This window comes from Triticum urartu, chromosome 7A (genome assembly GCF_056163025.1).
Source record: "Triticum urartu cultivar PI428250 chromosome 7A, HENAU_Tu73, whole genome shotgun sequence".
In the NCBI taxonomy this organism is placed as follows: domain Eukaryota; kingdom Viridiplantae; phylum Streptophyta; class Magnoliopsida; order Poales; family Poaceae; genus Triticum; species Triticum urartu.
Window position 1 is genome coordinate 678,930,182 of NC_141879.1, and position 72,089 is coordinate 679,002,270.

Below are 72,089 nucleotides of genomic sequence, written 5' to 3' on the forward strand. Positions count from 1 at the left end.
GACACACTCTCCCCTCTCGCTACTATGCATCTCCTAGATAGATATTGCCTGATCATAGGATAATTTTTTGAAATACTGCATTCCCCAACAGTGGTATCAGAGCCAGGTCTATGCGTAGATATTATATGCACGAGTAGGACACAAAGAGTTATGGGCGATAATAGTCATACTGCCTACCAGCAATGTCTTACTTTGATTCGGCATTATTGTTGAATGAAGCGGCTCGGACCGACATTACATGACCGCGTTCATGAGACTGGTTCTACTGACGTGCTTTGCACACAGGTGGCTGGCGGGTGTCTGTTTCTCCAACTTTAGTTGAATTGAGTTTGACTACGCCCGGTCCTTGTTGAAGGTTAAAATAGCACACTTGACGAAAAATCGTTATGGTTTTGATGCATAGGTAAGAACGGTTCTTGCTAGAAGCCCGTAGCAGCCACGTAAAATATGCAACAACAAAGTAGAGGATGTCTAACTTGTTTTTGCAGGACATGCTGTGATGTGATATGGTCAAGACGTGATGAGATATAAATTGTTGTATGAGATGATCATGTTTTGTAATAGTTATCGGCAACTGGCAGGAGCCTTATGGTTGTCGCTTTATTGTATGAAATGCAATCGCCATGTAATTGCTTTACTTAATCACTAAGCGGTAGCGATAGTCGTAGAAGCAATAGTTGGCAAGACGACAACGATGCTACGATGGAGATCAAGGTGTCAAGCCGGTGAACATGGTGATCATGACGGTGCTTTGGAGATGGAGATCAAAAGGCACAAGATGATGATGGCCATATCATGTCACTTATTTTGATTGCATGTGATGTTTATCCTTTATGCATCTTATTTTGCTTAGTACGGCGGTAGCATTATAAGATGATCCCTCACTAAATTTCAAGGTATAAGTGTTCTGCCTGAGTATGCAATGTTGCTACAGTTCGTCGTGCCGAGACACCACGTGATGATCGGGTGTGATAAGCTCTATGTTCACATGAAACGGGTGCAAGCCAGTTTTGCACATGCAAAATACTCGGGTTAAACTTGACGAGCCTAGCATATGCTGATATGGCCTCGGAATACTGAGACCAAAAGGTTGAACGTGAATCATATAGTAGATATGATCAACATAGAGATGTTTGCTACCTGTTGAGCACTGTGTTGGTTTTCCCTTGAAGAGGAAAGGGTGATGCAGTAGAGCAGCGTAAGTATTTCCCTCAGTTTTTTAGAACCAAGTTATCAATCTAGTAGGAGGCCACACACGAGTCCCTCACACCTACACAAACAAATAAACTCCTCGCAACCAACGCGATAAAGGGGTTGTCAATTCCTTCACGGTCACCTACGAGAGTGAGATCTGATAGATGTGATAAGATAATATTTTTTGTGTTTTTATGATAAAGAGAAATAAAGATGCAAGTAAAATAAATGGCAAAGGAAATAACTAAGTATTGGAAGATTAATATGATGGAAAATAGACCCGGGGGCCATAGGTTTCACGAGTGGCTTCTCTCGAGAGCATAAGTATTACGGTGGGTGAACAAATTACTGTTGAGCAATTGACAGAATTGAGCATAGTTATGAGAATATCTAGGTATGATCATGTATACAGGCATCACGCCCGAGACAAGTAGACCGACTCCTGCCTGCATCTACTACTATTACTCCACACATCGACCGCTATCCAGTATGCATCTAGAGTATTAAGTTCAAGAGAATAGAGTAACGCTTTAAACAAGATGACATGATGTAGAGGGATAAACTCATGCAATATGATATAAACCCCATCTTCTTATCCTCGATGGAAACAATCCAATACGTGCCTTGCTGCCCCTACTGTCTGTGGGAAAGGACACCGTAAGATTGAACCCAAAGCTAAGCACTTCTCCCATTCCAAGAAAGATCAATCTACTAGGCCAAACCAAACTGATAATTCGAAGAGACTTGCAAAGATAACCAATCATACATAAAAGAATTCAGAGAAGACTCAAATATTGTTCATAGATAAACTTGATCATAAACCCACAATTCATCGATCTTAACAAACACACCGCAAAATAAGATTACATCGAATAGATCTCCGCAAGAGAGGGGAAGAACTTTGTATTGAGATCCAAAAAGAGAGAAGAAGCCATCTAGCTAATAACTATGGACCCGTAGGTCTGAAGTAAAATACTCACACTTCATCGGAGAGGCTATGGTGTCGATGTAGAAGCCCTCCGTGATCGATACCCCCTCCGGCGGAGCTCCGGAAAAGGCCCCAAGATGGGATCTCGTGGATACAGAAAGTTACTGCGGGGAATTAGGGTTTTGGCTCCGTATCTAGTAGTTTGGGGGTACATAGGTATATATAGGAGGAAGGAGTATGTCGGTGGAGCAACATGGGCCCCACGAGGGTGGAGGGCACGCCTGGGGGGTAGGCGCGCCCCCTACCTCGTGCCTTCCTCGTTGATTGCTTGACATAGGTTCCAACTCCTCTGGATCATGTTCGTTCTGAAAATCACGGTCCCGAAGGTTTCATTCCATTTGGACTCCGTTTGATATTCTTTTTCTGCGAAACCCTAAAATAGGCAAAAAAACAGCAATTCTGGGCTGGGCCTCCGGTTAATAGGTTAGTCCCAAAAATAATATAAAAGTGTATAATAAATCCCAATAATGTCCAAAACAGGATATAATATAGCTTGGAACAATCAAAAATTATAGATATGTTGGAGATGTATCAAGCATCCCCAAGCTTAATTCCTGCTCGTCCTCGAGTAGGTAAATGATAAAAACAGAATTTTTGATGTGGAATGCTACTTGGCATAATTTCTATGTAATTCTCTTAATTGTGGTATGAATATTCAGATCCGAAAGATTCAAGACAAAAGTTTAATATTGACATAGAAATAATAATACTTCAAGCATACTAACTAAGAAATTATGTCCCTTCAAAATAACATGGCCAAAGAAAGTTATACCTACAAAATCATATAGTCTGGCTATGCTCCATCTTCACCACACAAAGTATTCAAATAATGCACAACCCCGATGACAAGCCAAGCAATTGTTTCATACTTTTGGTGTTCTCAAACTTCTTCAATCTTCACGCAATACATGAGTGTGAGCCATGGACATAGCAGTATAGGTGGAATAGAATGGTGGTTGTGGAGAAGACAAAAAGGGAGAAGATAGTCTCACATCAACTAGGCGTATCAACAAGCTATGGAGATGCCCAACAATAGATATCAATGTTAGTGAGTAGGGATTGCCATGCAACGGATGCACTAGAGCTATAAGTATATGAAAGATCAACAAAAAGAAACTAAGTGGGTGTGCATCCAACTTGCTTGCTCACAAAGACCTAGGGCGTTTCGAGGAAGCCCATCATTGCAATATACAAGCCAAGTTCTATAATGAAAAATTCCCACTAGTATATGAAAGTGATAGCATAGGAGACTCTCTATCATGAAGATCATGGTGCTACTTTGAAGCACAAGTGTGGAAAAAAAAGATAGTAGTACTGCCCCTTCTTATTTATTCTTTTTTTGGGCATTCTTTTTTTTGGCCTTTTTGGTCAATACTCTATGAATGATGATCATCACACTTCTATTTGTTTACAACTCAATGATTACAACTTGATACTAGAACAAAGTAATGCCTCCGGCGGTGTACCGGGATAACAATGATGAATGAGTGACTTATATGACAGAATTATAAACGGTGGCTTTGCCACAACTAAAATGTCAACTACATGATCATGCGAAGCAATATGACAATGATGGAGCGTGTCATAGTAAACGGAACGGTGGAAAGTTGCATGGAAATATATCTCGGAATGGTTATGGAAATGCCATGATAGGTAGGTATGGTGGCTGTTTTGAGGAAGGTATATGGTGGGTTTATGATACCGGCGAAAGGTGCGCGGTATTAGAGAGGCTAGCAATGGTGGAAGGGTGAGAGTGCGTATAATCCATGGAATCAACATTAGTCATAAAGAACTCACATACTTATTGCAAAAATCTATTAGTTATCGAAGCAAAGTACTATGCGCATGCTCCTAGGGGATAGATTGGTAGGAAAAGACCATCGCTCGTCCCCGACCGCCACTCATAAGGAGGACAATCAATAAATACATCATGCTCGGACTTCTTAACATAACTGTTCACCATACATGCATGCTACGGGAATCACAAACTTCAACACAAGCATTTCTCAAATTCACAACTATCAACTAGCACGACTCTAATATCACCATCTCCATATCTCAAAACAGTTATCAAGTTTCAAACTTCTCATAGTATTCAACACACTCATAAGAAAATTTTATTATTAATCTTGAATGCCTAACATAATTAAAGCAAATTACCATGCTGTTTTGTAGGACTCTCAAAATAATCTAAGTGAAGCATGAGAGAACAATGGTTTATATAAAACAAATCTACCAACATGCTCTTAAAGATATAAGTGAAGCACTAGAGCAAAAACTATATAACTCAAAACATATAAGTGAAGCACATAGAGTATTCTAACAATTTCCGAATCATGAGTGTCTCTCTCAGAAAGGTGTGTGCAGAAATGATGATTGTGGAAAACTACCAAATAAAGACTCAAATAATACAAGACGCTCCAAGCAAAACACATATCATGCGGTAAATAAAAATATAGCTCCAAGTAAAGTTACCGATAGAAGTAGACAAAAGAGGGGATGCCTTCCGGGGCATCCCCAAGCTCTGGCTTTTAGGTGTCCTTAGATTATCTTGGGGGTGCCATGGGTATCCCCAAGCTTAGACTCTTGCCACTCCTTGTTCCATAATCCATCAAATCTTTACCCAAAACTTGAAAACTTCACAACACAAAACTTAAAGTAGAAAATCTCATGAGCTCCGTTAGCGAAAGAAAACAAAACACCACTTCAAGGTACTGTAATGGACTCATTCTTTATTTAGATTTGTGTTAAAACTACTGTATTCCAACTTCTATATGGTTTATAAACTATTTTACTAGCCATAGATTCATCAAAATAAGCAAACAACACACGAAAAACAGAATCTGTCAAAAACAGAACAGTCTGTAGTAATCTGTAGCTAACGCAAGATCTGGAACCCCAAAAATTCTACAATAAATTGATTGACGTGAGGAATTTATCTATTACTCATCTTCAAAAAGAATTAACTAAATAGAACTTTCCAAATAAAAATGGCAGCAGTTCTCGTGAGCGCTAAAGTTTCTGTTTTTTTACAGCAAGATTAAAAAGACTTTCCCCAAGTCTTCCCAACGGTTCTACTTGGCGCAAACACTAATTAAACACAAAAAACCCAACCAAAACAGAGGCTAAATAAATTATTTATTACTGAACATGAGCAAAAAGCAAGGAATAAAAATAAAATTGGGTTACCTCCCAACAAGCGCTATCATTTAACGCCCCTAGCTAGGCATAATAGCAAGGATAGATCTAGGTATCTTTAGTTGGTAATTCTTTAATGAGACATCTATCACCTTTAGGAGTTTCTTTCCTTTTATCAATAATCAAACTTCTAGGCACAAAATCGAAAAAATCATTAGTAGCAAATGGTTCCTTAATGATAGTAAAAAGATTAGGATGGATACTTATAGATTTGTGATCCGCAGTTTCTTTGCTAGAGGATTCACCTTTATTTTTAGGAACATACATAAGCTTGGCAATTTTAGTTGGAGGACTTGGGGTATTCTTTACATAAGAAAAAGCGGTTCCCAAGTTGGTAATGATACCCTCAAGTTTATCAATTCTAGTGGAATCATGATTTATTCTTTCATTAACTATGGGTTCCTTCTCCTTAATATTTTTCAAAGTGACTCCTACTTTAGATCCATATTGAGTAATTTGGTTGTGGATATTTTTATCGAAATTTTCAATTAAGTCTACGGTAGCAACTTTATTTTCAATAATTTCAAGTTTTTGCATTACATGCTCCAAAGTTAACATAGTTCCATTAGCCAAAAGAGGGGGTGAGCCAAACAAATCTAGCATAGCATTATAGGAATCAAAAGTGTGGCTACCCAAGAAGTTCCCTTCGGTAATGGTATCAAGGACATATCTGTGCCAAGGAATAGCACCTACATAAAAATTGCGAAGAAGAATAGAAGTAGGTTGCTTCCTGGTAGATCTATTTTGAGCATTGCAAATTCTATACCAAGTGTCTTTTATGTTTTCTCCTTCCCTTTGCTTAAAATTAAGAACTTCATTTTTGGGAGACAATGAAGAAGATAGGGGACTAGCCATAATGACAAGCAAGCAAACCAACACACAAACAAACAAGAAACGGGCAAAAAGAGGCGAATACAGAAAGAGAGGGAGGATGGAGAGAGAGAGGGAGAATAAAATGGAAGGGTGAAGTGGGGGAGAAGAAAATGAGAGGCAAATGGCAAATAATGTAATGCGGGAGATAAGGGTTTGTGATGGGTACTTGGTATGTTGACTTTTGCGTAGACTCCCTGGCAACGGCACCAGAAATGGCTCGTTGTCGGGAGTCCAAATCTTGACTTGACCTTGCATAAGCCTCCCCGGCAACGGCTCCAGAAATCCTTCTTGCTACCTCTTGAGCACTGCGTTGGTTTTCCCTTGAAGAGGAAAGGGTGATGTAGTAAAGCAGCGTAAGTATTTACCTCAGTTTTTGAGAACCAAGGTATCAATCCAGTAGGAGGCCACGCACGAGTCCCTCGCACCTACACAAACAAATAAACTCCTCGCAACCAACGTGATAAAGGGGTTGTCAATCCCTTCACGGTCACTTACGAGAGTGAGATCTAATAGATATGATAAGATAATAGTTTTGGTGTTTTTATGATAAGAGAAATAAAGATGCAAGTAAAATAAATGGCAAAGGAAATAACTAAGTATTGGAAGATTAATATGATGGAAAATAGACCCGGGGCCATAGGTTTCACTAGTGTCTTCTCTCGAGAGCATAAGTATTACGGTGGGTGAACAAATTACTGTTGAGCAATTGATAGATTGAGCATAGTTATGAGAATATCTAGGTATGATCATGTATATAGGCATCACGTCTGAGACAAGTAGACCGACTCCTGCCTGCATCTACTACTATTACTACACGCATTGACCACTATCCAGCATGCATCTAGAGTCTTAAGTTCAAGAGAACAGAGTAACGCTTTAAGCAAGATGACATGATGTAGAGGGATAAACTCATGCAATATGATATAAACCCCATCTTGTTATCCTTGATGGAAACAATACAATACGTGCCTTGCTGCCCCTACTGTCACCGGGAAAGGACACCGCAAGATTGAACCCAAAGCTAAGCACTTCTCCCATTGCAAGAAAGATCAATCTAGTAGACCAAACCAAACTGATAATTCGAAGAGACTTGCAAAGATAACCAATCACACATAAAAGAATTCGGAGAAGATTCAAATATTGTTCATAGATAAACTTGATCATAAACCCACAATTCATCGATCTCAACAAACACACCGTAAAAGAAGATTACATCGAATAGATCTCCACAAGAGAGGGGGAGAACTTTGTATTGAGATCCAAAAAGAGAGAAGAAGCCATCTAGCTAATAACTATGGACCCGTAGGTCTGAAGTAAACTACTCACACTTCACCGGAGAGGCTATGGTGTTAATGTAGAAGCCCTCTGTGATCGATACCCCCTCCGGCGGAGCTCCGGAAAAGGCCCCAAGATGGGATCTCGTGGATACAGAAAGTTACGGCGGTGGAATTAGGGTTTTGGCTCCGTATCTGGTAGTTTGGTCGTACGTAGGTATATATAGGAGGAAGGAGTACGTCGGTGGAGCAACGTGGGCCCCGCGAGGGTGGAGGGCGTGCCTGGGGGGGTAGGCGCGCCCCCCTACCTCGTGCCTTCCTCATTGATTGCTTGACATAGGTTCCAAGTCCTCCGGATCATGTTCGTTCCGAAAATCACATTCCCGAATGTTTCATTCCATTTGGACTCCGTTTGATATTCTTTTTCTGCGGAACCCTAAAATAGGCAAAAACAACAATTGTAGGCTGGGCCTCCGGTTAATAGGTTAGTCCCAAAAATAATATAAAAGTGTATAATAAAGCCCAATAAGGTCCAAAACAGGATATAATATAGCATGGAACAATAAAAATTATAGATACGTTGGAGACGTATCAATGTTCACCATTGAAAACTACCCCATCTCACGTGATGATCGGACATGGTTTAGTTGATATGGATCACGTGATCATTTAGATGACTAGAGGGATGTCTATCTAAGTGGGAGTTCGTAAGTAATATGACTAACTAAACTTTAATTTATCACGAACTTAGTCCTGATAGTATTTGCAAATTATGTTGTAGATAAATAGCTCACGTTATTGCTCCCCGTTTATTTTTTGATATGTTCCTTGAGAAAAACAGGTTGAAAGATGATAGTAGCAATGATGCAGACTAGATCTGTGATCTGAGGATTATCCTCATTGCTACACAGAAGAATTATGTCCTTCATGTACCGCTAGGTGGCGGACCTATTGCAGGAGCAGATGCAGATGTTATGAATGTTTGGCAAGCTTGGTATGATGACTACTTGATAGTTTAGTGCACCTTGCTTTATGGCTTAGAACCGGTACTTCAAAAATGTTTTGAATGCCAAGGAGCTTATAAGATGTTCCAAGTGCTGAAATTGGTATTTCAGACTCATGCCCGAGTCGAGAGGTATGAGACCTCTGACAAGTACTTTGCCTACAAGATGGAGGAGAATAGCTCAACCAGTGAGCATGTGCTCAGAATGTCTGAGTACTACAATCGCTTGAATCAAGTGGGAGTTAATCTTCCAGATAAGACAGTGATTGATAGAGTTCTCTAGTCACTATCACCAAGTTACTAGAACTTCGTGATGAACTATAATATACAAGGGATAACGAAAATGATTCCCGAGTTGCTCGCGATGCTAAAATCGGTGAAGGTAGAAATCAAGAAAGAGCATCAAGTTTTGATGGTTAACAAGACCACTAGTTTCAAAAAAAGGGGCGAACGAAAAAAAGGGAACTTCAAGAAAGAATGACAAGAAAGTTGCCACTCCCGTGAAGAAACCCAAAGCTAGACCTAAGCCTGAAACTGAGTGCTTCTACTACAAAGGGAATAGTCACTAGAAGCGGAACTACCCCAAATACTTGGCGGATAAGAAGGATGGCAAATTGAAAGGTATATTCGATATACATGTTATTGATGTGTACTTTACTAGTGTTCACGGTAACCCCCGGGTATTTTATTCCGGTTCAGTTGCTAAGATTAGTAACTCGAAACATGAGTTGCAAAATGAACAGAGACTAGTTAAGGGCGAGGTGACGATGTGTGTTGGAAGTGATTCCAAGGTTGATAAGATCAACCGTCGCACACTCCCTCTATCTTCGGGATTAGTGTTAGACCTAAATAAATGTTATTTGGTGTTTGCGTTGAGCATGAATATGATTGGATCATGTTTATTGCGATATGGTTGTCCATTTAAATCAGAGAATAATTGTTGTTCTATTTACATGAATAAAACCTTCTATGGTCATACACCCAATATAAATGGTTTATTGAATCTTGATCGTAGTGATACATATATTCATAATATTGATGCCAAAAGATGCAAAGTTGATAATGATAGTGCAACATATTTGTAGCACTTCCATTTTGATCATATTGGTGTAAAGCGCATGAAGAAACTCCATGCAGGTGGGCTTTTGGAATCACTTGATTATGAATCATTTGATACTTGTGAACCATGCCTCATGGGCAAGATGACTGAAACTCCATTCTTCGGAACAATGGAGCGAACCACTGACTTATTGGAAATAATACATACCGATGTATGTGGTCCAATGAGTGTTGAGGCTTGTGGCGGGTATCGTTATTTTCTGACCTTCACAGATGATTTGAGCAGATATGGGTATATCTCCTTAATGAAACACAAGTCTGAAACATATGAAAAGTTCAAGAATTTCAGAGTGAAGTGGAGAATCATCGTAACAAGAAAATAAAGTTTCTACGATCCAATCGCGGAGGCAAATATTTCATTTACGAGTTTGGCCTTCATTTAAAACAATGTGGAATAGTTTCACAACTCACGCCATTTGGAACACCATAGCATAATGGTGTGTCCGAACGTCTGAACCGTACTATATTGGATATGGTGTGATCTATGATGTCTCTTACAGATTTACCATTATCGTTTTGGGGTTATGCATTAGAGACAGCTGCATTCACGTTAAATAGGGCACCATCTAAATCCGTTGCGACGACACCATATGAACTGTGGTTTGGCAAGAAACCTAAGCTATCGTTTCTTAAAGTTCGGGGCTGCGATGCTTATGTGAAAAAGCTTCAACCTGATAAGCTCGAACCCAAATCGTAGAAATGTGTCTTCATAGGATACCCAAAGGAGACTGTTGGGTACACCTTCTATCACAGATCCAAAGGCAAGATATTCATTGCTAAGAATGGATCTTTTCTAGAGAAGGAGTTTCTCTTGAAAGAAGTGAGTGGGAGGAAATTATAACTTGATGAGGTAGTTGTACCTTCTCTCGAATTGGAAAATGGCTCATCAGAGAAATTAGTTCCAGTGATGCCTACACCAATTAGTGAGGAAGTTAATGATGATGATCATGAAACTTCAGATCAAGTTACTACCGAACCTCGTAGGTCAACCAGAGTATGATCCGCACCAGAGTGGTATGGTAATCCTATTCTGGAAGTCATGTTCCTAGACCATGATGAACCTACGAACTATGAGGAAGCGATGATGAGCCCAGATTCCGACAGATGGCTTGAGGCCATGAAATCTGAGATAAAATCAATGTATGAGAACAAAGTGTGGACTTTGGTGGACTTGCCTGATGATCGGCAAGTCATTGAAATGGATCTTCAAGAGGAAGACGGACGCTGATAGTAGTGTTACTATCTACAAAGCTCGACTTGTTGAAAAGGGTTTTTGACAAGTTTAAGGTGTTGACTACGATGAGATTTTCTCACTCGTATCGATGCTTAAAGTCTGTCCGAATCATGTTAGGAATTGCCACATTTTATGAAATCTGGCAAATGGATGTCAAAACTGCAATCCTTAATGGATTTATTAAAGAAGAGTTGTATATGATACAACCAGAAGGTTTTGTCAATCCTAAAGGTGCTAACAAAATGTGCAAGCTCCAGCGATCCATCTATGGACTAGTGCAAGCATCTCGGAGTTGAAATATACGCTTTGATGAGTTGATCAAAACATATAGTTTTATACAGACTTGCGGTGAAGCCTATATTTACAAGAAAGTGAGTGCGAGCACTACAGCCTTTCTGATAAGTATATGTGAATGACATATTGTTGATCGGAAATGATGTAGAATTTTCTGGAAAGCATAAAGGAGCGTTTGAAAGAAGTTTTTCAAAGACCTCGATGAAGCTGCTTACATATTGGGTATCAAGATCTATACAGATAGATCAAGACGCTTGATAAGATTTTTCAATGAGTACATACCTTAACAAGATTTTGAAGTAGTTCAAAATGGAACAGTCAAAGAAGGAGTTCTTGCCTGTATTGCAAGGTGTAAAGTTGAGTAAGACTCAAAACCCGACCACGGCAGAAAATAGAAAGAGAATGAAAGTCATTCCCTATGCCTCATCCATAGGTTCTATAAAGTATGCTAAGTTGTGTACCAGACCTATTGTGTACCTTGCCATGAGTTTGGCATAGGGTGTACAATATTGATCTAGGAGTGGATCACTGGACAGCGGTCAAAATTATCTTTAGAAGACTAAGGAGATATTTCTCGGTTATGGAGGTAATAAAGAGTTCGTCGTAAAGAGTTATGTCGATGCAAGCTTTTACACCGATCCGGATGACTCTGAGTCTCAATGTGGATACATATTGAAAGTGGGAGTAATTAGCTAGAGTAGCTCCATGCAGAGCTCTGAAAATTTGCAAAATACATACGACTCTGAATGTGACAGACCCATTGACTAAGCTTCTCTCACAAGCAAAACATGATCACTCTTTGGGTGTTAATCACATAGAGATGTGAACTAGATTATTTACTCTAGTAAAGCCTTTGAGTATTAGTCACATAGGGATGTGAAATAATCACATAAAGATATGAACTATTGGTGTTAAATCACATGACGATGTGAACTAAATTATTGACTCTAGTGCAAGTGGGAGACTGAAGGAAATATGCCTGAGAGGGAATAATAAAGTTGTTATTTATATTTCCTTATATCATGATAAATGTTTATTATTCATGCTAGGATTGTATTAACCGAAAACTTAGTACATGTGTGAATACATAGACAAATAGAGTGTCCCAAGTATGCCTCTACTTGACTAGCTCGTTAATCAAAGATGGTTAAGTTTCCTAGCCATGGACATGTGTTGTCATTTGATGAACGGGATCACATCATTAGAAAATGATGTGATGAACAAGACCCATCTGTTTGACGGAAATATGCCCTAGAGGCAATAATAAAGTTATTATTTATTTCCTTATATCATGATAAATGTTTATTATTCATGCTAGAATTGTATTAACCGGAAACATAATACATGTGTGAATACATAGACAAACAGAGTGTCACTAGTATGCCTCTACTTGACTAGCTCGTTAATCAAAGATGGTTATGTTTCCTAACCATGAACAAGGAGTTGTTATTTGATTAACGGGATCACATCATTAGGTGAATGATCTGATTGACATGACCCATTCCATTAGCTTAGCACCCGATCGTTTAGTATGTTGCTATTGCTTTCTTCATGACTTATACATGTTCCTATGACTATGAGATTATGCAACTCCCGTTTGCCAGAGGAACACTTTGTGTGCTACCAAACGTCACAACGTAAATGGGTGATTATAAAGGTGCTCTACAGGTGTCTCCAAAGGTACATGTTGGGTTGGCGTATTTCGAGATTAGGATTTGTCACTCCGATTGTCGGAGAGGTATCTCTGGGCCCTCTCGGTAATGCACATCACATAAGCCTTGCAAGCATTGCAACTAATGAGTTAGTTGCGATATGATGTATTACGGAACGAGTAAAGAGACTTGCCGGTAACGAGATTGAACTAGGTATTGAGATACCGACGATTGAATCTCGGGCAAGTAACATACCGATGACAAAGGGAACAACGTATGTTGTTATGCGGTCTGACCGATAAAGATCTTCGTAGAATATGTAGGAGCCAATATGAGCATCCAGGTTCCGCTATTGGTTATTGACCGGAGACGTGTCTCGGTCATGTCTACATTGTTCTTGAACCCGTAGGGTCCGCACGCTTAAGGTTTCGACGACAGTTATATTATGAGTTTATGAGTTTTGATGTACCGAAGTTAGTTCGGAGTCCCGGATGTGATCACGGACATGACGAGGAGTCTCGAAATGGTCGAGACATAAAGATTGATATATTGCACGGCTATATTCGGACACCGGAAGTGTTGCGGGTGATTTCGGAGAAAACCGGAGAGCCGGAGGGTTACCGGAACCCCCCCCCCCCGGGAGAAGTAATGGGCCATATGGGCCTTAGTGGAGAGAGAGAGGGGCAGCCAAAGGTGGGCCGCGCGCCTCCTCCCACCCTGGTCCAAATTGGACTAGGAGAGGGGGGCGGCGCCCCCCTTTCCCTCTCCCTCCCCACTTCTTTCCCCCTCCTATTAGGAGTCCTACTCCTACTAGGAGGAGGACTCCTCCTTGGCGCGCTATAGAGGGCCGGCCGGCCTCCTCCCCTTGATCCTTTATATACGGGGGCAGGGGGCACCCCTAGACACACAAGTTGATCCACGTGATCATATTCTTAGCCGTGTGCGGTGCCCCTTCAACCATAGTCCTCGATAATATTGTAGCGGTGCTTAGGCGAAGCCCTGCGACGGTAGTGCATCAAGATCGTCACCATGGCGTCGTGCTGACGGAACTCTTCCCCGACACTTTGCTGGATCGGAGTCCGGGGATCGTCATCAAGCTGAACATGTGCTAGAACTCGGAGGTGTCATAGTTTCGGTGCTTGATCGGTCGGGCCGTGGAGACGTACGACTACATCAACCAAACGCTTCCGTTGTCGATCTACAAGGGTACGTAGATCACACTCTCCCCTCTCGTTGCTATGCATCACCATGATCTTGCGTGTGCGTAGAAAATTTTTTGAAATTACTACGTTCCCCAACAGTGGCATTCGAGCCTAGTTTTTATATGTTGATGTTATTTGCACGAGTAGAACACAAGTGAGTTGTGGGCGATATAAGTCATACTGCTTACCAGCATGTCATACTTTGGTTCGGCGGTATTGTTGGACGAAGCGGCCCGGACCGACATTATGCGTACGCTTACGCGAGACCGGTTCTCCCGACGTGCTTTGCACATAGGTGGCTTGCGGGTGACAGTTTCTCCAACTTTAGTTGAACCGAGTGTGGCTACGCCCGGTCCTTGCGAAGGTTAAAACAGCACCATCTTGACAAACTATCGTTGTGGTTTTGATGCGTAGGTAAGATTGGTTCTTGCTTAAGCCCGTAGCAGCCACGTAAAACTTGCAACAACAAAGTAGAGGACGTCTAACTTGTTTTTGCAGGGCATGTTGTGATGTGATATGGTCAAGACATGATGCTAATTTTATTTTATGAGATGATCATGTTTTGTAACCGAGTTATCAGCAACTGGCAGGAGCCATATGGTTGTTGCTTTATTGTATGCAATGCAATCGCGTTGTAATGCTTTACTTTATCACTAAGCGGTAGCGATAGTCGTGGAAGCATAAGATTGGCGAGACGACAACGATGCTATGATGGAGATCAAGGTGTCGCGCCAGTGACGATGGTGATCACGATGGTGCTTCGAAGATGGAGATCACAAGCACAAGATGATGATGGCCATATCATATCACTTATATTGATTGCATGTGATGTTTATCTTTTATGCATCTTATCTTGCTTTGATTGACGGTAGCATTATCAGATGATATCTCACTAATTATCAAGAAGTGTTCTCCCTGAGTATGCACCGTTGCGAAAGTTCTTCGTTCTAAGACACCACGTGATGATCGGGTGTGATAGGCTCTACGTTCAAATACAACGGGTGCAAAACAGTTGCACACGCAGAATACTCAGGTTATACTTGACGAGCCAAGCATATATAGATATGGCCTCGGAACACGGAGACCGAAAGGTCGAGCGTGAATCATATGGTAGATATGATCAACATAGTGATGTTCACCAATGAAACTACTCCATCTCACGTGATGATCGGACATGGTTTAGTTGATTTGGATCACGTAATCACTTAGAGGATAAGAGGGATGTCTATCTAAGTGGGAGTTCTTTAAGTAAATTAATTGAACCTAAATTTATCATGAAACTTAGTACCTGGTAGTATCTTGCTTGTTTATGCTTGATTGTAGATAGATGGCTCGTGCTGTTGTTCCATTGAATTTTAATGCGTTCCTTGAGAAAGCAAAGTTGAAAGATGATGGTAGCAATTACACGGACTAGGTCCATAACTTGAGGATTATCCTCATTGCTGCACAGAAGAATTACGTCCTGGAAGCACCCCTGGGTGCCAGGCCTGCTGCTGGAGCAACACCAGATGTTATGAACGTCTGGCAGAGCAAAGCTGATGACTACTCGATAGTTCAGTGTGCCATGCTTTACGGCTTAGAATCGGGACTTCAACGACGTTTTGAACGTCATGGAGCATATGAGATGTTCCAGGAGTTGAAGTTAATATTTAAAGCAAATGCCCGGATTGAGAGATATGAAGTCTCCAATAAGTTCTATAGCTGCAAGATGGAGGAGAACAGTTCTGTCAGTGAGCATATACTCAAAATGTCTGGGTATAATAATCACTTGATTCAATTGGGAGTTAATCTTCCAGATGATTGCATCATTGACAGAATTCTCCAATCACTGCCACCAAGCTACAAGAGCTTCATGATGAACTATAATATGCAAGGGATGAATAAGACTATTCCCGAGCTCTTCGCAATGCTGAAAGCTGCGAAGGTAGAAATCAAAAAGGGGCATCAAGTGTTGATGGTCAACAAGACCACTAGTTTCAAGAAAAAGGGCAAAGGGAAGAAGAAGGGGAACTTCAAAAAGAACGGCAAGCAAGTTGCTACTCAGGAGAAGAAACCCAAACCTGGACCTAAGCCTGAAACTGAGTGCTTCTACTGCAAGCAGACTGGTCACTGGAAGCGGAACTGCCCCAAGTATTTGGCAGATAAGAAGGATGGCAAGGTGAACAAAGGTATATGTGATATGCATGTTATTGATGTGTACCTTACTAATGCTCGCAGTAGCACCTGGGTATTTGATACTGGTTCTGTTGCTAACATTTGCAACTCGAAACAGGGACTACGGATTAAGCGAAGATTGGCTAAGGACGAGGTGACGATGCGCGTGGGAAACGGTTCCAAAGTCGATGTGATCGCAGTCGGCACGCTACCTCTACATCTACCTTCGGGATTAATATTAGACCTAAATAATTGTTATTTGGTGCCAGCGTTAAGCATGAACATTATATCTGGATCTTGTTTGATGCGAGACGGTTATTCATTTAAATCTGAGAATAATGGTTGTTCTATTTATATGAGTAATATCTTTTATGGTCATGCACCCTTAAAGAGTGGTCTATTTTTATTGAATCTCGATAGTAGTGACACACATATTCATAGTGTCGAAGCCAAAAGATGCAGAGTTGATAATGATAGTGCAACTTATTTGTGGCACTGCCGTTTAGGTCATATCGGTGTAAAGCGCATGAAGAAACTCCATACTGATGGACTTTTGGAACCACTTGATTATGAATCACTTGGCACTTGCGAACCGTGCCCCATGGGCAAGATGACTAAAACACCATTCTCCGGTACTATGGAGAGAGCAACAGATTTGTTGGAAATCATACATACAGATGTATGTGGACCGATGAATATTGAGGCTCGTGGCGGATATTGTTATATTCTCACCTTCACAGATGACTTAAGCAGATATGGGTATATCTACTTAATGAAACATAAGTCTGAAACGTTTGAAAAGTTCAAAGAATTTCAGAGTGAAGTTGAAAATCATCGTAACAAGAAAATAAAGTTTCTACGATCTGATCGTGGAGGAGAATATTTGAGTTACGAGTTTGGTGTACATTTGAAACAATGCGGAATAGTTTCGCAACTCATGCCACCCGGAACACCACAGCGTAATGGTGTGTCCGAACGTCATAATCATACTTTACTAGATATGGTGCGATCTATGATGTCTCTTACTGATTTACCGCTATCGTTTTGGGGATACGCTCTAGAGACGGCCGCATTCACGTTAAATAGGGCACCATCAAAATCCGTTGAGACGACGCCTTATGAACTGTGGTTTGGCAAGAAACCAAAGTTGTCATTTCTGAAAGTTTGGGGCTGCGATGCTTATGTGAAAAAGCTTCAACCTGATAAGCTCGAACCCAAATCGGAGAAATGTGTCTTCATAGGATATCCAAAGGAAACTATTGGATACACCTTCTATCACAGATCCGAAGGCAAGACTTTTGTTGCTAAATTCGGAAACTTTCTGGAGAAGGAATTTCTCTCGAAAGAAGTGAGTGGGAGGAAATTAGAACTTGACGAGGTAATTGTACCTGCTCCCTTATTGGAAAGTAATGCATCACAAAAAAACTGTTTCAGTGACACCTACACTAGTTAGTGAGGAAGCTAATGATGATGATCATGAAACTTCAGAACAAGATACTACTGAACCTCGTAGATCAACCAGAGTGAGATCCGCGCCAGAGTGGTACGGTAATCCTGTTCTGGAAGTCATGCTACTAGATCATGATGAACCTACAAACTATGAAGAAGCGATGGTGAGCCCAGATTCCGCAAAATGGCTTGAAGCCATGAAATCTGAGATGGGATCCATGTATGAGAACAAAGTATGGACTTTGGTTGACTTGCCCGATGATCGGCAAGCAATTGAGAATAAATGGATCTTCAAGAAGAAGACTGACGCTGATGGTAATATTACTTTCTACAAAGCTCGACTTGTCGCAAAAGGTTTTCGGCAAGTTCAAGGGATTGACTACGATAAGACCTTCTCACCCGTAGCGATGCTTAAGTCTGTCCGAATCATGTTGGCAATTGCCGCATTTTATGATTATGAAATTTGGCAGATGGATGTCAAAAATGCATTCCTGAATGGATTTCTGGAAGAAGAGTTGTATATGATGCAACCAGAAGGTTTTGTCGATCCAAAGGGAGCTAACAAAGTGTGCAAGCTCCAGCGATCCATTTATGGACTGGTGCAAGCCTCTCGGAGTTGGAATAAACGCTTTGATAGTGTGATCAAAGCATTTGGTTTTATACAGACTTTTGGAGAAGCCTGTATTTACAAGAAAGTGAGTGGGAGCTCTGTAGCATTTCTGATATTATATGTGGATGACATATTACTAATTGGAAATGATATAGAATTTCTGGATAGCATAAAGGGATACTTGAATAAGAGTTTTTCAATGAAAGACCTCGGTGAAGCTGCTTACACATTAGGCATTAAGATCTATAGAGATAGATCAAGACGCTTAATTGGACTTTCACAGAGCACATACCTTGACAAAGTTTTGAAGAAGTTCAAAATGGATCAAGCAAAGAAAGGGTTCTTGCCTGTGTTACAAGGTGTGAAGTTGAGTAAGACTCAATGCCCGACCACTGCAGAAGATAGAGAAAAAATGAAAGATGTTCCCTATGCTTCAGCCATAGGCTCTATCATGTATGCAATGCTGTGTACCAGACCTGATGTGTGCCTTGCTATAAGTCTAGCAGGGAGGTACCAAAGTAATCCAGGAGTGGATCACTGGACAGCGGTCAAGAACATCCTGAAATACCTGAAAAGGACTAAGGATATGTTTCTCATATATGGAGGTGACAAAGAGCTCATCGTAAAAGGTTACGTTGATGCAAGCTTTGAGACTGATCCGGACGATTCTAAATCGCAAACCGGATACGTGTTTACATTAAACGGTGGAGCTGTCAGTTGGTGCAGTTCTAAACAAAGCGTTGTAGCGGGATCTACATGTGAAGCGGAGTACATAGCTGCTTCGGAAGCAACAAATGAAGGAGTCTGGATGAAGGAGTTCATATCCGATCTAGGTGTCATACCTAGTGCATCGGGTCCAATGAAAATCTTTTGTGACAATACTGGTGCAATTGCCTTGGCAAAGGAATCCAGATTTCACAAGAGAACCAAGCACATCAAGAGACGCTTCAATTCCATCCGGGATCTAGTCCAGGTGGGAGACATAGAGTTTTGCAAGGTACATACGGATCTGAATGTTGCAGACCCGTTGACTAAGCCTCTTCCATGAGCAAAACATGATCAGCACCAAGACTCCATGGGTGTTAGAATCATTACTATGTAATCTAGATTATTGACTCTAGTGCAAGTGGGAGACTGAAGGAAATATCCCTAGAGGCAATAATAAAGTTATTATTTATTTCCTTATATCATGATAAATGTTTATTATTCATGCTAGAATTGTATTAACCGGAAACATAATACATGTGTGAATACATAGACAAACAGAGTGTCACTAGTATGCCTCTACTTGACTAGCTCGTTAATCAAAGATGGTTATGTTTCCTCACCATGAACAAGGAGTTGTTATTTGATTAACAAGATCACATCATTAGGTGAATGATCTGATTGACATGACCCATTCCATTAGCTTAGCACCCGATCGTTTAGTATGTTGCTATTGCTTTCTTCATGACTTATACATGTTCCTATGACTATGAGATTATGCAACTCCCGTTTGCCGGAGGAACACTTTGTGTGCTACCAAACGTCACAACGTAAATGGGTGATTATAAAGGTGCTCTACAGGCGTCTCCAAAGGTACATGTTGGGTTGGCGTATTTCGAGATTAGGATTTGTCACTCCGATTGTCGGAGAGGTATCTCTGGGCCCTCTCGGTAATGCACATCACATAAGCCTTGCAAGCATTGCAACTAATGAGTTAGTTGCGAGATGATGTATTACGGAACGAGTAAAGAGATTTGCCGGTAACGAGATTGAACTAGGTATTGAGATACCGACGATCGAATCTCGGGCAAGTAACATACCGATGACAAAGGGAACAACGTATGTTGTTATGCGGTCTGACCGATAAAGATCTTCATAGAATATGTAGGAGCCAATATGAGCATCCAGGTTCCGCTATTGGTTATTGACCGGAGACGTGTCTCGGTCATGTCTACATTGTTCTCGAACCCGTAGGGTCCGCACGCTTAAGGTTTCGATGGCAGTTATATTATGAGTTTATGAGTTTTGATGTACCGAAGTTAGTTCGGAGTCCCGGATGTGATCACGGACATGATGAGGAGTCTCGAAATGGTCGAGACGTAAAGATTGATATATTGGACGGCTATATTCGGACACCGGAAGTGTTCTGGGTGATTTCGGAGAAAACCGGAGAGCCGGAGGGTTACCGGACCCCCCCCCCCGGGAGAAGTAATGGGCCATATGGGCCTTAGTGGAGAGAGAGAGGGGCAGCCAAAGGTGGGCCGCGCGCCTCCTCCCCCTGGTCCGAATTGGACTAGGAGAGGGGGGCGGCGCCCCCCTTTCCCTCTCCCTCCCCACTTCTTTCCCCCTCCTAGTAGGGGTCCTACTCCTACTAGGAGGAGGACTCCTCCTTGGCGCGCCATAGAGGGCCGGCCGGCCTCCTCCCCTTGATCCTTTATATACGGGGGCAGGGAGCACCCCTAGACACACAAGTTGATCCACGTGATCATATTCTTAGCCGTGTGCGGTGCCCCCTTCCACCATAGTCCTCGATAATATTGTAGCAGTGCTTAGGCGAAGCCCTGCGACGGTAGTGCATCAAGATCGTCACCACGCCGTCGTGCTGAAGGAACTCTTCCCCGACACTTTGCTGGATCGGAGTCCGGGGATCGTCATCATGCTGAACGTGTGCTAGAACTCGAAGGTGCCGTAGTTTCGGTGCTTGATCGGTCGGGCCGTGGAGACGTACGACTACATCAACCAAACGCTTCCGTTGTCGATCTACAAGGGTACGTAGATCACACTCTCCCCTCTCGTTGCTATGCATCACCATGATCTTGCGTGTGCATAGGAAATTTTTTGAAATTACTACGTTCCCCAACACTGTTAGCTTAGCATAATGATCTTTTAGTTTCTCTACTATTGCTTTCATCATGACTTATACATGTTCCTATGACTATGAGATTATGCAACTCCCGGATACCGGAGGACCACCTTGTGTGCTATCAAACGTCACAACGTAACTGGGTGACTATAAAGATGCTCTACAGGTGTCTCCAATGGTGTTTGTTGAGTTGGCATAGATCGAGATTAGGATTTGTCACTCCGTGTATTGCAGAGGTATCGCTGAGCACTCTTGGTAATGCACATCACTATGAGCCTTGCAAGCAATGTAACTAATGAGTTAGTTAGAGGATGATGCATTATGGAACGAGTAAAGAGACTTGACGGTAACGAGATTGAACTAGGTATGATGATACCGACGATCGAAACTCGGACAAGTAACATATCGATGACAAAGGGAACAACGTATGTTGTTATGCGGTTGACCGATAAAGATCTTCGTAGAATATGTAGGAACCAATATGAGCATCCAGGTTCCGCTATTGGTTATTGACCGGAGATGTGTCTCGGTCATGTCTACATAGTTCTCAAACCCGCAGGGTCCGCACGCTTAACGTTCGATGACGATTTGTATTATGAGTTATGTGATTTGATGACCGAAGTTTTCGGGCTCTCGGATGAGATCACGGACATGGCGAGGAGTCTCGAAATGGCCGAGACGTAAAGATCGATATATTGGAAGGTTATATTCAGACACCGGAATGGTTCTGAAGTGTTTCGGGTATTTTTCGGAGTACCGGGAAGTTACCGGAACCCCCGGGGAAGTAGTGGGCCTTAATGGGCTTTAGTGGAAAGGAGAGAAGGGCCTCAAGGGGTGGCCTCCCCCCCCCCCCCATGGCTGGTCCGAATTGGACTAGGAAGGGGGCGGAGCCCCCCTCTTTCCTTCTCCCCTCTTGCTCCTTCCCTCCTTCTCCTAGTTGGAATAGGAAATGTGGGGTCCTACATGGACCGAGAGTCCAAGTAGGACTCCCCCCTTTGGCGCCCCCTTGGGCCGGCCTCCTCTCCCCCTCTCCTTTATATACGTGGGAAGGGGGCACTCCAAAGGCACACCAAGTCTTCTCTTAGCCCTGTGCAGTGCCCCCCTCCATAGTTACACTCCTCGGTCATATCGTCGTAGTGCTTAGCCGAAGCCCTGCGCCGGTAACTTTATCATCACCGTCAACACGCCGTCGTGCTGACGGAACTCTCCCTCGTCCTCAACTGGATCAAGAGCTCGAGGGACGTCATCGTGTAGAACGTGTGCTGAACACGGAGGTGTCATACGTTCGGTGCTAGGATCAGTTGGATCGCAAAGACGTTCAACTACATCAACCACGTTACTAAACACTTTAACTTTCGGTCTACGAGGGTACGTGGACACACTCTCCCCTCTTGTTGCTACGCATCTCCTAGATAGATCTTGCGTGAACGTAGGATAATTTTTTGAAATATTGCGTTCCCCAACAGGGTCTTCCGAGTCCGTATCACCAACTTCAGCAACCAATTCTTTGTCTTTTTCGGACTGCATCCTCTTTAGAGCCCTAAACTGCGTGATCGTACGCTTAGCTGGGCCAAACTCCTCATTGCTATGGATGCAACAAGTCTTGTCCAGAATATCGTCGTAATGGCCTTTTTCCCGCGGAACCCATTCTTTTTTTTGTCCGGTGCCTTTTTCCCTTGGCCCACTGTTGCGATCGGCTTGCACCACTGACACCGTCCTCACCGTTCATCTGGCAACACTTGTTCTTGGCATTCTTCTAGTTCTGATCATTTTGCCCCTTCTGACCAGTCAGTTGTAGCCGCGGTTCTCCTTTTCGGATCTTGTTGTTCTCTTCACCATAGTACCGGGTGGTTACGCCCAGTAACAGGCGTATGGTGGTAATCTCTGTTCGGCCGAACTTGAGACGGAGGTGCACATAGCTCACACCCTGCTAGAAGGCAAGGATCACCTAGCCTTCAGTCACCCCCTCCACCAGGTTGCAGAGCGGGGCCCACCTTTGAATGTAATCTCAAGTGGACTCCTTGGGCTTTTGAATTCAGCGCATCAACTCTGCGTAACCTCCAAGCGTTTGCATGTGCCTTCGAAGTTCTTAAGAAAACATCCTCTATTTATTTGTATTAACCGTCGCAAACCTACTGATGCGGCAAAACTCGCGCCTGCTTTTAGCTACAACTATTAAGGATGGTGCTTCGGCACCGGGGCACTGCTTCGGGCCCAACTGTAAATGGGCAACCTAATGTTTGTTTGTGGAGGGTTGTTGGGCTCCTGCATGCAAGAGTGACATGCTAATGGTCTTTTCTGTTTCAGTATCGGTGCTAACAATACCATTTTACTTTTCCTTGTTCATTTTAGATATTTTATCTTATTATTGATTATCTTCTGCTTTTCTATTCTATTTTATTCTTAAGGACAATGTTAACTAATATTTTTTGACAAATATACACAAAATTGTCTTAAAAATAGCATGAAGTTTTTTTAAAAATTTCACAAGCACATTTTAAATTTCATGAGCATTATTTTTCAAATATGTGAACATTTTTTGTAAATATATAAATCCTTTTTTAATCATATAAACTTGAAAAATGTGAACCCTTTTTTACCATGAACTTTCATTAAAGGCATGCATACTTTTTATAATTTTAGAAACATTTTTCCAAAATTTGCAACCATATTCTAAAATATGTGAGCACTTAATAAAATATCATGCGCATATTTCAAAATGATTATTTTTTAAAATTATTCTAAAATATTCTAAAATAGCAGCACCGATGCATTGAGGCCCTAGCTTGCCAGGAGGGCCTGGCTTTGGCAGAAGACCTACAACTTAGTAGTGTGGATATTGCATCCGATAGCTCATTGGTAGTGCAAGATATCAACCAATGATCCCAAGGAGCCTATGGTGCAATTATCAAGGAGATCGTTAAACGTAAATCGTTGTTGCATAGTTGCTTTTTCATGCATGAACTTAGAAACTTTGATTTCAAGGCTTATAGCCTTGCGAAACACGTGGCAACTCTAGGTATAGGACGCAAAATCTGGCTTGGTCATCCTTATGACCATATTTCTGTACCTGTAAACATTCTTAAGCAATAAAGTTTCGTGTGATCGCCTCAAAAGAAAAAGCACCCACGCTGGTACACCGTGTGCTATTTGAGGCGTGGTAAATTGCCTATGTGTGTTTGGTGGACGTGTAAATTTCCCCTAAAGCACACGCCGTACATAACTAACACTCCATTTCCCTTGCGGATAAATCCCTTATCAAATACCAAGTCTCCGCAGTGTTACACGGGCTTATACATAGCCAGCGCGCGCACGGCGCACACGTTTTGGATACTAACGAACTGACTACACTCGCGCACTAACTAAACTGACATAATCATGCATGGATTGCAACCCACATGCATCGCCTAACAAATTGTCAGAAGATTCGTGAGGAGAGAACATAAGATATGGATCGACCCTAACAAAAAACATCTCTATCTCCTTATCCCAACGCATCATACTTCACCTGCATCCTATATATAAGTTGATCACAAACCACAAGTTCGTCCGTACCACCATTCACATCTGGCAAGCCCAAACTAGCTCCATTCCATGGCGCCACCCAAGTCCCAGCATCTCGCCTTGTTCCTCGCCGTTGTCCTGACCGCCGCTGCGCCGCAGCCCTGGGCGGCCGCCGTCCCTGCCAAGGCCCCTGCTCCATCTGCCAACAGTGATGCAGTAGCAAAACCATTGGCATGGTGCATGATTCCTTGCCTTCCGATCCTGCCACCCATATTGTGTGTACCACCGATATTCTGTCCCCCAACGCCTAGCGCTCCACCACCGCCATCCCCTTTCAAGCCGCACCCGAAGGAGTGCCTACCGTCACTGATGGGACTGATGCCATGTAAGGATTTCCTCACCAACAGCACCGCGCCCAAGCCTCCACGCCAAGGCAAGTGCTGTGACGGCGTCCGGTCACTCTTCCAAAACTTTCCCATCTGCCTTTGCCACGTGTTCAACGGCGGCGACCTTGACAAACTCATGTCGGCACCCATCGATGGAGGCCAACTCTTTGGTCTCTCGTCTGCCTGTAACACCAGTCCGAGTGACTTTGTACCCTGCTACGGTAAGATATTGCTCTTGTGTGGTACTATAAATTATTTTGTGTATTATTGTGCTCGTCTTTAATTATGAACCATGTGAATCTTTTTTGATGCATTGGAGAGCAGACGTGCCGCCGGTGAGGGCCGCCCCTACCCCTAAAGCTGCTCCATAATCGGCTCAATATCAGGTAACTGTTTGTTTCTGGATAAATTGAATCGTATTTTTTTTTGTGGGGGATAGATTCATTCTGGTTGCATGCATGAACTAGTTTACCTATTTCTGAATTATAATTTAATTTGTGTTTATCCGCGTTTTGCAGAGCCATCGTCATAGTATCATTACAGAGACAGGATGGAAGCTAAAGATGCCAACGCCTATATCTGTTAGTACGAGTTTTTAGTTCAATTAGGGAAGATATGTAGCTTCATTTGTGTCAATCTTAGAGTCGTCTTCAGAAAATTTGTTCGTTATGATCGTCAACTATATTTATATATGTGTGTTCTTTATGAATGTCCGTGGTATGCAATCATCCAACGAGCACCTAGTTATCGAATTGTTTAATTACTTGGACTGCTGTGCATGCTCTCCTGACTATCCAACGCTCCTAATTAATTTATCTAGCACTGATAGACTGCGAAAAGAAATATGATTGCCGCAAGTTGTACTCTACGATCGTTGCTTAATGCTGCAAAGTAAGCACACATCGTGTGCATCTCCAACTCATCTGCTATTTCTCTTAAGAAATGTCCAACTTAGAAGCGTTTTACTTTTTGAGAGAGAGGACCAAAAATGTGGTCAAGTCCTGCTATCTTGTGTCGTGCTCGTGCGTACCTCCCGGCCGGCCTGACGCGACCACGTACGAGCATGTGGTTTCGAGTGCTCCCGGAAAAGTGGGGCGAGGGCGAGGCCAACGGCGTGCGTCTCGCATCATCGCGCTCACCATGCCGCAGCCCAGCAACGGTTCGCGTGCATGCCGGTCTGCGTGCAAAAAACTGACTAAACGGGACTCGGACTAGAGAAACTAGCAAGACGCCCGTGCGTTGCTACGGGCTACAATGCATGCATATAAATGAATCAAACAAATGATAAGGTCAAAGCTGGATTTAGTATGTTAGGTGCACGTGCAATGCCATAAAACATCGCCCAAAGACCCTTGTCTTTGGAAGGTGTCCGTGCGCTGCCATAAAAAATCCAAGGGTCTTCAAGCTATTCTTTTTGGACGTCAACATAATTCATCTCCATCTCTCTCATACTCTGTGAAAACAAACATATATATAAAGACACCTTTTGTATTATTACAGGCCAAGAAAGATGATCCCTTCAGACTTCTCATGCCCTCTCAGTAAAACAAGTTAAAATGTCCCTTTATGGTCCATTTCACTTCATGATCAAGCACAAATGTGCACATCCTTAATGTTTTTCAACAGTGGAAGATTATTTTTCTTAAGTTTGACAACTTTGTTTAAATGATTATCATATCCTTTACAAGAACTGGAACCGGGAAATAAGAGGGTGGTTCCCCTTACCTCTCAGGCCTGTCAATAAAACAAAATCGACCAATTGTTCATGTGAATCTGCTTCTCGCCCCCGGTGCATCATCCTCGCCCTTCCAAAGCTTGTCATCAAATTCCGGCAATCATAAGTGACAACTGCCTCTAAAGTGCGATACTCCGACTGGTTCTTCACGCCTTGAATATTTTTCATTGAATCTCTCCATCGCATGGGAGTGGACGTCCAATTTTCTGCTAACTTCAGGCCCATCATTAATGCTTCAGCTTCCATCGGTGGAATGTCCAACCTTGACCGCTTGTACCTGCATGAATCAACGTGTTGCAACACCCGAGCTCCAGTGCTCTCTATATTTAAACATTTTGAAATTTGTGTTTTGAAGTTTCAAAAAAAATGTGAATTTTTTTCCAGGGATACATATACACATTCCAAATACCCGTGGCAGCTGTGGTAGTTATCTCGTTTTGTTTTTGGCTATAGAAAAAAACAAATTTCTAGTAGTATATAGGACAAAAGGGGAGTCATTCCTGTCAGAATTATATCTTTTTTATATCTAAATACAACGTATTTTTTTCAGGTTTTTACCGGGCCTTAAGAATGTGTGTATGTATTCACGTATTTGATTTAAGATTTTTCTAGCAACCTAAGTGTGTTTTAAAAAAATTTCAAATATCTAGAGCAGTGAAGCCCGGTAGTTGCAGGCACTTTTCGCAACGAAGCCCCCAAATGAGTCACGAAGAATAGCCCATAGGCCCCGTTGCCTCCATCAGTGTGAAACGAAGTATTCTTGTTGAGCTACACACTGCCGAACGTAGATAAAGTCCATTTATGAACTTGGCGTCGGTGCATGATCCTCCAGAGCAATGGAGTTTGCAACTACGTACCGTCCTCATGCTCATCGATGAGTGAGCAAGGGGATCATATTTTTTTCCTCATGAAAATATTTCAACACTCCCACCAGATAAACCAGAAGGAAACCGTTAGAAGATCCTTGTTGTTGATTAGATTCCTTGCTTTTAGCAGCTTCCTCGTGTCAATTATCAAGTCCACCCACACTTATCCAAAGTACCAATAGAAAAAAAATGCAATGATATTTTCTTTGTTGGAAATGGCTTGGGGTTAGTATATAACCATTTTTTAATAAATAAATATGGTAATTTGGATTATTTTTATTGAGATGAACAACTTCTGCTTTTCTTGATGCATGGCTAATTAGTCAGTGGTTTGTTACTTGAGATGATCAAGTGGATTATTAGTAGTTTCCAAACATATAAATGATGGCCATTATTACCACCTAGTCTGTAGCATAGCTTCGACCTAGATTTGGATATATCAGTATGTTTTATTTGGCCACAATTATGATTTGTAGATAGGCAACTGCATGATTCAAAGATCAAGCGATTGTCATTTTCAACAACATAAATGGGGGGGGGGGGGGGGGGGGGGGGGGGGGCGCACTAATATTCATGTCAAGAATATAACAATGGGAGGGGTGAAGCTGACTCTAGCAATAAGGCGATGAAGTCTACTTGAAACAAGAGTACATAGTTCTTTCCCACACTAATTGCCACAAAATTTCAGCATGTTGGCTCACCTGATTTATAAAGCATTTTCACACCTGACTCCTTGATCATGTCATTTATGAATAAAAAAATACATAAGTAACTCTCCGCTTCAGAATTGTACTTGGCAATTTGCCATTTTCTAAAATCATATGCTATTATGATGAACTACAAAAGGTGAAACAAATGTCTCCTTATTTTAAGAACCCTACACTTGATAAAGTATAGGAAATATCCAGATAATCATAAATTTAACTGAAGTTCAGGGATGCATAAGCAGCAGTAAGAATCAAGTGTGTTAACTTGAGGATCCCCATGTCTCTAAAGTAATAAATTTTAAGGAAGCGCCCTAGTGGGGAAAAAGATGATAGATCTTAAATGGCTGACAATTTAGTGGCATTATTCTTTGACAAACTCAAGGTAGTAGTACTATTTTTAGCAAGTTCATATGCAAAATCATTACAGTAGGTACCCTCGACATAGGTTGTAGGGAAAGTGCATATGTGAAATCATTACTGTACCTCCTTTTTTTGTTCATACTTCATATATGGCAATGTCCTTGCTGTTAGTTAACTATGCCTAAAGAAAAGTTCCTAAGATATGAATCAGATTACCTGAATTAGTAGCTGGAAGAACTCTGCCATGTACTATATACAGCCTAATGTACCAGGTTGACACCTAAGAAATGGATATTTAGTGTCCATATTTCCCTACCTACAGTATAAGATAATACTAAATCAAATCAAAGGTCCCCGTGCGTTGCAATGGGATGAAAAAAAATAGAAACATGGATCCTTTGCTAAAAGAGAACATTATGCTCTCATCTTCATACCTGCTACCATGCTTCGCTTTCCTCCGGTGCAGTCTCCCTCTTTTCTCTCAACATCGCATGCTTCGCAACGGAGAAACACCATATTCCGAGTGCCCTCGCCGTGCATCAATGACAGGTGCAATTTGGTTGAGCGAGGCAACTTTCTGCTCAATGACACGGGCTTTGGCGGACACCTTGAAGCGTTTCGCGCCTATGATTCCGCAGTTGTGAGCCTGGTGACGAGCTAGTCAGGAAGAGCCAAGCTCAGAATCATGAGCGCCTCCTCAACTATTAGAAAGCCTTCTCAGTTAAGTGCATAAAATGATATATAGAATGATAGAAGCGTCCATTACTAATAGACGTCAAGAGCATCAATTTCGCAAAGATGATACCCTCAAACTTTCGATAGATAAAAATCTGCAAATATTCCTTCAAGTCAAAGAAACTGTTATATTAAATTTTCTCATGGAGATCTCACCACATGTTCTTCCATACTTGCTTCGAAAAGGCGTTTAATATGTAATCTGCATTAGACTAAATAATTTTCTATGTTGAGCTTCCAAGTCATCTCCTAAATTTAAAGCCTAGACAATCTGTGAGATACTAAATGACTGAACTTCTTTGAACCTTGTACTCATACTACAGTAAAAAAAATTGCCCACATGATAAATTCTGACATTCGCTAGTGTGAAACGGAAAACAAAAGCTGCTGCTACATACCTTGACATACGGCAGCAACAACATCCAAACACAAACAGCGGGCACCTTCAGTGAGCAGAGCATGCAGCGTCTGGTCAGGGGAAGTGAAGAAACTTCACCATCATACAACGTTGTTGATGTACACGAACCAAGCCTCACAGGTTGTTTGCTCTAGGTCCATCTCTTTTGTAAATCTGAAATTGAGTGTAATTGTTGATCTTGGTCAATGAGAGGCAAGATCCATGGAGGGAGATTGGATATGTGGGTTAGAACTTGGTCTTGAACATGGTGTCGGGATGCTGTGGACGCAGTCATGGCGCAGCTGGTAGAAAGTCAATGAGGAATCATCCGCCGAGTCCTTGTCCTATAGACCAATGATTATTAGTAAAAAAAATATTTCAACAACTCATTTTCTAGTGTTAGATATATACCGCAGTAAGAAAAAATATGCATAGATGTGGAAGAATATCCAATCTAAAAACTTAGTTAATTTGTAAACTATTAGTTCTTACAACATGATGGGGTTGAAGTTCATGAAGTTGCTCGTCCTAAACGGCAAGCGGTATGGACAAGCGTGGATTTCTCGCCTAGGTTTCCTTTCCGAGCTCGGTGGCTGGAGGATCTCCATTAATCAATTGTCTCTAAGCGCAACCGGGTTCGCCTCCCGGTCACGGTCATATGAAGATCAAGATTGATCTCAAAACTCCTCAGGCATCACCATAAGTCGTAACAGAAAGAATGCCATCGTACTTGAGGGCGCTGGGTCCTCGGCGTCCTCGGTCTTCTCGGCCATGGGCGATGCCGACGGTGGGCTCCTTCCTGCCATAGCCCTCAGTGCGGCGGAAATAGGGTGATTGTGACAACATTTAATAGGTATTTAAAATAGAGAAGCATTTGAGAGTAGATAAAAAAAGTAACAATTGCTATGGTTAATTGATTGTTATACTGGTGATATATACCTGAAGTCCTGAACCAACCCATGATATTGGTTGATGTCAAAAAAAACATGATACGGTTAGTCTGCATCTTTGTTTCATTCCAAAAAGAAAGCTCAGATGCTTGTCTTTGTGACAACTTTGACATCTCCACAATGATGGATTTACCTTTTATGTGGCCAAAGCACTGTCAAAGTATGCATCATCTTATAATTGCACAAAAAGTATTTCGTATGTTAGAAGTTTGAATTAGGATTCAATCAAAGAACCTGGTAATAGCTGAACATAAATTAGGATAAAATTGCAATAACAATGGCCATCAATAGTTGCAACAGGAAGAAGAGGCAGATCGACAGCATGCAGGTTTACCAATAACAATGTTCACCAATAATTATTATCACCAACCATAGATGTTTTCTGTTTGTAATAGGAATGTTTAGGAAATTAGAAGCACAAACTCACCTTCTAACGCACATGAACACACCTGCACATATGGTGCTTCCTTCTGGCCATTTTTTGGGTGGCTTGCTCTCATCCTCGAGGTACCAAGAATACGCACGGACCTTTTTAAATTCAGTTGCGCTCTTCATGAACTCTAGATCCCGATTTTGTCCAAAAGTGGATACGGGTGTAAAGGTAGTACCTGGGGTTGGGGCAACATCAAATTCCTCCTCTGTCGTCTTCCCTAAACTCCTTTCTCTTGGCAAAATTTGGACTGTAGCACTGCTTTCAATTGTCTGAAACCAACAAAATGTCTGCACAACATTCCCATATGCCTGAAAATATTCTGGACGCGCACACTTAATTTCGCATCCAGTTTCACTGATGCACCTAGACACAACCAAGGACATTGATTTGAAGAACTCATCTTCAAACTTTTTGTATATCTCGCTTGTGTAAATTTCACAATCTTCAATCTCGAGATGCCCCCAATTGTTTTTTCATTGGTTTCTGTTGGCAAAAATTGATGAGGTGCTTTGAGATTCTTGATGAAAATCATAAGAACTGGATTGATCTCACTGTGAGTTCCACTGCCTCTTCTCTTCACAAATTGCAGACGGAGGGTGATTTTGCTCGTTGCTGAATATGCTCACATACCAACCTGCTTTGCATGGAGGAGACGCATCCTCGCCTTCGTTCTGTTTTGCACGAAGAAGAATTATCATTGTCCCTCTTAACCTGCACACCGAAAACCAAACAAGACAATGACAATGCTAGCTACAATATAAATACCAAGCAATTTCAAAGCATGGAAAAAATTCAAGCACAAGACCATCATGGAGTGGTTGGGGAAACGACAAGAATATAGTTGTACTACAATTTCAAGCAAGACGCTATGTAACTGATCTAGCACCAGCACACAATTTTGTGCGTCATCTGGTAACGTGCATGCCCTCATCTCGGCTTTCCATGATGAATTCCAAAACCATCCTCCAAAGCAAATAGCTTATATTGTCCGTACGCTTCTTGGCATGAATCAAATGGCATGCCTTCTACAAGAGCAAAAGTGTCGGCCGAGTGCTTGCCTTCAGAGTTTAGAAGACATATGTTCCAATCGAGTTCATCTTGCTTGGGGTTGCTCTGGTCGCAAGTCCAGTTTGAATCCAGTTCCTGAACCAAAGAATCAACCGTCAGATCGTGTTTGGAACTGAATTTTAGCAGGGAGGGAAAGGGGAGAGGAGCACTCATGATTGTCGAATCAGCAGCATTGCAAGGCAAGATATGCACTTAGTGTTCTGAAAATCTGCAGAACAGATCATGAAACATAAATGTACCCTGCATACAAAAGAAGACCAAGATCAATAAATGTGTAAAATTGAGAAGCACCAAATCTGATTCAAGCACAAAAGAACAAGGGAGAGCTTATGCTATCCTGCTGCTAGGCCACGGTCATCGCCGGCGAGCACCCCGTCAAGGACTACCGCAACACATCCGCAAACCTGGCCCTGTCGCTGTTCTCCATGTCCGGGCCAGTCGGGGGAAGGGAACAGAGATGGAGGAGGGAGAAGGGAGAGGAGAGAAGAGGGGGGAAGAGAAAGGGGTGGAGATACCTGTGATAACGGGGAGGCGGGAGTGCGGGGCGGGAAGAGTCGCCGCCGGCGGGCAGGATGAAGAGCTGGCGGCTCCAACCCTAGCTTGCGCGTGAGAACTGCATCCGTCGCACACAACCAGGGCATCCATCGCCTGCCGTCGTGCTCCAGCGAGCCAGCGACCGAGGGTTGCCTGGAGCGGAGGTGGAGGCGACCAGAGCCGGCGGCGGCGCGGCGCTGAGGTTGGTGCGACGGCGAGGCGGCGGGGCAGAAACTGCAGGAGACGGCGGCGGGGACCTCGAGGCCGAGCTCAGGTCATGGCTTCCCTGGCTCCAGAGGCCGTCGCGGCGCCGGATGCAGCGGCGGGGCGAGGAGGAGGCCGGCCGTCGGGGAGGCAGGAGCTCCTCGTCCCCTCGATCCAGATCGGGATTGAGGAGGGAGCAACAGGGGCGCGAGCGAGCGGGCGATAGGTTTAGGTTTTTTTATCGCTGGTTAACCTCCGTAGGTCTTTTTTTCGTTGGTTAACCTTATGCGGATGGGTGCGGGTTCGGGCCTCAGGAGGAGGTTTTTTTGTTTGTGGTGGCTTAGTCACAGGTGAGAGGAGGTACCAAAATAAACCGTGGGAGATGGTACTAAAAAAACCGGAAGCGAAACTACCAATTGCTTTCTTAAAAATAGAGATATTCTAACATGATCCGTGCACATGAAAAGTGTCACACATACCGTCTTGGATACGGCTCTGGCTACGTACAACGCTGAGTCGGCTGCCACGAGTCTACATCATGCTGACTTCCAGTCCAACCACACGTCAACCAGCGCTACTGGCCCGGGCCAGGGCCGAAGGGCCGCCGCTGCTTCGGAGGAGCAGCTCTTATCTTCGAAAGCCCAAGGCCGCGAAGCCCAGCGCTACTGGGTGTGTGTGGGTTGGTTTGCAACCGTGTGTGTTCTTTGTTGACATGTGATACTGTTGTAAGCCCTCAAAAAGAAAAATGTGACACTGTTGTAGTCTCAGACTTACTAACAGATTAGCCTAACCTGGCACCAAATCCTAGATCCACCCCGGACAATACATGATGCATGTAAAACTATGTTGCGGTGTACCCAATGCGGCAATGCGTACACTTATTATTTGCTCTTTTGTGTACGGACTGCATCTTGATCTAGCACACACTCATGTGCCTAACAGTTTACCAAGCATATTTGCTACCACTGCTTTGTTCAGGTCGGCCAACACCATGGGGTACAGCGGCGACTTCACCAGAGTCGGCGACAACAGCCGGTCCCTACACTTCTCTACATTAGTTATCACACGCGTGTACTCGGCGGCGACGAACGTGAAGTGGCAGCTGGGGAGCGTCTCTTCTTCGATGGTGTCGATGGAGCTGTCCGCCGGTGCGTAGTCGTCCATGCACCCTTCGTAGGCAACCCTCTGCTTGCTGGAGAGCGAGGAGTTCTGGCTGAGCTGGTCGCTCATGGCAATCGTCGTGTTGTCGAAGGAAATCGCAGTGGAGTGGGCTGCGAGGATCGCGTATGCGGTGGCTCTCTCCGTGTGCGACGGGGACATGTCGACATCGACTTCGCGCATCATGCGGATGCAAAGGTCATACATGAGCTTCGTGCCACACGCCTTCTGGCAGGCGGCCCCCGCGCCTAGTGACGGCACGTCGGGGCAATCCATCAGGGCGGCTGCCATGCGAATGCGAATGGGTACCAGGACGAGCAAGAGGAGAATGATCTTCGCCATAGCCATAGAGCACACACCTCTCTTCGTAGGGAGAGATATGCTCTGTTGTCCGAGCTAGCAAGCACAACATTGCACTATTTGTAGGATGTGCATTTAAAATCTTTCAAAAGGATCTTATAGATCGAATTAATTTTTTAAATTTGGAAACCAAGAACCTAATAAATTCGGAAATTAATGCCACTAATTAGTCAGAAGTTAATTACATGCACAATTAAGTAGGACCGTATAAATAATGAATATTTTTGCACCAAATCAATTTGAAAACCAAGTCATTAATAATACAATTAATTAATTAGGCATGCAGATAATTAATAGTAGGGATTTTTCAATTAGATAGATAATTAATTAATTTGGCAAACAGTTAATTAGGTCTACAGATAGAAAAATAATTGTACTAGATAACTAGATGGACAGTTAATTAGTCACGCAATTAATTAATTAGGCACGGAGATAATCACGTCAAATCAATTTGAAGGTGCTAGCGGGCATGGACGGCCAGCAGGCAAGCAAAGCTTTCAGCGACATGGTCCACCAGTGCTTGCCAACATAGAAAACGATCACGGCGTGCTTCTGGCATGAGCAATCAAGCATTCGTCAATACGGGTGATGACCATGCTCTGTGGGATGTTCATGTCGAATTTTTTTCCACAGAATCGGTTACATTAAAATACACGACAAACACACGCATGAAAAGCTGATAGTCAAGGACACACGTCACGCCCCTCTTTTCTCTCTTTATTTCTCCAATCGTGCAACGTTACTCACAGGACTGTGCATATATATAATTATTGTTCAAGAAATCGGTAACTGGTAGCTGTTCGGCCGGTTTGGGAGTAGTGATTAATCGGTGAGTCGGCCTATTAACTGAATTAATCGGTCGACCATCAATTGATAGATTAAATAGGAATTACCAAAATATATCTAGTTTCTTTTATATATTATATCATGCTCATCAAAATATGCTACTGTTTGGTCGATCTCTAGCTATTGAGGAGCGAAAGGGGGTATGAGGGGTTACAGGGAATTTTTTTGGGCTATGTTTGCCCAAAAGTTAATGGGTCGGCAGCGATTAATCGGTCTAACAACTGATTGACCGATCAAATTGGTCAAATAATCGGTCTGACAAGTTAACACAATGAATATGTATGTGTTATTCGATTCGGTTATCCTGTGAGTAGCGATTAATTGCCCCATTAACTGATTATAATCTCTTCTTAATAATAAAGTACGGATTGACTCCGTGGGTTCACCATCATAATACGCTTATTCCCGTGATTTTATGCTTTCAATTTGAATTTAAAACATATATGCGAGGTGGTACTAAAACCGTTTCGTTCACCGGTGACAATTGTTTCCGAGTGTAGTCGATGTTGGGCTGGAGCGAGGCGAGTCTGCTAGGTTAGATGGACCAACTCTGGCCCATCTCATCTATACGTTTTAGTTTTTTTTTCCTTAAAAAAAACAATCGCTGGTCGTTTGTATTTCGAGGTTGGTGGTTTTGTCTTCCGGCTCAACTCTACGATTCCTATAGGGAGTTGGAAACCAGCGGCACTAGACATGTAGGCACACAATAACCCCTGGCAAAACCATATTAAAGGAAAACTTCTAGGCAATAGATACCTTATTTATAGAAACGGAAAAACCAACGGGCCACCCACACCGTTCCGATCCTGCCTTTTGTGATTTGCTCGAGATCGATTGCGATCTCGGGTTTAGGTCCGCTGCAACCAAGGCGAGTGCGCCCGTAATCGTTCGCAAGACTAGCCAAGTCATGGCCGTACGTGGAGATGGACTCGTCACAACCTGCCATGGCACGGCCGTACCTGGAGAGATGCACATGAAGCAGGATGAGGGCCATCGGATCGAGGCATCGGGGAGCAAGGCTGAACCTGCCGCCGTCATTGATGTCGATGATGGTAATGCCAAGGACGTAGATGCAGGTGGGACTGGACGTGGAGAACATGCTCTGTGCTAGGATTAGCATCCAGCATGACGATGATGATGAAATGTCGCTGGGCGTGAGTGTGGACAAGCAGAAGGCCATCAACAACGAACACACATAATTAGCACTTGTTATGAGCGGATCATCGTCACCTCAAGGCCAACTCACCAATCCTCTATAACTACGCGCAGATGCATTCTGCGACGAGCAGCGCCAGCTGTGCTTGATCATCAAGGATCTGTACTTGTTGTGTCGAATTTGACGGACTCATCATGGTGGACACGGTCCGGTCAGGGCACGACACGGCACAGGTTTGCACCGGCCGCGACCGGTTCGGTTCGAAGTGCCCAGTGGGCATGTTTCCCTGAACCGGACCGGCAAGGCGAAAGCTCGGTCAGGACCGAGGGACCAAGCAATGGCTGGGGTGCATGAGCTGCGTGTGTCCCTTGCGCCTTCGAGCGTGCCCTGCGTCTGTGCCTAGCGTGCTTGCGTGTCTGTGCCGTGCCATGTCTTAAAGAGCAAAACCCCCGTTTGTTTGCTTTAGACAAAGAGGCAGTTCATCTATGGTAGCGTCTCATTCCGGTTCGCGGGGAACTCCGCCACCAGTCGGCACCGTCACAACATACTACGTACGTACATCGTCGCTTCCAATTTCATCAGATTACTAATCAGCTTGTACTGCAATACTAACTGTATGTGCATCAATTGATTGTAAATTCATACATCGTATGTGGGAACGACCATGATGAGATCAACTTTGAGTTCCTGGGGAACAAGACGGAGAACACCAACGTGTGCATGTTCACTGAGGTGTTTGTCAGCAACCGAGGTGCACTTGGAATGAACACATGCGGATGAGAGATTGCTCGAGGAAGAGAAAAGACAGTTGTTTTGCGCCGCACAAACTAAATAGCTTTTATGTCAGTATTTCTCTGCTATTTATTCAGCCTTACCGAACATGAAAGGGCTTTGTGGCTCCTGACTTTGCATCGTCGTGATCCACAACACTCTGACAAACCACAAGCAGACCAATGAGGCGCGAGAATCGCTCCAGGCAGTTAGACCCGCGAGCTAATCTAGCTAAAAGAGAGAAAGCGTTCGAGACTAACCTGACGGAAAACCGAAGTGCTAACTGAACTAACTGAAAACGTGACAGGGCTTGAGATTTATTCAACATTGTTCGCCGGCCTCGTGGGCGAGAAGAAGATGCAGTTCGTGCCCTGCGTTCTGCGTGCATTGGCCGCACCGCTTCATTGCGTTAGCGAAGCCGGGACGTGACGGCTGCGACAAATTTGATGGCGGCAGCCGGCGGCCATGGTCAGGGAAGAGAGACGCGTGCGTCGTGTAGGCAGCGTTCTGGACTAATTCATGACGCAGGAACGAAGATGGCGGTGCGGTGGTTCACTCGGGGATTGCCGGTGGCCGCGACGATGTGGAATGGCTGCCGCGGCTAGCCGTGGACGAGCGCCTCGCCGCCTTGACAAAATATGGATGCACAGGATTATGCTACTAACATTGTGGAGCGTGTGCTGTTGCGGTGCTATGACATCTACACTCTGTGGAAAAAGATTTGATTTACAGTTGATGCTAGAGATTTTTCTGGGATCTACTTTTGACGGCTCAATCAGGTTTGTTGGCTGCTAGGTGGCTCATAAGATGCTACAGTGCGCCACGGAGAGGTACACAGGTTCCCCACAGCTACATGTATGTATCATAAAGTTTCATCTTCCACTTTTGAAGTTCAGTATTGACTCCTTGATCCTGTTTCTTAGGGTTCATGATTGACAATTGATATTGGATTATGGAACTAAAATGTCTACTCTGTAACTGAATGTTCATGGATGTCTTAAAAGGAGAACAATTCGGACCATAAATGTACAGTATATTTGATGGATCCGTCTAATCTATACTTGAAATTACAGTGTGTAATTTATTTAGACACTATATATATGTTTGATGGAGCCTTCTACGTTGGACTGTTGGACTTGAAATTACAGTGTACAATTTCCTTCCGACTTGCTAATTCAAATTTGCTCATTTTAGACTCAATAATAATAATAATTCTAAACAACATAATAAACTAGAAAATATTTTTCGAAGGATGTTTCTTTACATCTAATATCATTATGATGTGAGATGGGTTACATGTCTCTAAATAATTTTAGCGGAGTTGTTATTTAACATCCGTAAGCCATTGTTGGCAAGGGTGAGATGAAGGATAAGTTTCAATGTGGTATTCCGTTTTGAAATTGAGAGTGTGGGCTGGTGGAGAGGGTCCTTTTTTCGCGGGAAGGTGGAGAGGGTCCTTCAGCCATGCGTATTAGGGTAAATGTGTTCGATACTTTTTTTGAAAAAGATATTGCGCAAGCGTTCGTCGTAGTGTGCAGCCACACCAATGCCGCCTGATCTCATCGAGGAGTGGAGATGTACAACCGAGTGCTTATGTGATGATGACATCATGGATCAGATGCCAATGTCTATGCCCATTATGTCGAAGGGTTGTCCTATTCTTTTCCTCCCGTTGCAACGCACGGGCATTTGTGCTAGTCTGACAAATTCTTAAACAGTATAATATAATAAGCATCAACCAACCCTTACTAACTAACCTAGCCGGACACCTAAACAGACTAGGAATATTACTAGTACGTGTACTATGACACGGCTACTAGCCGGACTCGTTACACGTAGGGCTCCCGAACTTCTTGGACACACACAAGAACATCAACCATACTAGTAGCAAACTAGTACAACTTTTGATTCGTAATATTACTAGATTAGAAAAGGGGGCTGCTACGCGTCCACCGGCTGATCTTTTTAAAAGATCGGTCGGGTCGCGCACCGTCAGATCCTATGTCCATCGAGGGCCGAGTGGCGTTCTTCATCTTTGCAACACAGGTAATGTTGCGGAAACATTTGTATCAAAGGTTGTGCCGCAAAAATCTTTGCAACAAAGGTCATGTTGCAGAAAACTTTTGCTACATAGGTCAGGTTGCGGAATTTTTTCTTCGTCTTTCTGCAACATAGGTATTGTTGCGGAAGAAACTTTTGCAACAAAGGTCATGTTGCAGAAAACTTTTACAACATAGGTTAGATTGCAGATTTTTTTTTCTTCTTCGTCTTCTTGCAACATAGGGACTGTAGCGGAAGAAACTTTTGCAACAGAGGTCATGTTGCAGAAAACTTTTACAACATTTTTTTTCTTTTGTGCATCGTTTTTGCAACATAGTTGATGTTGTTGAATTTTTTGCAACGAAGATGATGCTGCATAAACGCCGCCCACCCTTGCCGACGCATGTCGCAGCATCGTCGCCGTCGCATTGGCCAGTGATGGTTGGAAACTGCATGGAGGAGGTCGGTCGGACTGTGACAAGCTCGGGCGCTCCACTGCAGCCCTGTCGCTGCCGGTGGTCGTAGTGGACGCGTCCGACAGCCAGGGAGGTGTCCACGCATGACCACGCACAAAGAGATAACGGAGGGAGATAAAAGGGGATCTGGATGGGATAAGGAAGAATCAACTCAACTGAGCGATGCAAGAAAGAGTAGAGCGGTGCAGCGGCCCATAGAGGACACGCGTCACATGCTAGTGGTGGCGGACGCCCCTGGGCTGAATCGGCCGGCTGATCATAATCATTTCCCATTAGAAAACTGCCAACACTAGCTTTTACCAAAATTTTAGTAACGTGTTTGGATTACTCCAAGACCCACCCTCTAATCCAAACACTTGACTCTTTACTCGACGAGACACATCTGTTTATCTTGTCATGCTGGTTGCCTCTAGTGACGCGACTTACCGGACCGCATCTCTCTTCTTACAATGATGGCCACCACTTCATCATCATCTTTTCTTTTTAATGCCGACTTGTAGACTGAAACCAATGACTGCTCGGATTATTAGCCACACGGTCACATCTTAGTGTGTTACATACAGATTAAATACATAGCCTCATGCAGAAACTCAACTTTAACTGGTGCGTGTCCATCTTCAAGTTGGCTTTCGTCTTCCCATCGGTTACATGCATACGGGCAGTGACGAATCTAGGAGAAAAATGGAGGGTAGGCTCAAACTAAGCCCTCTTCTTCCTTTTCACTTTTCCCCTAACGACCCGTGGCCGAGCCAAGAATTGAGCTAAGGTCTAAATTTTGTAAGGCACAATGCAGGTCTACTCAACAAAACAAACGGTACACAAGTGCGAGAAAGTATTAACATTGGCTCATGTCTTCCGCACAACCGCGCTTGCATCTATCATTGTCATCCCAAAATTCCAAGCGGGGCCTAGACTATGTGAATGGATAAATCAAAATCTTTAACACAAAATGTGATAATGGTTGTAGCTTTCGATAAGATTGTAGTATACCACTAAATTGTCGTTAATCTAATAACACGAGGTTGTCGAGGTAGATGGCATCCGTGATTTTTTTCTAAAGCATGAAACCGTAGCATAAGCAACTTGTATCCATTTTTTGCAAATAGCTCACGATCACATAGTAGACCATCATATCATTGAGCCAATCAACACAACGCAAATTCTAAAAAGAAAAGGCCAAAAGGGGGGTTTCTAGTTCTTGCCGCTTGTGCTATGAGCCTATGATCTAGTCGACTTTCTCTTCAGCATACATCGGCAACCGGCGTCGGCTGGCTCAACACGTACGTGCGCGGACACGGACATGCGGCGGCACGGACATAGACGTGAGAAGACGAGATTGCTGCTGCAACTGCTGAAGCGAGAGAAAGCGTACAGAGGGATTTTTTTCGTTCAGTCACTAGTGCTGGGGTAATGCAGCAGTCTATCTGGGCATTACAATAGGCCCACTAAGCCACTAAGGCCCAAGGGCCAAGGCCCCATACCGGTTCATCCCTGCCCTGTGTTTCCTGTGCTAGGGCAGCTACGGCAGACAACGAACAGACCTTCTCCAGTTCTCCATCCAAATCCATGGCGATGCATACATGTATAGAGAAAAATTGCAACTTTGGAAGGCACGCTCAAGCCTGTTAAAGCCTGCCCCTTAGATTCGCCACTGCATACGGGGAGACACTTCTCTTTACCCGCCACATATTGACTCTCTTGTTGTCGTTGGTGACAGAACTTACCAAATGACTTCCCCGTCCGACCGCATCACAAGTCGCCAAATACGTGCAACTCAACTTCACTGTATATGAACTATGAACTCGCCGAAACTTCTTGATTACGAACAGAAACGCAAAGCACAATTTCCTCTTTCCATCAGCACTCGTTCTCAATTCTCCTTTGCTAGTGACGCATCTCAACTGCAGCACACGACTCACACACCCGAGGTCTTGGACGCACATTACAATAACTCATGTGCACACCTTGATGATGGCTCGCAACTTCGTCATCTCCACCTTGCACCCTTCAATGATGATCTTTATGATTTTCTCGGTGTCGCAACTTCGGCACCTCCATAACCATCAACGATAACCAATGCCTTGTCGATGACAGCCTTGTTGCCCTCCTCAAGGTCGTTCTGCCAAATGACAATCACCCGCCACCTTGCTTGCGATGGCACCCTCACCGCCTTCTTATCGCCGCTCGGATGACTATTGCCTGCTCCTCCTCATCGCTACACCAGTGACTATATCGTCCACTCCTTGTCGCTACACCAGCGACTGTATTGCACGCCCCGAGGCGCAAGTCGGATCGCCACCCCGGGGCAATCGCAGCTTCAAATCTTCGAACCTTGCTCTAGATATCAATTGTTGAAAATTTGTCTATGGGATCGATTACATTCAAAACACACGATAAATATGCGCATGAAAAACTAATAGCCAAGGGCAAGTGCCGCGCCCATCTTCTCTCTTTTTTTCTTCCACATTACAATGTTTCTCAGGGCTGTGCATATTATCTATAATAAGCATCAACCGACCCTTACTAACTAACCTAGCCGGACACCTAAACAGACTAGGACTATTACTAGTACGTGTACTATGACACGGCTACTAGCCGGACTCGTTACACGTAGGGCTCCCGGACTTCTTGGACACGTACAAGAACATCAACCATACTAGATTAGAACACTGCCAACACTAGCTTTTACCAAACTTTTAGTAACGTGTTTTGATTACTCCAGCAGTCCATGTGCTGATGGTTGTCGAAACAATCGCGAGTAAGAGCAACAGGCGCTCGAGGACGAGATCGACGGTCGAGCGCTTGAGGACGACCAAGTGCTAACGGTGGAGGGCTCCGACCGTGCCTTCGAGTACGACGGTGATGGCCGAGGACAATCGGTCACATGCCACCACATCAATGGACCGGTATTTCGCTAGTAACATGTAAGTGAGGTGTCCAGTGATGGTATGCCAACACGCGTATTGTGGTACCATGACTATATTTTTTTTGTTGAGGGGGAGGAGAGATAATCTTGCATTCGATTCCATTTTTCTCTATATAGAATAGCCTTTCGTTCACATCTATAGATAAAGCCACATGGCCAAACAATAGAAGGCATTGAGGCCAAGCATCATCCAGTGTGCACCAGGAGCACATAGCTGGACGCTGACAACTTGTTGTCAAGTAGAAGTACAGGAGGTGCAGAACCACAACTATAAGCGACCTCAGTTGTCGAGGAGAAATGATCTAGCGCTTCCTAGATGAAACCAATAGACTGTGCCGCCGGAGCTTTACTACACTTACGGACCGCTTTTACGGATTGCAATCTACAGGGTTACATGCAGGAAGCTAATTGGGAACCAGTCAGGCCCCACCACTAAAATCAAGGGGGGAGAGGAGAGGTTACAGGTGGGGTCACCTCGTCCATAGAGGGTAGCCCGTATCAATTTGTCCGTAAGTTTAGAATTTTCGGTGCCGCCGAGCCCCACCAAATTGCCATCGGAGAGGGCCTTCTGCCTATCGCTCTGGGCCGTGGAGCAGTACCGAGCTACCCTATGAGCAATCACTTGTAAATTTGAATAATCAAACAATCCTACATGCACTGGAGCCAATAATGCTTCGAGCAACGATCCAAACCAAACCAAGAATCGCCGCCGCAATCGGAGGAGATATTCACCAACGATTCAGCTAATAGGATTACGGCAAAAATATGTCGTCGTTACCGGGTCCGCCACAATGGACAAGGGTTTCCACCCGGAGCAGAGACAAGAGAAGGGAAGAGTACCGTGATGCACCCTATGAGGTATTCGACACCGATAGGTGTCATCATCATCGGCACCAAAGCACATAGCTTTGGCCTGGTACTTCCCTCATTCCTCGATGATAGTCCCTGGACGATGACCCAACCATAGGGTGGGCCCACTATGATAAGATCTAGGACTCCAGATTCGGATCTGAGCCTAGTCACCAACGAGGACAACGACCGTGCCACGACCACCCATCGCCGTTCTGATTGCCATCAACCAAACAAAGGGGAGAAACAAACACTGCCAAAATGTCTTACGATCTTAAACCAATCATTGGTCAATTCTTATGATCTTCGCGGTTCCATTTTGTAGGTGGCAAATACCCGTTTTTTGCAAATAAAATCTAGAAATCTAGGATCCTTCTTTTTTCCTTGTCGGCGTATCCTTCCTCACTCAGTCATCATCCCTTGTTACATGTTTGCAACCTTCTCTAGTAGATTTTTTTTACATAAAAACTGCATAAACTCTGGTAATCAATCTTTTGGCTCAACTTGCCATGGGTTGGCCCGCTTAGAACTGAACCAAGCCATCACTCTAGTGACTGAAATGTGGGTTTCTCAAAAAAAATAGTGAATGAAATATGGCACATGCATATGTCATATTTCATATTAAGTAAGTGGTCGGAAAGATTATGTATTTTATTACAAGTTACTGATAGAGTTGCAAGTGTTAGTTAAAAATCCTGGACTTGTAGTTTTGTGTTACGTGCCCCATAGAGGATATGTATCCGTGCAATTTCCAACTACGTACTTAAGAACCAATCACTAAGTATCAATGACCACGGGATGGGCTCGTTTTTAGTTTTAGCAGAGGAGGTCCTTCCTATTTGGACAAGCAAAAGTTCAACCACGAAGCTATGTTTCATAGAAGAAAATACATGTATATTTTGTGTTTAAAGTGGATGAAACTATGCATGAAATTAATTCGAAAAAACTCAATGAAATTATCTTTAAAGTGGATTTTGAGAAGATGTATGATAAAGTCAAGTGACATTTTCTTGCAATAGGCATTGCACATGAAAGGTTTTAATTCTGTGTCCCATGTCACCTACAGAGGAGCAAGCTTCTTTTGTAAAAAGGTGTGGTCCTCCCACACACACACACAGAGAGAGAGAGAGAGAGTATGTTGTGACTAAAACCGAGCAACATGGACGTAAACTTGACGAAGATGAAGCCACGGTAGGGCCCAACAAAATATTGGAAACCATCCCATACGTGGGGTGGTTTCTGCAATGCATGTAGCTCCAGATTTATCTAGTTAAATTGATGGGGCAGTAGCATGGTCCTGCATCCGTAGTTCATGTCTTTATCAACACAGATGCCGCAACCAAAAAAATCAATAGACATGTCATCTCCCACTAGAGGGGTCATACATGATGTCAAATCGGAGGTTTGATCTCCACTGCGCTAGCGACTTTGTGGGTGCAATTGTAAATCTTGGAAAGAACATAAATCGTGTCGAATGTATTTGAATAATGTCAAATCTTGTGGGCACAATAGCATATCTTGAAAACATACTCTGCCAGTCACTAGAATTGGCACTAATAATTCAGCCTGGGTGACCCAAGCGATGATGGTGACTTAACTTCATCAAGACAACAAGGGTGCTTACTCCTGATGACTGGCATTTGACACCACACAATGCACCCAGAGGGAGAAGAGTGATATCGTGAAGGGTCCGTGTGTATGGCCACACCTTGTGCGTGTGCTCTTGTGCATGCATTTTTAGTTTTAATTCCCTATTGGTGGTCTTTGCTTTTTTTAATGGATAGCTTTGGTTATCTACTTTTTGCAAGAATATGTCCTTGATCTTCATCTAGGTCCCCTCTTCGTCTTCCTCCACTCTGTCGCTCGGGATAGTTCTAAGTCACCTCCTCTACTATCTCCGCCGCCAGGGGCAGCCGATCCACGGAACACTACCACATGGAGCTTGGTTAAAAAAAGTTCGCAAACAAAACTATAGAAAGATTAAATAAATAAATCATAAAACAACAAGAAGCAACCCTGATCTTCTGCACAGATCTTCACAATTATTAAGCTCTCTAGGAATGGGGCCTACGAGAGCTTTAGTGTCTTTTAAAGTGGTTCCCACATCTGGCCGGGTTGTGGATCCTGCATGGCATTATGGGAACGGGAACAACATTCTCATGTTGGCCAAATTTTAGTTTGATGCATGTTTTCTCGCCACTATTTGGTTGTATAGGCAAGAAGCCTACAACGGCCATTGTATTCAAGGTGCCACTTTATTTGGTCAAAATAGCTATGTTATTGCACCCTGCGACATACATGGGTCGTGCATTCGTGAAATCTAATGGTGGAGTCAAATGATGTTTGTGGATCTAAAGATTATTCTAAAATTCTAAGATTACTAGGAATGTTGGTTCTTGGTGCATTGGGCATTTGTGGTCGTTAGTGGGCCCACCTATAAGCGGATATTTTTCATGTTTAGGTTGTTTGGGCCCCTTTTCATGTTGTTGCAACGACCATATATGGTGTTCATATTGTCTTAAGTCTCGGCATGTGTTTTTTGAATGTGATCGATTGGTTTTGTGGGATACAAAGAAGCTTACGTAACCACCACTGACCGTCACCAAGACAAAAATGTGTAACGATACTACAGCCACAGACCAAACAATTCCATCTCCCTCTCAAAACAAAAACCGTCTCGAACAGCAAGCCAATTCGATACCAATATAAGAAAACACCACCACACCCAGCATAATTAAAGTCCAACCCACCATAGACAAGATTAAATTGAAAAAAATCAACCGTAATAACCGAGAGTCTAAAAGCTCCTGTTCCACGTGTAAAGTAATCACACACGACATCGTGGCCCTTGTACCGCTTTGTCTGTATTGCACTATCATTTTTTTTTCTTGGTGGACTTTTCAGTTGACTTTTTTATTTTGGTTGGGTTTTCTATTAAAATCCTTTTTAGAAAGTATTAAATAATTTATTTACTTTGTGAATTTCTAAAAATGTTCACAAATTTTAATAGCATTCATGAATTTAGATAATAATCACGAATTTAAAAAATGTTCATGAATATATAAAACTTATTCGTGAATTAAAAAATCTCCTCAAGTTCTAAAACTATTCGATGAATTAAAAATGTTCACAATTCTTAATAAATGGTCATGATTTAAAAAAAGTGTTCATGGATTTAACAAATGGTCACGATATACATGATTTTATGAAATTGTTCATAAATTTGAAAAAAAAATATGAGCTTAAAAGAGAGAAGAAGAATTTAAAGTATGCGCCTGAATTACAAAAATCATCATAACTTTTAAAATTATTCACGAACTAAAAACTGGAAAAGAAAAAAATGGAAAATATAAAAGGAAACATGAAAAGGAAATAAAAATAAAATAATAAAAGAGACAGAAAACCAGTAGAGAAAGAGCGAAACCTTCCCAAAAACGGAAGTATGGTCCTACATGGCAGACCTATAGTGCCCGCGGGGTACTGTGTTTGCTCGACCACCTCCACACTATGCGTGGAATATGAATTGCCATAATAACCCTTGACAGAAAAATATTATTAATTCTACATAAGAACGATGGGGCAAAGTGCGTGTTGCGCTCAAGTAGTCCATTATACCTTGATCTGCCACTAACACTTGAGTATCTCAAACCGATCCCATAAAAGGTACTAGAGGAGGATAAATTCACTTTTCCTCCTCTAACCGTCACCTAACCGATCCCACAAAAGCTTTAGAGAGAGGGGTAATTTTTACTCCAGCTACCTCTCGATCCCTAAATATACTAAATAGCAGGCCAACTAGTGTAAAACAATTGTTTCGGAGACGTCCACACACCTCCCAGTCCGTCCGTGTTGCCGCAACCGTACCCCGGATTGCCGCCGCTGCACCGCATTGTGGTCCGCCACTCGCCGGTAGCCCTCGAGCAGCTGGCTGGAACGGCATCGCGTGCCCCGGGCGTCTGCAGCGAGGGGTTGTGTAAGCCTTGCACGTCCTGCGCGGGGGGGGGGGGGGGGGGGGGGCAGGGGTGCCACATTGTGTGCATGGGACACGTACAAGAGTGGATGAGGCGCCAGTGTGTCCAACTTCGGTTACGAAGCTCTGACTATGGCAGGCATGTACGAATTTGAGCGGGCCGGCACACGAATGACGAGAAATGGAGCCGGATAGGCAGGAAGAGACACGGGTCACCTTGGGGTGGTTGATGGTGAGTTGGGTGAGGGTCGGGGAAGCAAAACGACGATGAGATCGAGGTCGAGGGGCGGTGGATGGAGCTCGAGATGTAGTAGAGGTAGAGGAGGCAATCTATGTGTTGTTGCCTCCGGGGCGGACGAAGCCAACGTCGACGAAGAACAGGAACATGGCCGCACATCATGGTGTCAACGATGATGCGTCCTCCTCGCCAGTGTTTCTCGTCCCGACATGGTCACCATCGTCGCAGTGGAGACGCATAGCAAGTGTTTGACGGAATGCATGAAGCAAATATGAGTTTTAGAGAGTTAAGTTTAGGAGTTCGGTCAAAAACTACACATTTCAAAGAAGAAAATATACACCCCTACAAGATACTCGACGGTTTACTCTTCTAAATTATTAAGAATCGGTTAGAGATGCTCTTAGATCATAGTACTTGAGAAACTAGCTATGTAACGGTGTGGCCAAACCCCGCATATTTTATTGATTGCTCCTTTTTGTGTACGTACGGCCTCTAGGTCCGTCGTATACGCTCATATGCCTAGTAGTTTACCATCAAGCAAGTGAATTAGCAGTAGTTTGTATCGGTCGGCCCAGACCAAGTTGTACAACGGTGTCGACTTCACAGGCGGCCGCATCAGCCGGATCCAGCAGCTCTCCAAGCTCTTCACCTCACGGGCGAACTCGTCGGCGACCCCCGCGAAGCGGCAATTGGGCAGCATCTCGTTGGCGACGCGGTTGATGTTCAGGCACCCCTCGTAGGCGTCCCTCACCAGGCCAGAGAGCAAGGTGTTCTGGCTCAGCTGGTTCCTCGCGGCGAGCCGCGTGGCATCCACGGATTCCACGGCGAACCGCGAGGCGAGGATAACGTATCCGGTGGCGCCTTCCTTGTGCGACCCGGATATTTCGACGCCGCCCCAGATCATCACGTCGATGCAAAGATCTGCCAACAGCTACGTGCTGCATGACTCGCCGCAGGCAGAAGACCCATCCAGCGACGGCACGCCACGGAGATGTTTCCAATGCCACAAATAATGCTAATGATATGTGCATATATTATGCTCGCACTTCACAAATAAACATCTCCCCACGAAAAGAGAGACGCGAACACTATATGACTATGGTGAAGATCATTCTCCTCCTCGTTGTCCTTGCGCCCTTTTGCATGGCTGCCACAAAGGGTCTTCTGCCTGCGGCGAGTCCGCCATGTTGGTCAGTCCGCCACGTTGGATGCGGCCTCACCTGGACCACCTTTTCTTTTTATTTATTATTTTTTTTCTCTCTTCATCTCCACCAATCACACGCAAGTCACCGAACATATAAAGAAGAAAATGAGATGTGTGGTTGCGCGGACTGACAAATAAGGACTCAAAACGGACACATCCAGCTACTGGCCGGGCGCTTCCACGGGCATCTAAGAGGTCAAATTTGTATGGTCCGGCTGCAGATGTTCTTAAATCACCAATGGCTCTATCCAGTCAACTCATCACGTCACGCCCTAATTGAAATAGGCCAAAAAAATATTCTACTCTTAATAGGAATTGAACCCATGACCTCTAATAATTATTCCTAAGGCAAGCAACAGTCGAACTAGCTCCCTTTTTTGATATACAAACAAGGTACATTCTTGGACTAGGGGGGGGGGGGGGGGCTTGTTTGAAAACATATCCCCCTCCCCTCACGATAACCTCCATGTAAATAGCACAATAATATGTGCACTGTAGACTTGATAACTCACGTATAAACACTATGATAACTTTGATCCTAGGGAAGAAAGTTCTTTGAGAACATACCCTCGATAACTTATCTGTAGATAGCATGGTAACATATGGATCATAGGCGTGGTAACTCACGCACAAACACCATGATAACTTTGCCCCAAAAAAGTTGTTCAAAATATACCACGGCAACTCATGTGTAAATAGCATGATAATATATACACATATCAGAGCTGATAACTTACTTAACCCATGCCTGGTAATTATTTACACGAAGAAAAGTCGTCAAAACATATCAACATGGGATCTAATTTCGTAGGTCTCATCACAATAGATTTGTTTTTGTGAAAACGATTTTTCTATGGGATTGATGGTTTAAGCTATAAAATATTTTGAAGTTTCAGAATATATGAGAATCTAAGATGACATCAAATTTTACCTCTACTGCATGCACACATGTGTTGGGTTTCGTAGTAATTTCAAAAAATTTCCTACGCACACACAAGATCATGTGATGCATAGCAACGAGGGGGAGAGTGTTGTCTACGTACCCAACGCAGACCGACTGCGGAAGCGATGACACGACGTAGAGGAAGTAGTCGTACGTCTTCACGATCCAACCGATCAAGCACCGAAACTACGGCACCTCCGAGTTCGAGCACACGTTCAGCTCGATGACGATCCCCGGACTCCGATCCAGCAAAGTGTCGGGAAGAGTTCCGTCAGCACGACGGCGTGGTGACGATCTTGATGTACTACAGCAGCAGGGCTTCGCCTAAACTCTGCTACAGTATTATCGAGGAATATGGTGGCAGGGGGCACCGCACACGGCTAAGGAATATATCACGTGGATCAACTTGTGTCTTTCTGGGGTGCCTCTGCCTCAGTATATAAAGGAGCCAAGGGGGAGGGGGGCGCCGGCCAGGGAGGAGGGCGCAGGAGGAGTCCTACTCCTTCCGGGAGTAGGACTCCCCCCCCCCCAATCCTATTCCAACTAGGATTCCCAAGGGGGGAAAGAGAGAGAGGGGGGCCGGCCACCTTCTCCTAGTCCTAATAGGACTAGGGGAGGGGAAGGTGCGCAGCCACATTGGGCTGCCCCTTTCTCCTTTCCACTAAGGCCCATGAAGGCCCATATGGCTCCCGGGGGGTTCCGGTAACCTCCCGGTAACCCGGTAAAATCCCGATTTCACCCGGAACACTTCCGATGTCCAAACATAGGCTTCCAATATATCAATCTTTACGTCTCGACCATTTCGAGACTCCTCGTCATGTCCGTGATCACATCCGGGACTCCGAACAACCTTCGGTACATCAAAATGCATAAACTCATAATATACCTGTCATCGTAACCTTGAGCGTGCGGACCCTATGGGTTCGAGAACAATGTAGACATGACCGAGACATGTCTCCGGTCAATAACCAATAGCGGGACCTGGATGCCCATATTGGCTCCTACATATTCTACGAAGATCTTTATCGGTCAGACCGCATAACAACATACGTTGTTCCCTTTGTCATCGGTATGTTACTTGCCCGAGATTCGATCGTCGGTATCCAATACCTAGTTCAATCTCGTTACCGGCAAGTCTCTTTACTCGTTCCGTAATACATCATCTCACAACTAACATATTAGTTGTAATGCTTGCAAGGCTTATGTGATGTGTATTACCGAGAGGGCCCAGAGATACCTCTCCGACAATCGGAGTGACAAATCCTAATCTCGAAATACGCCAACCCAACATCTACCTTTGGAGACACCTGTAATGCTCCTTTATAATCACCCAGTTACGTTGTGACGTTTGGTAGCACCCAAAGTGTTCCTCCGGCAAACGGGAGTTGCATAATCTCATAGTCATAGGAACATGTATAAGTCATGAAGAAAGCAATAGCAACATACTAAACGATCGGGTGCTAAGCTAATGGAATGGGTCATGTCAATCAGATCATTCAACTAATGATGTGACCTCGTTAATCAAATAACAACTCATTGTTCATGGTCAGGAAACATAACCATCTTTGATTAACGAGCTAGTTAAGTAGAGGCATACTAGTGACACTTTGTTTGTCTATGTATTCACACATGTATTATGTTTTCGGTTAATACAATTCTAGCATGAATAATAAACATTTATCATGATTATAAGGAAATAAATAATAACTTTATTATTGCCTTTAGGGCATATTTCCTTCAGTCTCCCACTTGCACTAGAGTCAATAATCTAGATTACACTGTAATGATTCTAACACCCATGGAGCCTTGGTGCTGATCATGTTTTGCTCATGGAAGAGGCTTAGTCAACGGGTCTGCAACATTCAGATCCGTATGTATCTTGCAAATCTCTATGTCTCCCACCTGGACTAGATCCCGAATGGAGTTGAAGCGTCTCTTGATGTGTTTGGTCATTTTGTGAAATCTGGATTCCTTTGCCAAGGCAATTGCACCAGTATTGTCACAAAAGATTTTCATTGGACCCGATGCATTAGGTATAACACCTAGATCGGATATGAACTCCTTCATCCAGACTCCTTCGTTCGCTGCTTCCGAAGCAGCTATGTACTCCGCTTCACATGTAGATCCCGCTACGACGCTTTGTTTAGAACTGCACCAACTGACAGCTCCACCGTTTAATGTAAACACGTATCCGGTTTGCGATTTAGAATCGTCCGGATCAGTGTCAAAGCTTGCATCAACGTAACCTTTTACGGTGAGCTCTTTGTCACCTCCATATACGAGAAACATATCCTTAGTCCTTTTCAGGTATTTCAGGATGTTCTTGACCGCTGTCCAGTGATCCATTCCTGGATTATTTTGGTACCTCCCTGTTAAACTTATAGCAAGGCACACATCAGGTCTGGTACACAGCATTGCATACATGATAGATCCTATGGCTGATGCATAGGGAACATCTTTCATATTCTCTCTACCTTCTGCAGTGGTCGGGCATTGAGTCTTACTCAACTTCACACCTTGTAACACAGGCAAGAACCCTTTCTTTGCTTGATCCATTTTGAACTTCTTCAAAATTTTGTCAAGGTATGTGCTTTGTGAAAGTCCAATTAAGCGTCTTGATCTATCTCTATAGATCTTAATGCCTAATATGTAAGCAGCTTCACCGAGGTCTTTCATTGAAAAACTTTTATTCAAGTATCCCTTTATGCTATCCAGAAATTCTATATCATTTCCAATCAGCAATATGTCATCCACATATAATATCAGAAATGCTACAGAGCTCCCACTCACTTTCTTGTAAATACAGGCTTCTCCGAAAGTCTGTATAAAACCAAATGCTTTGATCACACTATCAAAACGTTTATTCCAACTCCGAGAGGCTTGCACCAGTCCATAAATGGATCGCTGGAGCTTGCACACTTTGTTAGCTCCCTTTGGATCGACAAAACCTTCCGGTTGCATCATATACAACTCTTCTTCCAGAAATCCATTCAGGAATGCAGTTTTGACATCCATCTGCCAAATTTCATAATCATAAAATGCGGCAATCGCTAACATGATTCGGACGGACTTAAGCATCGCTACGGGTGAGAAGGTCTCATCGTAGTCAATCCCTTGAACTTGCCGAAAACCTTTTGCGACAAGTCAAGCTTTGTAGACAGTAACATTACCATCAGCGTCAGTCTTCTTCTTAAAGATCCATTTATTTTCAATTGCTCGTCGATCATCGGGCAAGTCAACCAAGGTCCATACTTTATTCTCATACATGGATCCCATCTCAGATTTCATGGCTTCAAGCCACTTTGCGGAATCTGGGCTCACCATCGCTTCTTCATAGTTCGTAGGTTCATCATGATCTAGTAGCATGACTTGCAGAACAGGATTACCGTACCACTCTGGTGCGGATCTTACTCTGGTTGATCTACGAGGTTTAGTAGTATCTTGATCTGAAGTTTCATGATCATTATCATTGGCTTCCTCACTAACTGGTGTAGGTGTCACTGAAACAGTTTTCTGTGATGTACTACTTTCCAGTAAGGGAGCAGGTACAGTTACCTCATCAAGTTCTACTTTCCTCCCACTCACTTCTTTCGAGAGAAACTCCTTCTCTAGAAAGGATCCATTCTTAGCAACGAATGTCTTGCCTTCGGATCTGTGATAGAAGGTGTACCCAACAGTCTCCTTTGGGTATCCTATGAAGACACATTTCTCCGATTTGGGTTCGAGCTTATCAGGTTGAAGCTTTTTCACATAAGCATCGCAGCCCCAAACTTTAAGAAACGACAATTTTGGTTTCTTGCCAAACCACAGTTCATAAGGCGTCGTCTCAACGGATTTTGATGGTGCCCTATTTAATGTGAATGCGGCCGCCTCTAAAGTATAACCCCAAAATGATAGCGGTAAATCAGTAAGAGACATCATAGATCGCACCATATCTAGTAAAGTACGATTACGACGTTCGGAAACACCATTACGCTGTGGTGTTCCGGGTGGCGTGAGTTGCGAAACTATTCCACAGTTTTTCAAATGTACACCAAACTCGTAACTCAAATATTCTCCTCCACGATTAGATCGTAGAAACTTTATTTTCTTGTTACGATGATTTTCAACTTTACTCTGAAATTCTTTGAAGTTTTCAAATGTTTCAGATTTATGTTTCATTAAGTAGATATACCCATATCTGCTTAAATCATCTGTGAAGGTGAGAAAATAACGATATCCGCCACGAGTCTCAATATTCATCGGACCACATACATCGGTATGTATGATTTCCAACAAATCTGTTGCTCTCTCCATAGTACCGGAGAACGGTGTTTTAGTCATCTTGCCCATGAGGCACGGTTCGCAAGTACCAAGTGATTCATAATCAAGTGGTTCCAAAAGTCCATCAGTATGGAGTTTCTTCATGCGCTTTATACCGATATGACCTAAACGACAGTGCCACAAATAAGTTGCACTTTCATTATCAACTCTGCATCTTTTGGCTTCAACATTATGAATATGTGTATTACTACTATCGAGATTCAATAAAAATAGACCACTCTTCAAGGGTGCATGACCATAAAAGATATTACTCATATAAATAGAACAACCATTATTCTCTGATTTAATTGAATAACCGTCTCGCATTAAACAAGATCCAGATATAATGTTCATGCTCAACGCTGGCACCAAATAACAATTATTTCGGTCTAATATTAATCCCGAAGGTAGATGTAGAGGTAGCGTGCCGACCGCGATCACATCGACTTTGGAACCGTTTCCCACGCGCATCGTCACCTCGTCCTTTGCCAGTGCCCGCTTATTCCGTAGTCCCTGTTTCGAGTTGCAAATATTAGCAACAGAACCAGTATCAAATACCCAGGTGCTACTGCGAGCTCTAGTAAGGTACACATCAATAACATGTATATCACATATACCTTTGTTCACCTTGCCATCCTTCTTATCCGCCAAATACTTGGGGCAGTTCCGCTTCCAGTGACCAGTCTGCTTGCAGTAGAAGCACTCAGTTTCAGGCTTAGGTCCAGACTTGGGTTTCTTCTCTTGAGTAGCAACTTGTTTGCCGTTCTTTTTGAAGTTCCCCTTCTTCTTCCCTTTGCCCTTTTTCTTGAAACTAGTGGTCTTGTTAACCATCAACACTTGATGCTCCTTCTTGATTTCTACCTCCGCAGCTTTCAGCATTGCGAAGAGCTCGGGATTAGTCTTGTTCATCCCTTGCATATTATAGTTCATCACGAAGCTCTTGTAGCTTGGTGGCAGTGATTGGAGAATTCTGTCAATGACGCAATCATCCGGAAGATTAACTCCCAATTGAATCAAGTGATTATTATACCCAGACATTTTGAGTATATGCTCACTGACAGAACTGTTCTCCTCCATCTTGCAGCTATAAAACTTATTGGAGACTTCATATCTCTCAATCCGGGCATTTGCTTGAAATATTAACTTCAACTCCTGGAACATCTCATATGCTCCATGACGTTCAAAACGTCGTTGAAGTCCCGATTCTAAGCCGTAAAGCATGGCACACTGAACTATCGAGTAGTCATCAGCTTTGCTCTGCCAAACGTTCATAACATCTGGTGTTGTTCCAGCAGCAGGCCTGGCACCCAGCGGTGCTTCCAGGACGTAATTCTTCTGAGCAGCAATGAGGATAATCCTCAAGTTACGGACCCAGTCCGTGTAATTGCTACCATCATCTTTCAACTTTGCTTTCTCAAGGAACGCATTAAAATTCAACGGAACAACAGCACGAGCCATCTATCTACAATCAACATAAACAAGCAAGATACTATCAGGTACTAAGTTCATGATAAATTTAAGTTTAATTAATCATATTACTTAAGAACTCCCACTTAGATAGACATCCCTCTAATCTTCTAAGTGATTACGTGATCCAAATCAACTAAACCATAACCGATCATCACGTGAGATGGAGTAGTTTTCAATGGTGAACATCGTTTATGTTGATCATATCTACTATATGATTCACGCTCGACCTTTCGGTCTCCGTGTTCCGAGGCCATATCTTCATATGCTAGGCTCTTCAAGTTTAACCTGAGTATTCTGCGTGTGCAAAACTGGCTTGCACCCGTTGTAGATGGACGTAGAGCTTATCACACCCGATCATCACGTGGTGTCTGGGCACGACGAACTTTGGCAACGGTGCATACTCAGGGAGAACACTTCTTGATAATTTAGTGAGAGATCATCTTATAATGCTACCGTCAATCAAAGCAAGATAAGATGCATAAAAAGATAAACATCACATGCAATCAATATAAGTGATATGATATGGCCATCATCATCTTGTGCTTGTGATCTCCATCTCCGAAGCACCGTCATGATCACCATCGTCACCGGCGCGACACCTTGATCTCCATCGTAGCATCGTTGTCGTCTCGCCAATCTTATGCTTCCACGACTATCACTACCATTTAGTAATAAAGTAAAGCATTACATCGCGATTGCATTGCATACAATAAAGCGACAACCATATGGCTCCTGCCAGTTGCCGATAACTCGGTTACAAAACATGATCATCTCATACAATAGAATTCAGCATCATGCCTTGACCATATCACATCACAACATGCCCTGCAAAAACAAGTTAGACGTCCTCTACTTTGTTGTTGCATGTTTTACGTGGCTGCTACGGGCTTAAGTAAGAACCAATCTCACCTACGCATCAAAACCACAACGATAGTTTGTCAAATAGACTTCGTTTTAACCTTCGCAAGGACCGGGCGTAGCCATACTTGGTTCAACTAAAGTTGGAGAGACAGTCGCCCGCAAGCCATCTATGTGCAAAGCACGTCGAGGGAACCGGTCTCGCGTAAGCGTACGCGTAAGGTTGGTCCGGGTCGTCTCGTCCAACAATACCGCCGAACCAAAGTATGACATGCTGGTAGGCAGTATGACTTGTATCATCCACAACTCACTTGTGTTCTACTCGTGCATATAACATCAACATAAATAACCTGGCTCTGATACCACTGTTGGGTTTCGTAGTAATTTCAAAAAATTTCCTACGCACACGCAAGATCATGTGATGCATAGCAACGAGGGGGAGAGTGTTGTCTACGTACCCAACGCAGACCGACTGCGGAAGCGATGACACGACGTAGAGGAAGTAGTCGTACGTCTTCACGATCCAACCGATCAAGCACCGAAACTACGGCACCTCCGAGTTCGAGCACACGTTCAGCTCGATGACGATCCCCGGACTCCGATCCAGCAAAGTGTTGGGGAAGAGTTCCGTCAGCACGATGACGTGGTGACGATCTTGATGTACTACAGCAGCAGGGCTTCGCCTAAACTCTGCTACAGTATTATCGAGGAATATGGTGGCAGGGGGCACCGCACACGGCTAATGAATAGATCACGTGGATCAACTTGTATCTTTCTGGGGTGCCTCTGCCTCAGTATATAAAGGAGCCAAGGGGGAGGGGGGCGCCGGCCAGGGAGGAGGGCGCAGGAGGAGTCCTACTCCTTCCGGGAGTAGGACTCCCCCCCAATCCTATTCCAACAAGGATTCCCAAGGGGGGAAAGAGAGAGAGGGGGGCCGGCCACCTTCTCCTAGTCCTAATAGGACTAGGGGAGGGGAAGGTGCGCAGCCACCTTGGGCTGCCCCTTTCTCCTTTCCACTAAGGCCCATGAAGGCCCATATGGCTCCCGGGGGGTTCCGGTAACCTCCCGGTAACCCGGTAAAATCCCGATTTCACCCGGAACACTTCCGATGTCCAAACATAGGCTTCCAATATATCAATCTTTACGTCTCGACCATTTCGAGACTCCTCGTCATGTCCGTGATCACATCCGGGACTCCGAACAACCTTCGGTACATCAAAATGCATAAACTCATAATATACCTGTCATCCTAAACTTAAGCGTGCGGACCCTACGGGTTCGAGAACAATGTAGACATGACCGAGACATGTCTCCGGTCAATAACCAATAGCGGGACCTGGATGCCCATATTGGCTCCTACATATTCTATGAAGATCTTTATCGGTCAGACCGCATAACAACATACGTTGTTCCCTTTGTCATCGGTATGTTACTTGCCCGAGATTCGATCGTCGGTATCCAATACCTAGTTCAATCTCGTTACCGGCAAGTCTCTTTACTCGTTCCGTAATACATCATCTCACAACTAACATATTAGTTGTAATGCTTGCAAGGCTTATGTGATGTGTATTACCGAGAGGGCCCAGAGATACCTCTCCGACAATCGGAGTGAAAAATCCTAATCTCGAAATACGCCAACCCAACATCTACCTTTGGAGACACCTGTAATGCTCCTTTATAATCACCCAATTACATTGTGACGTTTGGTAGCACCCAAAGTGTTCCTCCGGCAAACGGGAGTTGCATAATCTCATAGTCATAGGAACATGTATAAGTCATGAAGAAAGCAATAGCAACATACTAAACGATCGGGTGCTAAGCTAATGGAATGGGTCATGTCAATCAGATCATTCAACTAATGATGTGACCTCGTTAATCAAATAACAACTCATTGTTCATGGTCAGGAAACATAACCATCTTTGATTAACGAGCTAGTTAAGTAGAGGCATACTAGTGACACTTTGTTTGTCTATGTATTCACACATGTATTATGTTTTCGGTTAATACAATTCTAGCATGAATAATAAACATTTATCATGATTATAAGGAAATAAATAATAACTTTATTATTGCGTCTAGGGCATATTTCCTTCAACATGTCCATACGAAGAGAAGACGGGAGGAACAATTTTTATGCCCCAGTAGTTTCTGTGTAATCAACATGATAACATATGCTCAACTAGCATGATAACTTGCGTAATACACCCGTGGTAAGTTTTTACTCAAAAATGTGTCGGAACGTACCAACATGGGGTCTAGTTTTAAAGATCTTGTCGCGAAGAATCTTTTATGTAAAAGTAGTTTTTGTATCAGACGATTTGAGCTACAAAATATTTTGAAATACAAGAGAATCTAAAGAGATGTCATCGGTTTCGCCTTACATGCATGCATGTAATTAGGCTTTCTAATAAGTGGCATGCGCACCTACATGATGAAAGAGATGCACTAATAATCACACATGTGAAGAAAATCCAATTGCATGCACTCATGGAGCTATGAATGGTCGCTCGGTTTTGCTGGTTAAATTCGGAACGGTAGGACACTATCACAATCCTTATGTATTCGTGGCATTTTTAACTACTTTAAAACCAGTCTCTAAGGGTTGGTCGCCTTGGGGTGGGCATGTTTTAAGTTTTTAGCAGAGTATGTGTCTTCTGTTTGGACTAGCAAAAGTTTGACGCGGACACTATGTTTTGTTGAAGAAAGCCTTGTGTGATGTGTGTTGTGTTTGCCTTACTATCAACAGGGATGTCATCTCCACTAGAAGAGTCACACAAAACATGGAGTCAAATATGGGTCAAATCTCCACCCCCTTCGCTCGGGTGGTGATTCCGGATTTCATATTCATAGCAGCATCAAACAAAATTAATAGTCAATTATTTCCCGTCTAAATATTGGTTATGGAGTGCCATTCAGTTTCCACGATGAACACCGCAGCAAAGTTTATCAATAATAAAAAATCTTGGTTGTGGTAAGGTCGAGTTTAATGGAGTGGGGAGGGGAGGAGAGGAGGCACGGTCGGCGCCATTTGCAATGGTGGAGGAGGACGCTTCAAGCTCTAGTGAGGTTGGGGCATTGGTTTGTGTCATTGATGGTGTGCACGGTGCGTCAACAATTGAGGTGATAGATTTTGAAATGCGATTAAAATGTCTAGATTGCATCATAACGATTACATGATCCAAATGGATTATCTCATCAACCCATCATACAGTTACATATGACGATCAGTTGTCAAACTTTATAAAATTTGAGCAAGTTTGTAGAGAAATTTTATTTACATCTAGAGTAAAAAAATTCAACCGGTTTGGATGGCGGTCATGTAATAGGATAGGCATGTAGTGCTATTCTCTTTATGCCAGCCGGTTATGGCTTTTCCTTATTTCTATTTAGCTTTGGTGGAGCCTTTTACCTTTATTAGTCGAGACTTGGATACTGATGTTGGATATTTTGCTTTTTAATAATATTATCCGTATGCATCATTCAAATGCAGAGGCTGGGGCATACCCCTTTTCGAAAAAAAAACATCTAGAGTAAAAAATCCATATCATGAGATACACCCTGACACGTATCATAACGATTACATGAGTCCAAATGGATTATCTCATCAACCCGTCGTACTGTTACATATGATGATCAGTTGTCAAACTTTATAAAATTTGAGCAAGTTTGTAGAGAAGTTTTATTTACATCTAGAGTACAAAATCCATATCATTAGATACACCCTGACACGTATTTTTATATTACTAAAGTTTGACTTTTAGAAAAATCTAAGGGCACTACATTGCATATGAAACTAAGGGAGTAATAAGTGAGTGATAAACTTGAGAAAGATTATAGGGAGATTATATTATAATCTAAATTCTGAGGGGTCTGCCTTGCACGCTAAGATTACACTTTTCTCAAGTTGCGCTGTTTTTTTTTTCGATGACGTTCCGATAGATGTGAACAAGGTGGCCTTGTGCGGCCGGCGATTGATTGAGCTAGCTTGGCTGCCACGATTACCATACATAGCAAGCATTCTTTCTTCCTTTCTTCACCTCCATAGCTATAGCTTCCCACCAGATCCATTTAGCCTCCCGCACAAACATCCCTAAACCTTTCCTCACACATGAGTCCATGAATGTAGCCTCACGTCCTCTTTACACGTGAACGTACGCCTGATTAATTCCAACCAAAGATTTTGCTCCTTTTGCAAGTTTTGAATCAAACATACATTCCGTTTCCATCCATCACCTAAATATATACACGATGCATCATGCCAACCTTCCCATCTCATCTCACCTAGCTCTCTCGATCACAATTCAAACCACCGTCAACCAGCCAATCCATCCATCACAGCGTCCACCACGATCCCCTGCCTACGCTTCCTCATGGCGGCCGCCACCAACACCAAGCAGAAGCAGCCGCAACCGATGCCGGAGTTTGCCAACGGCGAGAAAGCCAAAGCGGTGGTCGAGAACCTGGCAGCGGGAGTGATACGGGGCACCGAGGAAGGGAAAGCCAAAGCTGCGGCCGCTGCCGTGGAAGCCAAAGCGGTGCTGGAGAAGAAGGCCACGGCATGCAGCGGCTGGAAAGAGCGCGTGGCAGGGGGGCTGGAGCAGCTGACAGACATGAAATGGGCGGACAGCGTGGTGGAGAAGGCATGGAACAACAAGGAGGTGGTCGCCATAGCCATCGCTGCTTTCTCGCTCGGCTTCTTCGTCTCTCACAAGTTATTCAGGAAGTGAGCACCACACATACGAACAATGGATAAATATGTACTGGAGTAAAGATACATAGTTGTGTGATTAAAGTGTACAGTGACACAGCAGAACATGTAAAGTAATTTGTGCCAGTAAAATATGTATATTGACACTAAAAACATGAAGTCAATCATCATATCTGGTAGAACCGAAGTTTGTAAAATCTTGGCATTTTCATTGGTGAAATATTTTTTTATTGAAAAGGAGTATATTCCCCGGCCTCTACATCAGGACGATGCATGCAACCATATATTATTAATATTGTAAAATCCAGCAGCCGAACATCATTGACCCAGAAAGAAAGTGAAAAACAAACCTGAGGCTGTATACCTCGCGACAGTAACTCCCCCAGGTAGCCACTAATTAACCCTATGATACAAGACACAACATAAAAAAAACAATACAACTCCTAGGCTACGCCTTCAAGAAGGAATCACCGCATGTGTGCCGATGATGGAGAGTCCACCACAAGGTTGAACTTTGGATTCTCATCCCCAAAGCAAAGCTTCAATCCACCACCTTCATAAGGACACGACGCAGGCGCCCGGCGACATAGCGATCGGAGATCTTGTGTTTTCACCGGAATGCAAAAACTCGTCGTTGAAGTCGTATGTACCATCCGCCCTTATCGAGCTACCAACGCTTCGATAGCTGGATACCTCTCGAGGAGACATGAAAAACAAAGACGTCCCATACCGCCTGCCTCCTGCTACTGTCGCACCACCTTCGATCCAACAACAACAGGCTAAACATGACACCTCCACTAGAGCCACCGTGTATCACCTGTTGGTAACAGGCACGACTTGACGTCTTCATATAAGACGTCGTGCGTAGCAACCGCCGGTAGCACATCCACCAGTGGCTTCACTTGCCGATGACAGGCACCACTTGACAACTCCGAAAGAGGCACATGTTTCACCCGCCGAATTGCATCGAACCGGGTCTATTGATGAAAGGGACGTCCCATACCGCCACTAGCCTCAGAAGGCCGTCACCATCTCGAGATCCGGACTCCTAGTCGACCGCACGACCCCGGAATCCGCTGCCGCTGATGAAGTGGGGCAGCCGCCCCGATTCCAGGCGCTACAAGGAGCACCCACTGTCGCGCCAGCTGATGTCGTCACCCATACAACGGCAACTGCCGCCGCGATCCCGCATCAAGCGCCGTCGATGCCGGAGGAAGCTCTGGCCGCCACGCCCGGACACGGGATCCGAAGATCCGCCGCCAACGGTGCCGCCAGAAGGACCCACCACATGGCCCGTCATCCCCGGTAGAGGCAATGCCGCCACCACCATGGTCGGATCCGGGTCAGCCGTCGGCCAAGACCGGATCCGGGCTGAACGCCGCCGCCGGCACCGCCACCGGCCACGCCCAGACCAACCTTCATCTTCTAGCAACGTCCATAGCTAGCTTCCCTCCAAAGATCCATAGCTAGCAACCCGCACAAAGATCCCTAAACCTTTCCTCACACATGACTGCATGGATGTAGCCTCACGTCCTCTTTACACGTGAACGTACGCCTGATTAATTCCAACCAAAGGTTTGCTCCTTTTGCAAGTTTTGAATCAACCATACATTCCATTTCCATCCATTACCATGCCATGCCAAGCACCTAAATATATACACGATGCATCATGCCAACCTTCCCATCTCATCTCACCTCTCTCGATCACAATTCACAACCACCATCAACCAGCCAATCCATCCATCACAGCGTCCACCACGATTCCTTGCCAACGCTTCCTCATGGCTGCCGCCACCGCCACCAAAACCAAGCAGAAGCAGCAGCAGCAGCCGGCACCGAAGCCGGAGTTTGCCGACGGCGAGAAAGCCAAAGCGCTGGTTGACCAGGAGAACCTGGCAGCGGGAGTGATACGGCGCATCGAGGAAGAGAAAGCCAAAGCAGCGGCCGCTGCCATGGAAGTGAAAGCGGTGCTGGAGAAGAAGGCTACGGCGTGCAGCGGCTGGAAAGAGCGCGTGGCAGGGGGGCTGGAGCAGCTGACGGACATGAAGTGAGCGGACAGCTGTCAGTTAATCAGCTGGAGAAGTTCGTTTTCAGTTTCGACAAATATAGGTGTAGTTTTGGTCTCCGTCAGTTTCGTCAGAGAAACTTGTTTTCAGTTCAAATAATCCGAGCTGCGTCTCGGTCGTAGTTTGTTAGGTTTCTCCGCGGCCCTGACCCGATCGTGGGATGGCACGAACAAGACGGTCATGGCCACATCGCGAGTGATGCGCGGGGAGCGCTGGGATGGCAGTGCTCACGACCCGGGCGTGGCTTATTTTCCGGTTTCAGTTAGCGTTGTAATAGCTAAATAAGAAGAGAAATACAGAGCAGAAAAGCTGCGAGGTTAAACGCGGCACAAAAACATCATGGTCTTCCTCTGTCTCTCTCGTGTGAGCTCGAGCGCTAGGTCTGACAAGTGGCATCAGAGCCCCGTTTGCTAGGATCCTGTGATGGCAGGTGATGATGGCAAGAAGAAGGCGGGGGACGCCGACGACGACGGTAGCAAAGGCTCGCCAAAGTCCGCAGCCGGCCAAGGGCGCGAGCTGGCGGTGGCGAGGCAGTTCGCTCCGGTCGTGTCGGGTCACGCCAACGTGCCACCATTGACCCGCACGAACTACGCCGAGTGGAGCCTCCTCATGGAGGTCCGGATGCAGGCAAGAGGGATGTGGCGCGCGATCCTGGGCGCGGAGGATCTTGACGACGAGTACGGGTACCGCAACGACAAGGGCGCGATGGAGTTCATCCTCCGATCGGTGCCCCCTGAGATGCTGCCCATGCTGCGCAAGCACCAGACCTCCCAAGAGCTGCGGGAGGCGATCCGCGCCATGCGCGCGGGCTCCGCGCGCGTCCGAGATGTGAAGGCCCAGACCCTGCGGGGAGAATTCGATCAGCTGCGACACAAACCCGGTGAGTCCATTGATGATCTGGCCATGTGCCTCACAGGGATGTGCGCGCGCCTCGACGAGCTTGGAGACGCGATCAGCGACAAGCGCGTGATCCAGAAGTGGCTGCGAATCGTGCCCAAGCGGTACTCGCAGCTCGCGGTCTCCATCGACAACCTGGTCGACCTGGACACGACGTCGATCGAGGAAATTATCGGTCGTTTCAAGGCAGCCGAGGAGCGGTACGAGCTGGACGCCGAAAAGGAGGGCGGCAGCAAGCTCCTGCTCACTCTGGAGGAGTGGAACGCGCGGGTCGGGCGCGGTGATCAAGGCGGGTCCTCTAGCGGGGGGGGAGGGGCAACGGCGGCAAGAAGGGGCGTGGAAAGGCCCACGGCGACCGCGACAAGGGTGCCGCCCGCCCGGGCGGCGGAAAAGCTGGACCCAAGCGCTCCGGCAACTGCCGCTACTGCGGTATTAGCGGCCACTGGGCTCGCGAGTGCCGCAAGAAGATGAAGGACGAGGGCGGCGGCGAGGCGCACCTCGCGGCAGTAGAGGACGAGGATCCTGCGCTCCTCATGGCGCACATGACGCCACTGCCTGCAGAGCACGAACTGGACGCTCGCGGCGATCAGCTCGTGCATCTTCACGAGGAGGGCGCTGAGGTCAGCCTCGGGGCTGCCGGCGACATCAAGGAACCTGTCTGGCATCTGGACACCATCAAACCACATGACGGGCAATTCCACCGTCTTCTCGAAGCTAGATCGCCACGTCGCCGGCACGGTTCGTTTCGGTGACGGGTCAGTGGTCGAGATCGAGGGGCGCGGGACGGCGGTCTTCGTCGCTCACGGAGGACGTCACCGCGTGCTTTCAAAAGTATACTTCATACCTCAACTACGTACCTCGATCATCTCCGTCGGACAGCTGGACGAGGCGGGCTGCACTGCTCTGGTGCAGAGCGGCATGATGGTGGTGTGCGATCGTCAGGAGAACATCATCGCCAAGGTATACAGATTGAGGAACCGCCTCTACACCGTCGAGCTGGAGATCACGCGGCCCGTGTGCTTAACGGCCATGGCTGGTGAGGACGCGTGGCGCTGGCACGCGCGCTACGGCCACCTGAACTTCGACGCGCTCCGGAAGCTGGCCCAGGACGGCATGGTACGCGGCAAGCCCCTGGTCGAGCACGCCGATCAGGTCTGCGATAGCTGCCTTGTCGGCAAGCAGCACCGCGCCCCGTTCCCCACGGAGGCGAACTACCGAGCCGGCGATCGCCTGGATTTGGTCCACGGTGATCTGTGCGGCCCGATCTCGCCGCCGGCGCACGGAGGGAAAAGGTACCTTCTGTTGCTCGTGGATGACAAGTCACGCTACATGTGGATCATGCTCCTGAGCAGGAAAGACGAGGCACCCGCGGCGATCAAGCGCTGGCAGGCCGGCGTCGAGGTGGAGACCTCCGTCAAGCTGCGCGCGCTCCGAACTGACAGGGGCGGCGAGTTCACCTCAACAGAGTTTGGGGAGTACTGCACTGACCGTGGCGTACGCCGGCAGCTCACTGCCCCGTACTCGCCGCAGCAAAACGGCGTCGTAGAGCGCTGGAACCAGACCGTCGTCGGGACGGCACGGTGTCTTCTGAAGGCGAAAGAAGTGCCGAACGAGTTCTGGGAGGAGGTGGTGACCACCGCCGTGCACCTGCTGAACTGCGCGCCCACGAAGGCGGTGCGTGGCATGACGCCATATGAAGCATGGCACGGCGACAAGCCGACAGTGAGCTACTTCCGCACGTTTGGGTGTGTCGCACACGCCAAGGTGACACGCCCAGACCTCAAGAAGCTGGACGACCGTAGCCTGCACACTGTCTTCATCGGGTATGAGCACGGACAGTCCAAGGCGTGGCGCGTCTACGACCCCGTGGACAAGCGAGTGCACGTTACTCGCGACGCCGTTTTCGACGAATCGGCGTGCTGGGATTGGTGTAAGGACATATTTATCCCTAAGTGTTTTGGTGATTGATGACAACGCATTTGCGGACTAATCGTGTGCCATGAGTTTTCCAGACACTTCTTTGCTAGGCACAAGACGATTGGGTGCCCCTCGAAGACTGACGAAGACGGCGTCTTTTCTACGTTTCTTTTTGGTGGATTTGAGTCGTAGGAAAGCCGTACTATTAAGAGGGGGTCCGCATTGGAAAGGTTTGGGTGGAATCATCACGTACACGTCTCCTTTTATCCCCTCCTTCTTCCTTGGAGCTTCCTCCGTTTTTCCTGCCTCCTTTGACTGGCTGCTGTTGTGGTTGCGGTAGTACTGCTCCTGGATCAACGGTAGTACCGTAGGCATCCACGATAGTACCGCGCGGTGGCGCGGTAGTACCGCTGGTGCTCACGGTAGTACCGCTCCCCTGGAGCCGCACTACTGCTGCCCACCAGGCTAGTGCCGCCCCTTTGCGATAGTAGGAGCAGATGTAATTTTTTACATCCGCACCTGCCGCGGTAGTACCGCTTTCGCCGTGCGGTAGTACCGCGCTATGCGGTCAGGCAGTAGTACCGTCCCTCGGCAGTACTACTGTGTCGGGTTTTTGCTACTTCCGTTCATTTGCGGAAGTAGGCACGGAAGTTCCCCTTCCCCCTGGCTGGGACTTTTGCCTTGCGGTAGTACCGCATGGGGGGCGCGGTAGTACCGCGCGTGTCGTGGAATTGTCACGGCAGATGTCCTTAGTGTCAGGACTTAGTCGCGAGGCCAACGCATCTATGTGGTAGCTTGAGAGGGGTTGAGCGGGACGAGAGACGCGATGTTTTACCCAGGTTCGGCCCCTCACGGTGGAGGTAAAAGCCTACATCCTTCTTCATTGACATTGATGATGATGATGATCACGATTACATGAGTGCTCTAACTCGAGAGCTATTGTTTAAACCTAACTTGTCCAACTTGTGTAACTTGTGAATCCTGTCCCTCTTGGGGTGCCCTGCCCCTCCTTATATATGTTGAAGGGGCGGTTTACATGTGGAGTCCTATTAGGATTAGGACTAGTCTATCTCTAATACAAACCAGATACAAGTCCAGGTCTTAACTCCTTGTAAGATAAACGTTCCTCATGCCTTTCTTCTTAAACCGACCCACCATTAAGCGTGAACCGGCCTTCTGGGCCTTGGGCCTTGTCATCCGTCTGTCCCGCATGCCGGATCACCAGTGAGTTATAATGACCAGGTGGGTTGCTTGTAAACCGCCAGGTCAGGGCGGGTCGCCAGTAACTCGCCAAGTGTCAGCAGGGTCTTCAGATAAACCGCCAAGTCCTGGCCGGGTTAACTTGCGGCCGGTTTATGCCGCGGGGTATATCCCCGACATTAGCCCCCAAGTTTAGCTTGGATTTATTCATGGTAAACTTATGCTGCAAAATAAACACAAGAACAAATTTGACAGGTTATGCTCCGGGTTAAGAATTTTTGTAAACCGGTACCTGATCATCCTTAAGTTCTTGTTAATCCTTCTTCTGGGAAATTCGGGTCAACAGACCAGCTTCATAATCAATTTGCCGACATTGGTTTGTCATCGAGAAATATTGTGAAGAATAACTCCTTTGACTTAGCTCCCAAAGCGTCAGTTTAAGAAATATGGGTCTGAGAATACTTATCTGATATTCAGCCGGTTTGAAGATGTAAAACTTGCCGGTTTAATATTACCAAAATGGCCGGTTTATAAATATTGATGGCGCCGGGTCATAATTGTTGTCGACACCGTGTAATGTAATTGATTTTCCTGATTTGCTCAAAACTGATAAAATGAAGATGTTCCTTCTTTATATGCATAATACCTGTAGCCCCCAAGTCTTAAGAGGAGAACATAGTGATAACTTAAGACTTGCTCCAATAAGTGTTTCAACCTTGAAGAAATCCGGTTTGTTCATCTCAATTATATAAACTGAATACTCCATATATGTAGCCCCCAAGTGCCGGGTTGTCATGCTTGCAGCAACCTGGGACTTGTAATTGCTTATAAAAACTTCAATCAGTGTAGCCCCCAAGGGCCGCCTCAGTAAGATAATATTGAGCTGGGACTTTATATACTTCATTTTAAATAACATCATATGATGTAACTCCCATCATGGGGCTTGAACCCACGTCCACAAGGTTAAGAGCTTTGTACTTTACCAACTAAGGAGTGGACCCTTCAATATAATGGATAAAAACTTGTGTACCTTGAATTGTTGACAGGAGCAATTGGTAGCCCACAAGGGCCCGCCCATTATAATATGATGAGTCGGATCTTCAATAAGACTAGTAAAAATGACTTTGCATTAGCCCCCAAGTGTCATGGTGCATGCTTGCAGCGGCATGAGACTTGCATGTAATCTCAATTTGAATAATGTAGCCCCCAAGTGCCGGGTCGTAAGCCTGCAGCGACTCGGGACTATTCCTTCTATTGTAAAATAAATCATACCCTTTGATAAAATAATAGCCATTGCGCTAAAGTGACTTTGAAAACCTCAATAATACCAGTTATTAATAACCATAATAAAATCCAGCCATGTTGGCTATTCAAGATAATATAATCCGGTATGAAAACCTTATTCATTCAATATCATAATGAAAATTCAACCAAGTTTGGCTATTAAATAATATAACCCAATGATTTATCAGCGCATGATTCCAATGGCGCAATCCAAATATATACTGGCGACTTATCATCTTAAAGCCAGGCCGGTTTAATAAACACCAGATAATTTATCATCATACTAGCGACATATAGTCGAAAGCCAGGCCGGTTTAATAAACGCCGGAGATTTATAAGCATGCTTTATTCAACCTATTTCTGCATACAACAAGTTTAAAGTGTCCTGGCGGTTTACCGCCGGATGGGTCATAATGCCCAACATATAACCCGGGTTTATAACCAAGGCTGCACTTAATAATAATCAAATATGAACTAGATCATACCTGTGACATTGAATCACATTGTTGGTTTTACCAACTTTTTGTAGTAAAGGTGATAACCCAAATCTCGAGTACTGATAACTCCTTCCATATTGTGCCGGTTTATGATAAAACTGTGCCGGGTTGTGATAAACACCGTGTTACTCCATAAGAGGATGTTAACAATAAGGATCAAACCGGGCAAATAGTCTCCGTATTGACGTGAACTGTGTTCCGTCAATTGATTGGTTGAAAACTTTGTTGGAAAAAAGAAAAAAGTATCTTGCAAAGAAAAGTGCGAAGCAAAAGCAATGACAAAACCGTTTGCAAAAAAGGTTTATTTGACCTGATCAAATGGCGTTACCATGGCTGAACACGATCAAGCTCCCGTTAGGTGTAACTATGGTTCTAGTCAGCCAGGTCCCCAAATGAAACCGTGGCATTTATGCCGATCAAGTGGCATGGCAATGGTTCGGGTTCGACCAATCCCCCAAGTGATTCTGTGGCCTTAGGCTGATCAAGAGGCATGACTGGTTCAGACGTGACCAAGTCCCCAAGTGATTTGGTGGCTCTCGCCTATCAAGAGGTATTGTATTGGTTCGGACACGACCAAACCCCCAAGTGATATAACATGATGCTTTTAAAAAGCGAACTCAAGGGGTAAACCGGAGGCCGCTTTAGAACAACTCCGTGTAACCACACATGATGTAAAAGAACAGAGACCCCGCTTTATGAAGCAAAAGCCCCCATGTGATCAATAATATATCAGGACAATAAGGCGGGATACCCATGTTTGAACCGCGCATCATGGCAGTAGGTCCTCTTCCGCAATTTTTAACTTTTGCAAGAGATAAATTCTTCTTGAACTGGGATCTTGAACCGGATATTGAGAGCTTCAAAGCTTTGTGGGAGACATCTTTCCCTTGAACCGGATTTCAAACCGGAATCCTTATTTTTAGCCGGAAATTTTCTGACGGCCCTTGAACTCAAACTTGCGAGAAGTTAATTCCCTTTTGAATCGGACATTGTTAAACCGGATTTGAGCGCTTGAGAGCCTTGTAGGAGAATAGATTTTTTTTTGAACCGGATTGTAAACCGGAGTCATTTCTGATGACCCGGAATTTCTTCATCGAGCCGGGATTGTATAACTGTCATATACTTTCTAAGCCGGAAATTTTCTGACGGCCTTTAAACTTTCATCAATATAACAGTAGCCTCCGGGACCGGGTTATCCTTCCCTCCATCGTCCTAGGGTTCTTAAATTTGCTAAAACTGGCAAGATTCGCTGAGTCATGTCATCGTAGCCCCCGAGTTTCAAAGGTGACTCGAGGAGTTGGCAAGAGACTCTCCATATTTGACCGTGATATAAACCGGCATAACTTGTATATCATTGGCGTTGATAGCACGATGTGAATCCTTAGAAGGTTGAGGTGACTGCGGCGGGTTGTAAATGATCCCATATGAGCCGTGTCAGCAACTCGGCCAATGGTTCCTTCCAACTGGCAATTTGAAGTTAATCAAAACTGTAGTGGCGGCGACTTGTGCGCCTGCCCATTGAACCATCCAGTGCAAATGGCGGTTGATAATATATGATAATTTGCCTCCAATTTGTTGGAAGAGAAAACCGGGCTTCCCAAGCAGTGACTTGCTCATAATCAGTAAACAGCTGATGCAGACAGGTGCGGCTCGGTATGTTGATGTAGACCAGGCCGCGAGAGACGGACGGTAAAAACGACCGCCGCACCAGAGGTGGCTCAAAACAGAGGAGTCGGCCGCAGTGCTGTAAACCGGCGCGGGCGAGTCAACCACATTGTTCTGCATCAACAATAGTGCAGACCAAGGCAACGATAAACTGCTCTTTGACAACAATAATATATGCCAATAAAATACATCTTAGATGGATATCACCTAATGTGCCAGGCCGGAAATGATCTGCCATGAAATTGATGATCGCTCGGTGAAATTGAAGTCGCTCTCAGATGAACTGGACGCGGCGTGGTAAACCGGTGCGGACGGGTGAGTCGGCCGCGACGTTTGTAAGCCGGCGCGGACAGCGAGTCGACCGCGGCGTTATAAACCGGTGCGGGCGGGAGAATCGGCCGCAGGGGCGAACAATAAATCAATCGCGTGTGTTGATGTAGAGGGGGTAGCAACCTGCGCAGCATGAGCGCTAGTGCAAAAAAATAATATCTGCTCACGCCCCTTTTGTAACACCTTTTTGTGAGGAATAATGGTCCTGCGAAAAAAAATAATATAGACCAAGTAATTGTTCTTTGATAAAAACAATGTGTAAAAAAAATATTTAGATGAATATCACCTGATTTGTCCGGATGACAAGTGACCGTAGCGTCTGTGAATCCCATGTTAATATTGCTTGTTGAATTCCTTTTGATCCTTATATATCCACAACAAGTAGGACCGCGCTAGTTGGCCCGGCGCATTTGTAGTAGACCGATGAACCTTTGGTATTCTGGATTTGCTTCTCATAGTGGCACGTCTTAACGCATTGGTTGATATGACTTCCCTGTCGTACTCCATCTAATTACCCCATGTACGGCTTATGTAGAACCGGATCCTTAACATCTGTCCGATCAGGACAGGTTTCACATGCCCAATGTAAGGCAAATGAGTTAGAGGTGCGTCGGAGAAGACGGTCGGCGGCTTCGCAGGGCCAGCGACAGCAGGGGATCGGCGACGAGTGAGCAAACTGACGGTTCGACACGGCGACTCAGCGAGGCCAGCCCGAAGTAGAGCGAAACAAGCAGCGGCCACAGCGGAAGCGGGTTGACCCGGGGCGGCTCAATGGCGCGGTGGCAAGGGCTTGTGGCCGACCGCGGCGGAGGTGGTGGCTTGCAGCGGCAGCAAGGGCGGCCGGGTTGGAACAAAGCCGCAGACTTATAGCGTGGACGGCCTGGTATGAGGTCCACGCAGGGCGGGTCGTGGTATCCTCCGTACTTTTTTTTAGATTAAACAAATTGCAAGCGGCCGCCGGCCTCCGTCCATAGATGGGATAAAGA

The 72,089-nt window shown here is 44.7% G+C and overlaps 2 protein-coding genes, 1 long non-coding RNA gene and 2 pseudogenes across 21 annotated transcripts; 2 read left to right on the forward strand and 3 right to left on the reverse strand.

Moving 5' to 3' along the window:
• Positions 1-24,665: 24,665 nt before the first annotated feature.
• LOC147961411 (non-specific lipid-transfer protein C6-like) lies at positions 24,666-25,748 on the forward strand. The gene is made up of 3 exons (XM_087537088.1): positions 24,666-25,203; positions 25,307-25,368; positions 25,501-25,748. Exons 1-2 carry the CDS (start codon positions 24,687-24,689, stop codon positions 25,351-25,353), a joined length of 564 nt encoding a protein of 187 aa, XP_087393214.1. The 5' UTR covers positions 24,666-24,686; the 3' UTR covers positions 25,354-25,368; positions 25,501-25,748.
• A 778-nt stretch (positions 25,749-26,526) lies between these two features.
• Positions 26,527-33,229, reverse strand: LOC125522182 (uncharacterized). 19 transcript variants are annotated; one of them, XR_015609612.1, is made up of 6 exons: positions 32,749-33,227; positions 32,383-32,473; positions 30,275-32,308; positions 29,085-30,126; positions 28,867-28,966; positions 26,527-26,994 (listed from the first exon to the last, which is right to left on the reverse strand). It is a non-coding gene; the product is annotated as an uncharacterized LOC125522182 (long non-coding RNA). The 19 variants fall into 19 exon arrangements; XR_015609608.1 differs by lacking the exon at positions 26,527-26,994 and having other exon boundaries at positions 28,289-30,126; positions 30,275-30,865; positions 31,160-31,260; positions 31,341-32,308; positions 32,749-33,229; XR_015609609.1 differs by lacking the exon at positions 26,527-26,994 and having other exon boundaries at positions 28,289-30,126; positions 30,275-30,903; positions 31,160-31,260; positions 31,341-32,308; positions 32,749-33,229.
• A 523-nt stretch (positions 33,230-33,752) lies between these two features.
• LOC147961412 (uncharacterized) lies at positions 33,753-34,531 on the reverse strand. The gene has a single exon (XM_087536982.1). It carries the CDS (start codon positions 34,475-34,477, stop codon positions 33,899-33,901), a length of 579 nt encoding a protein of 192 aa, XP_087393108.1. The 5' UTR covers positions 34,478-34,531; the 3' UTR covers positions 33,753-33,898.
• Positions 34,532-48,272: 13,741 nt separating this feature from the next.
• LOC147961413 (uncharacterized) lies at positions 48,273-48,947 on the reverse strand (annotated as a pseudogene).
• Positions 48,948-63,736: 14,789 nt separating this feature from the next.
• Positions 63,737-65,558, forward strand: LOC147961414 (uncharacterized; annotated as a pseudogene).
• Positions 65,559-72,089: the final 6,531 nt, after the last annotated feature.

Excerpts from the sequence above, each read along its gene's own strand:
- LOC147961411 (XM_087537088.1), top strand. The coding sequence starts at position 24,687 with ATGGCGCCACCCAAGTCCCAGCATCTCGCCTTGTTCCTCGCCGTTGTC. Across the intron at positions 25,204-25,306 it reads TGACTTTGTACCCTGCTACG|ACGTGCCGCCGGTGAGGGCC; the intron begins GTAAGATATTGC and ends ATTGGAGAGCAG.
- LOC147961412 (XM_087536982.1), bottom strand. The coding sequence starts at position 34,477 with ATGGCTATGGCGAAGATCATTCTCCTCTTGCTCGTCCTGGTACCCATT.